Consider the following 72,089-nt stretch of genomic DNA (forward strand, 5'->3'; position numbering starts at 1 on the left):
TACACACAATACTCCATAATGACAAGGCAAAAATAAGTTTGAACTCATTGGCCTGAATGCGAAGCGTCACGTCTGGAGGAAACCTGGCACCATCTCTACAGTGAAACATGGTGGTGGCAGCATCATGCAGTCGGGATGTTTTTCAGTGGCAGGGACTGGGAGACTAATCAGGGCCAAGCCAAAGATGAACGGAGCAAAGTACAGAGAGATCCTTGATGAAAACATGCTCCAGACCTCAGACTGGGGCAAAGATTCACCTTCAAACAGGACAACGACTCTAACCACACAGCCAAGACAACACAAGAGTGGCTTCGGGACAAGTCTCTGAATCTCCTTGAGTGGCCCAGCCAGAGCCCGGACTTGAACCTAATCGAACATATCTGGAGAGACCTGAAAATAACTGTCCAGCTACGCTCCAACCTGACAGAGCTTGAGAGGATCTGCAGAGAAGGGAGAAACTCCCCAAATACAGGTGTGCCAAGCTTGTAGGGGTATACCCAAGAAGACTCAAGGCTGTAATCGCAGCCAAAGGTGCTTCAACAAAGTACTGAGTAAAGGGTCTGAATACTTATGTACAGTTGAAGTCGGAAGTTAACATACACTTAGGTTAGAGCCATTAAAACTTGGTTTTCAACCACTCCACAAATGTCTTGTTAACAAACTATAGTTTTGGCAAGTCGGTTAGGTCATCTACTTTGTACATGACACAAGTAATTTTTCCAACAATTGTTTACAGACAGATTAGTTCACTTATAATCAATCCACTGTATCACAATTCCCGTGGGTCAGAGGTTTACATACACTAAGTTGACTGTGCCTTTAAACAGCTTGGAACTTTCCAGAAAATGATGTCATGGCTTTAGAAGCTTCTGATAGGCGAATTGACATCATTTGAGTCAATTGGAGATGTACCTGTGGATGTATTTCAAGGCCTACCTTCAAACTCAGTGACTCTTTTCTTGACATCATGGGAAAATCAAAAAACATCAGCCTAGACCTCAGAAATACATTTGTAGACCTCCACAAGTCTGGTTCATCCTTGGGAGCAATTTCCAAACTCCTGAAGGTACCACGTTCATGTGTACAAACAATTGTACGCAAGTATAAACATCATGGGACCAAGCAGCCATCATACCGCTCAGGAAGGAGACGCATTCTGTCTTCTAGAGATGAACGTACTTTGGTGCGAAAAGTGCAAATCAATCCCAGAACAACAGCAAAGGACCTTGTGAAGATGCTGGAGGAAACAGGTACAAAAGTATCTATATCCACAGCAAAACGAGTCCTATATCGACAAAACCTGAAAGGCCGCTCAGAAAAGAAGAAGCCACAAGACTACGGTTTTCAACTGCACATGGGGACAAAGATAATACTTTTTAGAGAAATGTCCTCTGGTTTGGCCATAATGACCATTGTCATGTTTGGAGGATAAAGGGGGAGGCTTGCAAGCCGAAGAATACCATCCCAACCGTGAAGCACGGGTGTGGCAGCATCATTTTGTGGGGATGCTTTGCTGCAGGAAGGACTGGTGCACTTCACAAAATAGATGGCATCATGAGGCAGGAAAATTAGGTGGATATATTGAAGCAACATCTCAAGACATTAGTCAGGAAGTTAAAGCTTGGTCGCAAATGGGTCTTCCAAATGGACAATGACCCCAAGCATATTTCCAAAGTTGTGGCAAAATGGCTTAAGGACAACAAAGTCAAGGTATTGGAGTGGCCATCACAAAGCCCTGACCTCAATCCTATTGAAAATGTGTGGGTAGAACTGAAAAAGTGTGTGCGAGTAAGGAGGCCTACAAACCTGACTCAGTTACACCCAACTTATTGTGGGAAGCTTGTGGAAGGCTACCCGAAATGTTTCACCCAAGTTAAACAATTTAAAGGTAATGCTACCAAATACTAATTGAGTGTATGTAAACTTCTGACCCACTGGGAATGTGATGAAATAAATAAAAGCTTAAATAAATAATTCTCTCTACTATTATCCTGACATTTCACATTCTTAAAATAAAGTTGTGATCCTAACTGACCTAAAACAGGGAATTTTTACTAGGATTAAATGTCAGGAATTTTGAAAAATGTAGTTTAAATGTATTTGGCTAAGGCGTATGTAAACTTCTGACTTCAACTGTAAATGTGATCTTTCTGTTTTTTATTTGAACACATTTACAAAAATGTCTAAAACCTGTTTTGCCTTGTCATTATGGAGTATTGTGTGTAGATTTATGAGGAAAATAATGTATTTAATCCATTTGAAAATAAGACTAACGTAACAAAATGTGGGAAAAAAATCAAGGGGTCTGAATAATTTCTGAATGCACTGTATGTCAACCGAATACTAGACAAAAAGTGCAGGGATGTTTACGTTGGGTTACATGTTTTTTTCTTCATGTTTTTGAGTATTAAAACAGAAGGCTTAGGCTAATTAAGATTTTGTACGATTTCTGATGACCAATAGCCAGGGGTGGTGTTCTTATAATGCTGATCTAGGATCAGTTCTGTCTTCGAGATCATAATTAATAAGATTATGGACAGGGGGACCTGATTCTAGATCAGCACTGCTAGTATGAGATGCTTTATGAATATGGGCCCAGAACTGATTGAGGCAGATCAAAGGGAGAGAATAAACATGCTTGCCAGGTGGCCCTGAGCTACGCTAGCTCAAATATAATATCCACGTTATCCTATACCAAGCTTTGTGTTGTACAGTGGCCACACTAGCTAACAGTACTATACCCTGTTGGCCTCCAATAGCCCATTACCTGATAGTATTTTTAACTCATACAGCAGAAAGCCTCTTTTCCTGTTCTGGTGTGTTTGGCACAGGCACAGCCTTATATAAAGAAAAACCCTCAATATGACTAAGGAGGTTACATCTCAAATGGCACCCTATTCCCTATTTAGTGCACTACTTTTGACAGTAGGGCCCTGGTGAAAATGTGTGCAATATATAGTGAATAGAATGCCATTTGGTACACATTTCTATAGTCATTAGTCGTAAACTTTGGTAAAACTTTGGTCGAAAAACCCAGTTCAAATGTAGCTGTTTTATGTCAGAGGACAAAGGAACCAAAGAGAATAATCTCCAAAGAGATGATCATTCATACCAGCCATATTCTATTTGCTTCATAAAAATAATTCAGGCAGATTGGATGTGAGCTGTTGAATGCCTACTCCCAGGATGTGTATCAGAAACCTGCAGCCACACCGCCTACCTACCTTTTCCCAGGTCAGCAGTCAGCCCACTAAGATGAGAAATATCAGAGTTCTGTCTCAAATGGCACCCTATTCACTATACACTCTTAGAAAAAAGGGTTCCAAAAGGGTTCTTCGGCTGTCCCCATAGAGAACCCTTTTTGGTTCCATATAGAACTATTTTGGGTTCCATGTAGAACCCTCTGTGTAAAGGGTTCTACATGGAACTCAGATGGGTTCTACCTGGTTAGAATCACCTTTGGCAGTGATTACAGCTGTGAGTCTTTCTGGGTAAGTCTCGCCATAGATTTTCAAGCCAATTTAAGTCAAAACTGTAACTAGGCCACTCAGGAACATTCAATGTTGTCTTGGTAAGCAACTCCAGTGTATATGTAGCCTTGTGTTTTAGGTTATTGTCCTGCTGAAAGGTGAATTTGTCTCCCAGTGTCTGGTGGAAAGCAGACTAAACCAGGTTTTCCTATAGGATTTTGCCTGTGCTTAGGTCATTCCGTTTCTTTTTATCCTGCAAAGGGACCTTACAGATAATTGTATGTGTGAGGTACAGAGATGAGGTAGTCACAAAAAAATGATGTTAAACACTATTATTGCAACTTATTATGTGATTAAGCATTTTTTAACCCCTTGTCACACCTACTCCCGCTCCCCCGCTCTGGTGCTCGACGTCACCGGTCTACTAACCACCGGTCCTGACATCATCATTACGCCCACCTGCTCCCCATCGTTACGCACACCTGGACCTCATCATCATCTTGATTACTCTCCCTTCATTTAGCTCTCAGTAGCCTTAGTCATCAGGCCGTATTGGTTTGGTTCATGTTCAGTACACTTCTCCTGTTTTTGTTTATCTGCCTTTCTTCTCATTAAACTCACCTTCTGCACCTGCTTCCTGACGCCAAGCGTATACGTGACACTCCAGAAGGTATTTAGGCTTGCCACAGCAAATACTTATTGACTCAAGAATTTTCTGCTTTTAATTACTGAAAACATTATTCCACTTTGACATTATGGGGTATTGTGTCTAGGCCAGTGACACAAAATCTCTACACAACAAAATGTGGAAAAGGTCAAGGGGTGTGAATACTTTCTGAAGGCACTGTATGTCACTGGTTGTTGGAGATATCTGTTGTATGGTGAACTTGGGCTTCATCAAGGTTTATTTGTGAGTAAATCTGGATTTGATAATAGCCTGTGCTTACCCAGTCACCTCCCTCACCACACGTCACTGGGGGAACAGGTTATAACAACATGAAACAGAGTGCAGATAGAAAGTTGAGTGCAGATGTAAAGAGACAACATAGTATGCTGAACACTAAACAAAGAGTAACAGATTGGTTCAAAGCAAACCAATGACCTTCAGTGATAATGTGGTGGTGACATGGTTTTATCAATCTTATAATTGATACACTGTATATTGTTGTGCATTATATAAGCAACAGTATGTACTGGAACTGATAATAAAGAAGATATTATGACTTGATAATCCTATATCCTATAACCTCATCCCCAAGCTCAATTGCTAGAGCCAGCTGGTGGACGAGATTACATATCCTACATCTCTTCTCCTCTGTTCAGGATATCATCTCCAACTTCTCTCCTACAATTTAGAGCCAGGTCTCTACGAAGTCCATCGCCTCTATATGTTACTCAAAAGGTTTGATAATCTGTACAGCAGTGGCTTTATCTATACAGCTGTGGTATAGACCTACAGTAATTATTTATAAGGGCTTTATTGAACATACATACAGTACCAGTCAAAAGTTTGAACACACCTACTCATTCAAGGGTTTTTCTTTATTTTTACTATTTTCTACACTGTCGAATAATAGTGAAGACATCAAAACGATTAAATAACACATTTGGAATCATGTTGTCCCACTAAGCGCAAACCAGATGGGATGGCGTATCCCTGCAGAATGCTGTGGTAGCCATGCTGGTTAAGTGTGCCTTGAATTCTAAATAAATAACCGACAGTGTCACCAGCAAATCACCCCCATACAATCACACCTCCTCCTCCATGTTTCGTGGTGGGAACCACACATGCGGAGATCATCCATTCACCTACTCTGCGTCTCACAAAGACACTCCGTTTGGAACCAAATTTGGACTCATCAGACCAAAGGACAGATTTCCACCGGTCTAATGTCCATTGCTCGTGTTTCTTGGCCCAAGCAAGTCTCTTCTTCTTATTGGTGTCCTTTAGTGTGGTTTCTTTGCAGCAATTTGACCATGAAGGCCTGATTCCCTCAGTCTCTTCTGAACAGTTGATGTTGAGATGTGTCTGTTATTTGAACTCTGTGAAGCATTTATTTGGGCTGCAATTTCTGAGGCTGATAACTCTAATGAACTTATCCTCCGCTGCAGAGGTAACTCTGGCTCTTTCTTTCCTGTGACGGTCCTCATGAGAGCCAGTTTCATCATAGTGCTTGATGGTTTTTGCGATTACACTTGAAGTTCCAAGTTCTTGAAATTTTCCGAATTGACTGACCTTCATGTCTAAAAGCAATGATCGTTTATCTTTGCTTATTAGAACTGTTCTTTCAATAATATGGACTTGGTCTTTTACCAAATAGGGCTATCTTCTGTATAACACCCCTACCTTGTCACAACACAACTGATTGGCTCAAACGCATTTAGAAGGAAAGAAATTCCACAAATTAACTTTTAACAAAGCACACCTGTTTATTGAAATGCATTCCAGGTGACTACCTCATGAAGCTGGTTGAGAGAATGCCAAGAGTGTGCAAAGCTGTCATCAAGGCAAAGGGTGGCTACTTTAAAGAATCTCAAATATAAAATATGTGTTATTTCATAGTTTTGATGTCTTCACTATTATTTATACAATGTAGAATAATAGTAAAAATAAAGTAAAACCCTTCAATGAATAGGTGTGTCCAAACCTTTGAATGGTACTACAGTAGAGACCATTGAGACTGGATGGTCCCTCATCAGACACACACACACACTACGACTTTCCGTTCATGTTGTTCTTACATATAATGGCCTGCAGGAGATGACTATGGGCCATTGGGCACAGACTGAAACAATGACTAGCTTTAGAGGAAGCAGATAAGCATCAAGTAGGTCATTTGAAGTTAAGTCGGACTCTCTGGTTCTTTCCCAAATGGCACCCTACTCCCTATAGTGCACTACTTTTGACCAGGGCCCATAAAGTGGCATTTTGTATACAACCTCTGTAAACATAAGCATATTGTTGGGTCAATCACAAAGGGAGGATATTACAGCAGGTAGAGGGGCCATTACAAATAAATGAGGGAATAGACCTATATTGAAATGTTAGAATGGGTGAATCACATGATTTCCGTTGTGGGAATACACAGGCAGAAAATACCAGTTTCCCCCCCTCAGTTTTCGGGGATTCAGTTATATGCAACATCTGTGTCAATATTATGGAGGTCATTTGGTTTCTCTGTTCTTTTAAGTGGTGCAAAAAAAGAGAACAACTCTCTCCACCTGTGAACATTCAGCAAGGAACACATTCTCTTATGTGTGTTTAGTGTGTATCGACGCGGGGTTGCGGGTGTAGTCCTACCGACGCGGGGTTGCGGGTGTAGTCCTACTGTATTTTGTCAGAAATGTGCGTGCGTGCGTGTGTGTGTTAATTGAAAGGTTTCATTAGCCTACTTTTTGTTACCTAACTCCATGCCATATGGATTTAGATATTGACTTCCCTGGTTAAATAAGGGCTAAAATAAAAATGATACTGTTTAGGCTACTATCATGATCTCACTTTGTAGCAAACTAATTGAAAAAAGAAAATATGAGGGGCACAGTAGGTCTATAAATTCAGGGCCATCCATTCAATACAAAATCATCCAGCAGCGCCAATGCTGAAAAAAAAGCATACTGTATTCCTTCTGTCGCTAATCAGGGCGCGCTGAGGAGATCTGCTGCTCCTGCGTCCCTCCAGTTGCCGCCCCGAATAGGCATGCTAAGCAAATGCCCAGCACAGTACAGCACAGAGCTCTCTCGGCCGCAGATACTGAACGCAGGGATCTATAGCCTACCAGACGATAACGCGACCGACGCATCTCCCAGGTAACAAAAAAAAGTGTCTATCCAGTGCGTAATTTCAGGGTGATGATAGCGGTAGCCTATGTGTGAAATGTAGACTAATGCAAGAAAACGACGGATCTAATAGGATATCGAGTGAAGGCTGTGTCCGCTGGAGGCATATTCGGCAGAGGGAGAGCTTGAAGAATGCTGCTGCTATGAAGTAAACAGAGCAGAGGCAGAGAGAGCGGGGCGCATCTGCAAACGGTGCCTCAACTTAAAGCCTGGCTTGGGTGATCTTCATATCTGCTGCAATTGCTAGCTTTTCTCATAATAGATAGCTCACCGTATGTGGTTAAAATGGGATGTCAAGAATATAAGATACGTTAATGATAGGGGAATGGATGAACGGAATGACCGTTGTTTACATATTTATTTACTTCGATATAGAGCGCTAGCTGGACTCGCTGAAGGTTACCTGCAACTGCACTTCAGACCTAGCTAGCTAGCAAGCTGGTTGTTATTCAACATTTTTGCTAACATTTCTCGGGTTTACAATGTAGCCAGCCCAGCTATCAATAGCTTGCTGAAGGTTAGACAAACATAGTGGCAATCAGTATCCAAATTGCATATCACAGTTATCAAGCAAATGTTCAATTTGGTATCGGCACAGATTAGAACTACAGTTTTGAACGCCTTCAGTCTTGCTACATATGGCAGTTTTTATATTTTAAATATTTGTAACCAGCAACAACACATCGCAGTGAGAATATCAATGGCCCAGTAATGGCATGGTTGGGTCTGTCAAGTTTCTGCGGCTGGCTTTGATGTGTGTCACACTGTAGCACCTGCAGCATCTTGTCAATCACATGCCTGAGGTCAAATCATCAATCATCTTACGTTTGCCCCATTTGGTCGAACTTGGATAACTTTTGAAGTACTTCTATTATAATGTTATTCTGGTGGATTAATACAACCATTTACATTTCTTTTAAACGTTATTATTAGACTAGTTAGAGACGTTAGCCTACTCAGAAATGTAGGTTACCAGTTGTGTGTGTGTGTGTGTGTGTGTTTGTGTGTGAAATGTGACTGATTGTGTTGACACAGGAGGCAGGCAGTCTGAGCGTACTGAAGTGTGAAATCGGAGGGAAGTTGTTTCAACTAATTATTAAGTAACTGGTTTCACATTCTTGTTTTTTTTTGTTTACTCAACGTTTCGTTTTGTGTTTTACCCAGGGAAAAAAACAGCCAAAATTTAGCTCAAACTTGAGAAAATTCAGTCAAAATTATGTTTGCTGAAATGGTCGCATATGTTCATTCATCTAGAAATGATTATTTGGGCATCTAATCACACACACACTGCTTTTAACATACAATGTTGTCAACATACATATTTGGCACACATTGACATACATAATTACATTGTGCATGTTCATTTATACAGTAATTAATATACTGTACATGTCTTCACCTGGGATTTAAACTCACCTAAGCGGCCCCCCCAACCAAGCAGGCCCCAAAAAATGGTGGCCCCCCTCTTGACGGCAGAGAGAAAAATGTACGTTTTAAAAAATACACATTTTACCATGGTGCATAGAGAACATTATGCATTTTTAAAGAACGTTTTCTGCAGTTCTACACAGAACATTTAGCAATTTTATAACAAATTTCATGAAATTATACTAAATTTGCCATGGGTCAGAGAGACATTCTTGCACTTTTAAAGCTAATTTCCTGCAATTCTACTACACATTTTGCCATGGGGCATAGAACATTTTGCAATTTTATAGCAAACTTCATTAGATTCTACAAATTTTGCCATGGGACCAAGAGAAATTATTGTAGGTTAAAGCTAATTTCCTGCAATTCTACCCATTTTGCAATGAGGTTGAGAGAATTTTTTTGGCAGTTTCTTGCAGTTATACACATTTTGCCATGGTGTAAGGGCCCTGCGTGCCCAGTCGGTATTCGGCCATGATTACTACAAGTTCAGTGGCTGACAAAACAGGAGAACCTGCTGATTTACAACCAAATTTCTAACTTGCACCTTGTCTATTCTACTATTCTAATTCTCAAAAGTAAGTTGAGACCCCGATTGAGTTCCTTATGTCGCTTATGCCAGGAGCCGACCCTGGTTCATGGCATTCCAATCTTCCTGCTATGCCACCATGTCTGTGTCAATGACTGATTTCACCTGTATTGCTACACTTTGCACTCAGCTCTGTTAAAAGCACACTCAATTTATTATATTTATCATAGTGATTAGGGAGTAACATTAAAACATGCCCCACCAACATTAGACAACTATAGAGAAAAATCTCAAATTGCTGAAATAAGTCTATTAAACCAATGATTAGAGAATAGTCAGATTAACTAATAATTGGCAAAGACATGGTGGTTTAGCAGGAAGCTCGAAATGCCATCAACCAAGAGGTTGTTAGTTCAAATCCCAGGTGAGGACATGTTGAAATATAATTTCTGTATAAATGAATATGCACAATGTCAACGTGTGTCAAATATTTAAGTTGAAAACGTTGTATGTTAAAAGCACTATGTGTGTGTAAATAGTTCCACATACTTTTTTTTTAGGTAATTATAATTTATAATGTGAATGAACATATGAGACATATATGACAAGCTGAGCAAACGCATCATTTTAAGTTGACATCATTTTTGCCAACCTTTTTTCAAGTTGAAGCTAAGTTAGGGCCAACATTTATTTGACGGTTCAGGTAACACATGGACCAAAAAGTTGAGTAAACTAAAAAGGAAAAAACGCTGTGGAACCATATACTTAATAATGAGTTGAAACAGTTATTATTTTTTTTTTTTTTACAGTGTATGGCTATGGTGATAAGGCACGAGGAAGAGGTCAACAACTGGTGTGATGGATGGTCAAGGTCAACTAACTAGGCTAGTATAGGCTTCTCCATTTATTACATTCATTGCAGTCAGACACTGCTTGTTAGCTAATCCGCATGTAGGAACACCAAAAGGTCCGCTTGTATTTGTCATCCTCTTGTTAATAAACAAAAACATAGCAATATGGTGATAGGCAATGCATCTTGAGAGGGTCATGATGAGTATTGCACAAAGAATTCAACATGCTATGTCTAGTTTCACTTTATTCTGACATTTCAGTTACACTAGCCCATGGCTCATTCTGTTAATTGATGCTGTATGAAAACTTACTGGGTCTGTTTTGTGTCACTTAGGAGGAGAACTCAACATAACCTTTAGGGAGAGGAGTGGCGTCGAAAGGAAGGAAAAGAGGAAGAGAGTTTTGCCAGGCGTCACTTATCTTGGATTACGTGGAGAGAAGGTATCCTTCCTGGACACTAATAATGACGGCTAACAGTAACACATGCCTCTGTAAATAGTTTAGCAATCTGATAGTGTATTAATAATCAGAATCTCTCACTGAGTGCTAGCTAGTCCTTTCAATATGGTTTTAGACTGGAGTTACCAGACAGAAAATCTAAGTTAAAACATAAATAATACTAAACACAGACATAGACCTACACTCTATGAAATGAAAGACATTCAGCTGGATGGTATTAACATATTAGACTGGTTTGCTTCTGAAGTCAGAGGGGTGTTGAAAGCCAGCTGTCTTTTTCTTGACCTTTCACTCAGGGTCCTCTAGAGGGCAGATGTCTAGACTAGAGACCAGAGACCTGTGGTTCAGTTGGCCAGTTCAACTGGAAGTTCAGGAATCCAAACAAAGGTCATTATGATGCAGACATTACTGTGTTTTGCAGTGCTCTCACGCAACATTGCATTTTTACGAGTTTCATCCCAAATGGCGCCCTATTCCCGATATAGTGCACTACTTTTGACCAGAGTCCTATGGGAATAGGGTGCCGTTTAGGATGCAAGCCTATATGTTGCTATAAGATGACGATAGTCAGTTTTTGTAGGCCTATGTTTTAGGTTGATTAGTGTAGTTATCGGAACTCAGCCAGCCAGCATAAGTCCTCTGTCTGAACTCACTCTTATTGGATTCATTTAAGCCTAGGGGTGCGTCCCAAATGGCACCCAATTACCTACACAGTGCATTACTTTTGACCAGAGGCCAATGTGCCCTGATCAAAAGTAGTGCACTAAAAAGGGAATAGGGTGCCATTTGGGACGCGTTGTAGGTGTGGCCTTGCAGGGATAAAAAGCTGCATGAGAACAGTAGTCTAGTCCTGTGGATTTCTATGATACAATATTAGTTTGTTCAGTATTTAGCTGTTTATTCATTTAGAAGAACCAATAGGCTGCAAAGCTTTAGAGTCCCTGGTTTTACAACATTTAGATGAAGCAGTAGACTACAAAGGACTTTGCATTGTCTAGGCAGAGGACAGATCCCCAACCGACGGGCACTGTGTGAGAGGTTATGTTAGCTGCGACAGCCTCTGTAACATTTGTTGTAATGTTATTTCAAGGTTATGACTCTGGCATTCTTAGATTGACACATTGTTTTGGTCCACTACTGTAGTTTCCAAAGGAGAACTGACAGTGGACATGTAAATAGAGAGGTTGAAACTCCTTGACAAGTTTCAGCTCTGGGGTTTGATTTTACGGTGTGTGTGTGTGTGTGTGTGTGTGTGTGTGTGTGTGTGTGTGTGTCAAAGAGAGAGAAAGAGTGTGTGTGCACCCGTGCGTGAGAGAGAGTGTTTGTGTGCGTGTTTTGACACATACCCTCCTTTGGCAGGGTTGGTGTAAGAATGTAAAGCCAGTTGGATGCCCCTGGCGGGTGGGTGTAAAGAGGGAAGTGGCTCGTTAATTCCGGCAGTACTACAGGAGAGGAAAGGAAAGGGCTGGTCAACACAGCCACAGCGCTCTAGAGGCGTTGCATGGATGTATCCTGGCTAAGTGACTCATACTGTACCAATTCAGCTTCCATCACTTAGCTCAAAGAGACAAACAGCAGTAAGTCAGTTACCCAGAGAGACTTCCTGGTACTAGACGATAAAACAGACCTATTCTTTACAGACATTGAATAATGTTAGGCATGCATGCACCATATCTTATTCCTTTAGGTCGGCTGACCTGTACTGTTTTTTTAAGGACGTTATCGACTAGTTCATAAAATAGCAGCTGATAAAGATTTTGCCTTATCAGAGAGTAAGATATCAGTCTCTAATTTGGAGTTCTGGACTTTTTGTCCCAGATCTTTTGATTCTTTCACATTTCTTCCCCCTCCATCGAAGTGTTCAGCTGCCTGCCAAGTCTGTCCATACCTGATTAGCATCGTGCTAGTGTACTGCGGTGTGTTAATCCTTTGATCACAGTGGTTCGGTCTGATAAACCATGCCTCGGTCATCTCAAGGTAGCCCCAAGAACCTTGATGAGAACTAATGACCATGAGAAGACAAGCTGAACAGTGGACGGGGTTAAAAAAACACATAGAAATATAATTTCTAGAAGGAACGTTGGAACATCTCCATTCAAGTGAACGTTCTATAATTCTATTTCTATGGTCAAAAACCAAAACAACATATCCTTGGACATAGTGCTGGAGAGTTAGTCTTACTCGATGATATGCCTTTTATGAACTGCAGAGAACTGTACTGTATTCACGGGCATTAACTTGCTAATGTTTCAGACAGGCTTACCAAGACGTTCCAAGGCGTCTTTTATACTGTAAATGTTGTCACATGTTTGCATTGGCAATTCCTTTTGGAACATGGAGCTTCTGCCAATGCTTTTACATGTTTCGTTTTAAAACTGGAGCAGGGTGTGGACTGGATTCCATTGAAAAACATGTTATATGACGTCAATGAATTTTTTTTATATATGTTTCAGAAGAATTAGGCTAAGCCTTTTGAAATAATGGGAAATAAGCCTATTGCATGTGCGACACTAATATCCAACAAAACTTTTAATTTAGCCCTAGTTTTTTAACACGCTGCAATACTCTTTTAATGTTCCTCCTCATCATCTGAAGTCACAACTTTGCATTGATGAATCCGCACAGCATTAAAAACACTTGACACTGTTTGATTAGATCACTGTAGTGTGTCAAAAGTGAATTAAGTCTGTGGTCCGTAATATGTTACTGACTCCATTGTAGGGGAACGTAATATCCCAACCCAACCAAACGGAGGTCCTTTGATACTGAAGCCAGATGACTCCCTCAGTAACTCCCACACTGTCAAGTTTTGGAGGGGAACAATGCGTGTATCCCAAATGGCACTATGAGCCCCGGTCAGTAGAGTGCCATTTGGGACATAGAATATGTGGAGCGAACAGCCTACATACATTTGTCCATAAGCAATCTGCTATTCACAAAAGGAAAACAACCGTTGCTATGGGAGCAGTTGAGCAAAATATGTTTGTGGGTGTTTAAGTAATTCCTCATGAGCTAATTCACTCAATGTGAATGAGATTGTTGTTGAGGTCTAGTGCTGTACCCTACCCTACTGATGAGAGGGTGTGGATAGATAGATAGAGATAGATAGATAACATGTTGTTGACAGTGTGGCAGCATGGGTTTGTTAGCAATGTGGTTAGGGGAAAAGGACAAGGAAGGGAACGGATAGTTGTGAATGTTGCTCAATTCTTAGATCAATCATTGTCATGTCTTTGATAAATACATTCAACTTCTGTCACTTAAACTACTGTAAACAAGGTGTTTTGAAGTGATCTGGCCAGATGGACCTGAGTCTGAAAAACTACTGAAACACAATTAGTTGACATGTTGCAGCCAGGGCCCCTCACTCTCAGTGGGGTTGGACAGAACAGTAGAGTGAGAGTCAAAAGTTTGGGCACACCTACTCATTCAAGGGTTTTTCTTTCTTTCTTTTTTTACTATTTTCTACGTTGTAGAATAATAGTGAAGACATCAAAACTATGAAATAACACATGGAATCATGTAGTAACCAAAAAAGTGATAAACAAATCAAAATAAATGTGAGATTCTTCAAAGTAGCCACCCTTTTCCTTGATGATTGCCAAGAGTGTGTAAAGCTATCTCTCAACCAGCTTTACCTGGAATGCTTTTCCAACAGTCTTGAAGGAGTTCCCACATATGCTGAGCACTTGTTGGCTGCTTTTCCTTCACTCTGTGGTCCAACTCATCCCAAACCATCTCAATTGGGTTGAGGTCGGTTGATTGTGGATACAGCTCTCCATCACTGTCCTTGATCAAATAGCCCTTACACAGCCTGAAGGTCTGTTGGGTCATTGTTCTGTTTAATAATGGAATGGGATGGCATATCGCTGCAAAATGCTGTGATAGCCATGCTGGTTAAGTGTGCCTTGAATTCTAAATAAATCACAGACGGTGTCACCGGCAAAGCACCCTGACATCATCACACCTCTTCCTCCATGCTTCACGGTGGGAACCACACATGCGGAGATCATCCTTTCACCTACTCTGCATCTCGCAAAGACTTGGCGGTTGGAACCAAACATCTCAAATTTGGACTCATCAGACCAAAGGACAGATTTCGACAGGTCTAATGTCCATTGCTCGTGTTTCTTGGCACAAGCAAGTCTTTGAGGCAATTCAACCATGAAGGTCTGATTCACACAGTCTCCTCTGAAAAGTTGATGTAGATGTGTCTGTAATTTCTGAGGCTGGTAACTCTAATGAACTTCTCCTCTGCAGCAGAGGTAACTCTGGATCTTCCTTTCCAGTGGCGGTCCTCATGAAAGCCAGTTTAATCATAGCGCTTGATGGTTTTTGTGACTGTACTTGAAGAAACTTTCAAAGTTCTTGAAATTTTCCGGATTGACTGGCCTTCATGTCTTAATGTAATGATGGACTGTCGTTTTGCTTTGCTTATTTGAGCTGTTCTTGCCTTAATATGGACTTGGTCTTGTACCAAATAGGGCTATCTTCTGTATACCACCCCTACCTTGTTACAACACAACTGATTGGCTCAAATGCATTAAGAAGGAAAGAAATTCCACAAATTAACTTTTAACAAGGCACACCTGTTAATTGAAATGTATTCCAGGTGACTACCTCATGAAGCTGGTTGAGAGAATGCCAAGAGTGTGCAAAGCTATCATCAAGGCAAAGGGTGGCTACTTTAAAGAATCTTAAATATAAAATATAACACTTTGTTGGTTACTACATGATTCCATATGTGTTATTTCATAGTGTTGATGTCTTCACTATTATTCTACAATGTTGAAAATAGTAAAAATAAAGAAAAACCCTTGAATGAGTTGGTGTGTCAACTTTTGACTAGTACTGTACATACAAAGAAACTGTCAGAGAGAGTCAGACAAAGAGAGGGGTGGGCTGGGGCTGTGAGTTATAGCGTATCTGGGGTGGCAGTGTGGCGTTGAAATATGACCATGTGTGACTTGGCCATGTGTGACCTATGGTCCCTGGTCAAAAGTAGTGCACTTTAGGGAAAAGGCTGCCATTTGGGACATATCCCGTTTTCAACCTTCGCCAGAGCGTCTCAGAGATACTCAGTGTCATGTTGAAAGAGCTGATTGGAAACACCGACACACATCCTCAGGAAGCGCGAATTCCAAGCGGGGTACGCTGGACAATGATGTCACAGAGCCATACAATAAAAAAAGTTTTGGCAGAATGTAGTTGGCCCCTCCCCTCCTCTGGTCTGTCTGGCCAAAGAGGTTTGCAACAATACAGAGGTGTGGCTCCTCTGAAGGAATATTTGAGGCAGGGATTGGATGGGATGTTATCCTTTGGGTCTCTGGCAGACCTGGGTTCAAATACTATTACATTTCACTTTACACTGCATGCAGTATCAGGTGGATGGTGTTTGCACTTTTGAAACTATTCTATTGCTTCCATTGCAACAGGCAAGTTCAATCAAGCCCACCATAAGTATTTGAAATGATTTCAAGTAGTGTTTGAAACCAGGTTTGGTCTCCGGACACAAGTTTGGGGGTTATTCCTAGATTCCTTTTTGTTTTCTAGCCATGTGCTGTAGCCATGTGCTGCAGTTTTCTAGTATTGTTTTAAGGCTGGATCATGCAGTGGAGGCCGTTGGGAGGAGCTATAGGAGGACAGACTCATTGTAATGGCTGGAATAGAATCAATGGAATGGAGTCCAATGTGTTTTTCATATGTTTGATCTGTTTGATACTGTTCCATTAATTCCATTCCAGCCATTACAATGAGCCTGTCCTCCTATAGATCCTCCCACCAGCCTCCACTGGGATCATGGCACGCTCACTGTGCATAATGTGCATTGTGTCTGTCAGTCTCCTGAATACCTTTTTGACATTGATTGCTACTTTCACCACCGCTAAGGAAAAGTGTTCATAAGATGCGGAAATAGGCTTAGGTTAATAGGTAGACAGACATAAAACTGTAAGAAACATTCATAGTTTATCACTATATAATGTAGGAATAAGTAACCAATACCAATTTGTCCTTCATTCTTTGTCAGGGTTCAGTTCTAGAAACTATTGCAACGCCCAGAGCTATGATGATGAATGTCAGATGTTGTCATCGCCACAAAATTGTTTGAATGTGAGCGTATGTCTGTCTGCTAGCCGGCCTGTAGATATTTTGACTGCGAAACACTTTGGCAACGCCCGTTACACATTCTTTATAAAAATTGCACTAACCTTTCTGCATAGTATTGTCCAAGCTCGTTAGGCAAACTATTGGATAACATGGATCTAGACTTGACTGTTGTTGCCTGTTAGCTTTTTCTTTCTTAAAGTAGCTATAGACAACTTCAATTTCCTGATTAGGGCTCTTCATCTGAGTCGTCCATGCCCTAATCTCGTCTCTGTCCCATGCTTCTCTCTCTCGAATTCAAAGGGCTTTATTGGCATGGGAAACATATTGCCAAAGCAAGTGAAATGATAATAAGTGAAATGAACAGTAAACATTATACTCACAAAAGTTCCAAAGGAAAAGAGACATTTCAAATATCATATTATGGCTATATACAGTGTTGCAACAATGTGCAAATAGTTAAAGTACAAAAGGGAAAATAAATAAACATAAATATGGGTTGTATTTACAATGGTGTTTGTTCTTCACTGGTTGCCCTTTTCTTGTGGCAACAGTTCACAAATCTTTCTGCTGTGATGACACACTGTGTTATTTCACCCAATAGATGGGAGTTTAAATTTGGATTTGTTTTTTAAATTATTTGTGGGTCTGTGTAATCTGAAGGAAATATGTCATACATGGTCATACATTTGGCAGGAGGTTAGGAAGTCCAACTCAGTTTCCACCTCATTTTGTGGGCAGTGCGTAGATATTTTGATGAGAGCCCTATGGGCCCTGGAGAGTTTGGTGTCATAATCTTCTTCATGGCCCCAGTAGGAGGGGGGAGGGAGGGAGAGAGAGAGACCCTAACAGACTCATTGAGCAAGGCTATGCTCAATGAGTCTGTACATAGTCAAAGCCTTCCTTAATTTTGGGTCAGTCACAGTGGTCAGGTATTCCGCCACTGTGTACTCTCTGTTTAGGGTCTCTCTCTCTCCCTCCCTCCCTCCCCCCTCCTACTGGGGCCATGAAGAAGATTATGACACCAAACTCTTAACCTGGAAGCTGTCTTCCTCCTCCAACCTTTTGGTATACATCCAAAATGGCACCCTATTCCCTATATAGTGGACTACTTTTGACCAGGGCCCATAGGGCTCTCATCAAATGTAGTGCACTATGTAGGGAATAGGGTGCCATTTGGGAGGCAACCTTGGTGTTGTAGCCACTAGCTACCAGTCAGGACAGATGCCTTCTTCTTCCTGATGATCAACAAATTCCTTTATTTATGTACTGTACAGTGCATTCAAAAAGTATTCAGACCCCTTCCCTTTTTCCACATTTTGTTACGTTACAGCCTTATTCTAAAATGTATACAATAATTTTTTTATTTCATCAATCTACACAAAATACCCTATAATAACAAAGCAGGTTTTTATACATTTTTGCAAATTTATTACAAATAAAAAACAGAAATACTAATTTACGTAAGTATTCCGACCCTTTGCTATGAGACACGAAATTGAGCTCAGCTGCGTTCTGTTTCCATTGATCATCCTTGAGATGTTTCTACAACTGTCACACCCTGATCTGTTTCACCTGTCTTTGTGATTGTCTCCACCCCCCTTCAGGTGTTGCCCGTCTTCCCCATTATCCCCAGTGTATTTATACCTGTGCTCTCTGTTTGTCTGTTGCCAGTTCATTTTGTTTCGTCAAGCCTACCAGCGGTTTTCCCATGCTCCTGTCTTTCTCTAGTTCCTTTTTTCACGGTTTTGACCATTCTGCCTACCCTGAGCCTGCCTGCCGTTCTGTACCTTTCGGACTCTGCTTTGGATTACTGACCTCTGCCTGCCCTTGACCTGTCGTTTGCCTGCCTCCTGTCTTTGAATTAAACTTTTGTTACTTCGAAACTGTCTGCATCTTGGTCTTCTACTGAGCCTTGAAAACAACTTGATTGGAGTCCACCTGTCGTAAATTCAATTGATTGGACATGATTTGGAAAGGCACACACCTGTCTATATAAGGTCCCGCAGTTGACAGTGCATGTCAGAGCAAAAACCATGCCATGAGGTCAAAGGAATTGTCCATAGAGCTCCTAGACAGGATTATGTCAAGGCACAGATCTGGGTTAGGGTCCCAAAAAATGTCTGCATCCTTGAAGGTCCCCAAGAACACAGTGGCCTCCATCAGTCAGGGAAGTGACCAATGAACCCGATGGTCACTCTGACAGAGCTCCAGAATTCATCTGTGGAGATGGGAGAACCTTCCAGAAGGACAACCGTCTCTGCAGCACTCCACCAATAAGGCCTTTATGGTAGAGTGGCCAGACGGAAGCCACTCCTCAGTAAAATGCACATGACAGCCTGCTTGGAGTTTGCCAAAAGGAACCTAAAGACTCAGACGATGAGAAACAAGATTCTCTGGTCTGTTGAAACCAAGATTGAACTCTTTGGCCTAAATGACAAGCATCACATCTGGAGGAAACCTGGCACCATTCCTAAGGTGAAGCATGGTGGTGGCGGCAGCAGTAAACATTATACTCACAAATGTTCCAAAGGAAAAGAGACATTTCAAATGTCATATTGTGGCTATATACAGTGTTGCAACGTTGTGCAAATAGTTAAAGTACAAAAGGGAAAATAAAAAATAACATAAATATGGGTTGTATTTGTATTTCAGAGCCCAGACTTGAACCTGATCAAACATCTTTGGAGAGACCTGAAAATAGCTGTGCAGCGATGCTCCTTATCCAACCTGATAGAGCTTAAGAGGATCTACAGAGAAAAATGGGAGAAACTCCCCAAATACAGGTGTGCCAAGCTTGTAGCGTCATACCCAAGAATACTCAAGGCTGTAATCGCTGTCCGAGATACTTCAACAAAGTACTGAGTAAAGGGTCTGAATACTTATTTCACAGTGATATTTGCGGGGGGGGGGGGGGGGGGGGGGGTTATACATTTGCAAACATTTCTAAAAACAAGTTTTTGCTTTGTCATTATGGGGTATTGTGTGTTGATTGATGAGGGGGGAAAACTATTTAATCCATTTTAGAATAAGCCTGCAATGTAACAAAATGTTGAAAAAGTTAAAGAGTCTGAATACTTTCCAAATGCACTGTATTTCATTACAAACCAGTCAAACCAGAAAACACGCTGATTTATTATTTGGACACTATCTAGTATTTGTAAGTTATCTAATTTAGCCTACCAAGTGGTTGTGATTGAAGCAATGTCAATGGGTGTTAGGCGGCGTTCATTGTTTTTAGGCTACATAGTGTGAGAGAGAGTACAGTGCTGTGAAATGCCAGATCTGGTCTGCATATGGTTTAGCTTATTTTTAGCTTAGCTAGGCCTACATGATATCCATAAAGAAGATCATTCATTTCATTTTGACAGAGTCAAATCATTAAAAAGTACCAGATCTGCACTTTTCAAGAATCCGCAGCAGCAGCAACAACAGTAGAAGTGTTCCTTGCCAGGATCATTAAAGATCTAAGTCAGTAGCTAGCACAACGCACGTATTGTTAACAAAACTCAATGTTGTTGTTGTTGTGGTGTTAGGAAAAGAGGGAATGAAAGTGGGCTGTTGTTGCTGTCCGGGGCTGCTGCTGTTGCCTGAATCAGGAGTTTTATTTGATATCAAATGGTAATTCCATTGCGTAAGAGAATTAGTGATATTTAAACTGAGCTCGCCGTGGGACGCTAGGGCAGGGGGGCGGGCTAAGGGGGATTGGGAGCCAGGAGGGTCACGAACTGAGGGGAAAAGGGAAATACTTATCCTGATGTTGACTGATGGGGGTGAAGATAAGGCCCATTTAAAGATGATTACTCACTGACAGGAATTAGGATTGTGGGTTTAAATATGTCTTAGATGGGGCAGCATATGTTATGGATCATAATCAGTTTTGATTATATTATGACATTGCCGAATTACACGCGTGTGTGTGTGTGTGTGTGTCTGCCTGTGGGTTGGTTCTTCTATCTTTATGGGGACCTAAAGTCCCCACAAGGATAGTAAAACAAGGAAAATTCTCCCTCATGGGGACATTTCCCACATCCCCAAAGGCTATTTTAAGCTTAGGGGTTATGGTTAGGGTAAGGGGTTAGTGGTTAGGTTTAAGGTTAGGAGTTAGGTTTAGGGATTGGTTTATGGTTAGGGAAATAGGATTTTGAATGGAAATTAATTTTAGGTCCCCATGAGGATAGAAGAACATAATGTATGTGTGTCAAAAGTAGTGGCCTATTGCGTATTTCCAATGATGATTTACCCCAGTGTTTCACCCAAAAAGCTCTGTTTCCATCTACACGGGCTGGCACCCGTGTCTTACTGGGCCATGGCTCCAGCAGGCCTACTCTGACTTGGAGCCAAGGCAAGGTCCTGGGTACTTTTCAGCTGGCACATAACAATGGCCAACTGTGAACTTTAACACCGACTAACAAAGCAACAGACTCGAATAATGCAGGTTGTTGATTCTGCAGGCCACAAGTCTTTAGTGTCCTGATACAATAACACTAGAGCGAACATTAACATTAAACACTGGCGGCCCGCTGTCTCATTGGAAAAGCACAATGTAGGGAATAGCAGCCTCTGTGTGTAGACCAGGGTCCAGGATGGTGTATCGCTTCACTTGTTGCTGCTAGAAATGGGAGAAATGTCACAGGACAACACTATCCTAGGTTGACTGAACTGTTGAACTCTTGTTTTACCAGTTGCATTACAGAGATGGAATGGGGTTTGCAGTTAAAATGTGGTTTGCACATAGTGTCACATCTGGCATGGCTTGGATACATTTGGCGTTTAGGCCTATCTAATTGAGACTTTGCATCATTTTCGGTTCAAGATTGTGAAAACAAGTTTGCAGTTTAATCTGAGTTTGACAGTGAACTAATTCATCAGTAATCAAATCCAGTATTGAGTTTGTGCAATGTTCACAAATATCTACTCTTACAGAAATGTGCCCGCCCGTGAAAGAAAATACTCCACCAAAATGCAGTTGGCAACAGTTAAACAGGAAAAAGTAATACTGAGCCAGAGCCAAGAGTCAATCCCCCAATACTAACAGGTTTAAAGTTTTACATGAGAAAGATAATCGTATTAGTGGGCTGGTCATAGAAAGAGAGCGGGTACTGTTTCACGCTCCTAGAGAGACAGTTAATCACCTAGGTAGTATCACCACTAATGCTTAGGTGGTGGAAGGCAGGCAAGGTAATACAGCAACGTAACACCGCTACATGACGTCTCCAGTCTGGAACTGCATTCAAAAAGCATCTCAGAGTAGCAGTGCTGATTTAGGATCAGTTGTTTAGATCACGATGAGTAAGATTAGCTACATGGACGGGGGGGGGGGGGGGGGGGGGGCTAATCCTAGATTAGCACCTGAGATGCTTGATTCATACAGCCTCTGGTCTTTATACAAGACTTTGTGGAATATTATTTATTGAAACGCTGTAATTTACTCTAGACTACCACAGGCTTGTCCTCCCATCTCTGCTTTAGGTGTAATCCCAGAAGGTGTTGGTATAAACTAAGCCAGTGATTCCTAACCTTTTTTGGTTACTGTACCCCGAATCACATTTTGCTCTGTTCGGACCTACGAAGTATCCCCTCGTGCATTTTACCAGTAGGCCTATGGTTTTAGGAGTCTTCCCAAGTACCCCCTGTGGATAGCCCAAGTACACCCAAGGGTACACATAGCCTAGTTCAATGGTTCCCAACCTAGGGTAACTCTTGTTTGGTATACAGTGACACGGAGACTAGCGTAGCATCTGTCCAGTGGTACGCTGCTGTAAACATCACTAACAGGTCACTACAATACAGGCAGAGTATAATCCACTCATATTACCCAGGGGCTTTCAGGCATATGCCCAGGATTCAGAAATATCCTCAGGGCGTTCTGGAGCTGTATGCCTGGCTGGCTGGGTGGGTGATTATTATAGCTACGCCCCAGATTAGGATTTGGATGTGGATAGAGGCTGGAACACACACACACACACACACACACACACACACACACAGTCCTGGTGGTGCAGGCAAGCTGAGTAACACAAGATGAGGGGAGCACCGCTTAGACTGTTACATCAAGATCCACTGCAACACTGACTAGCCTCCCAATCCCCACCGCTGATTTACCAAACATGGGCTAGCCAACCAGCCGCTGCCTCAGGGCTACAGTTCTACAGTTCAGGTATTATTACATAGTTATTACATGATATGTGTCACTAGCACCGTTATTACTATTGATAATAAGGATATTTTGGGTTGCTCTAACTAGCGCTGTTGATTTTCCTCTCCTGCTGTCTGCATGTGGTGGGCTTAGTATCAGACCTCTGTCTCGGACTGAGATGGAGAGACTCCTGTTGTGGGGCAGAGAGGAGAGCAGAGAAGGGGAGGAGAGGAGAGGACAGGGAAAGAATGGGGAGAGGAGAGGGGCGTCCTGTTGTCGGGCAGAGGAGAGGAGAGGAAAGCAGAGGAGAGGGAAGGAGAGGAGAGGGAAGGCAGGGAGGCAGACAGAGCGGTTGGTTTGTGGTGGAGAGAGCAGAGGCTTTGAAATGGGGGGTTTTGTTCTCTCCTCTCCCCTCTTCTCCGTCCAGTTGGGCAGCACTCTAAAGAGAATGATATGGAGACAGAGGGATAATTGTTTTAACAGCACCCCCCCTCGCTCTTTCTCTATCTCTTTCTCTCCTGTTTTCCCAGTGATGGCCAGTCAGCTGTTCAGCTGTGCGCGGGCTCCTTTCGCTGCGTCTAGCAACCAGGTCTGAGTGACGCCACCCCCCACCCGCCCCTCTTTCAAAAACAACACCAGCAAAACAAATGCGACCATGTACAGCGTGGAGGACCTGCTTATCTCTCATGGATACAAGCTGCCCCAAAACACCTCTACCGTCCCCACTGCAGTCTCCCCCACCCCCCCGTCCTCCTACGATAACAAGCGTTACGGCGACCCTTCCTCCTGTCGCCAGGAGATCTTAGAGAGCCGGTCTGGTGGTGGTCACGGCACGGTGAACGGGTATGAGATAGACTCTGCGCCGGGGGTATATGTGTACGGCAACAATAACTGCAGGAAACCCCAGCCACCAGCCCCAACCAAAAGCTACTCCTCCAGTCACACTGACAATGCATGGAGGGACAGGAACAGCCAACCACAGAGGAGGGAAACCGACAGCGGTAACCAAGGTGACACCCACTCCTTGGGCGATTCTCTCACGACAGATAGCGGGTGAGTCCGTGTGAGGTGTGTGTGTGTGTGTCTACTTAATCTTTTGGAATGCTAGTGTTGTTTTCCATTGTTTTTATCATTGCATGCAATCTTGACATCTCTTGCTTGCATGTTGTTAATCATACAGTTGGTCTGTTGCAGGAATCTTTTTTGGCATATAGAGTCATGCAAAGGTGGAGTCAGTCAGTATAGGAGTTCTGCATTGGGATGTTGCACCACAGATTCTCTCCCTCTCTCTCTTACCTCCCTATTTCTCCCTTTTCTTTTTATCTTTCCCTCCCTCCCTTTCCGATAAAGCCAGTAGACAGGGAGTTGGGGTAATGTGTTCTAGAGTCTTAATATGCCACATGGGACAGTTGTGTTGTAAACAGACTAGAACTGCTGCTACTACTGCTGATGATAGACCCCAGCACCAACATCCGTCTGAGCATGCCCAGTTCTGCAGACAGATTTTACATCCCAAATGGCACTCTATTCCTTTATAGTGCACTATTTTACCTTTATTTAACTAGCCAAGTCAGTTAAGAACAAATTCTTATTTACAATGACAGCCTACCAGGGAACAGTGCCTTGTTCAGGGGCAGAACGACAGATTTTGACCTTGGCAGCTCGGGGATTCAATCTAGCAACCTTTCTGTTCCTGGCCCAACGCTCTAACCACTAGGCCGCCCCGTCTTCAGTTCTACTATTATTACATATAAAGATACTGATATATAAAAAAATCTTTCTCTAAAAAACGCTGTCCCACCGTAACACGCACATTAAAAGACTGTGGCATTAATATGCCTTAAGCCACACCCCTACACACCTCACCAGGTGATGGGATTGCACCCCTCTCCAGCATTGCCACATGGTGAGTACCTTGCAAATATTTTGGGAAAAATGAGTAAGCAAGTTGATAAATCTTCATGTATTTTTAATAAGTGTCACTACCGAACATCTAATATATCAAGAAATATGTAAAGTAGGTTTTGCTGGGATGTACATCTGTCCAAATGAAAGATAGCCAGCCATATGTTACTTATGTCCAGACCAAAATTGTCCCAGCTGTAACAATTGACACCATAGAGATATATAGAGGTCTCATCTTTGTATCTATGCCATTATGGTGTCTGTGACAGCACAGACAGCACCATTGAGGCTATCTCCATTATAAAGCTGCATGCACCATGCTCTACCAACTGCGCTACAGAGGACCACCATGTGGGTAGTGGACAAGTGCACACTTCAGGAAAAAGTGTACTGTATTAAGTTGCATAGCCAGCAGGGGGGCTCCAACCCTCCAAGAGCCCAAACATTTACATCTATTTGGTCAAAACATATACGTTTGGGGCCTCCAGAGTGGAGCAGTGCTAGAAGTGTTACTACAGACCCGGGTTCATTTCTGGGCTGTGCCACAACCGGCCGTGGCCAGGAGTCCCATAGGACAGCACACAATTGGCCCAGCGTAGTCCAGATTAACAGAGGGTTTGGCCGGTGGGGCTTTACTTGGCTCATCGTGCTCTAGCCACTCTTTGTGGCTGGTCGGGTGCATGCGGGGTGACCCCGGTCGCCAGTTGAACGTGTTCCCTCCTACACATTGGTGCGGCTGGCTTCCGGGTTAAGCTGGCGGTTGTTATGGAGCGCAGTTAGGCGGGTCATGTTTCGGAGGACGCATGACTCCACCTTCGCCTCTACCAAGCCCTTTGGGGAGTTGCAGCAATGAGACAAGATTGAAAATTAGGGGGAAAAATACCCCCCACATTGTACTGTACTGTACCTTACTGTACTGTAATCTATTGTACTGTACTTTACTCAAGTTTACTTGAGTTTCTTACAATTGAAGAAAGGGCCCATGGACTCTTGGTCTTGGCTCTAGGATATTACCTTAGTCTTTGGTTTACAAACCATAGGCAACCCAATTTGAAGAAGACAATGATCTCTGATCATTGGCTGATCTGATCACTCCCAACCCATAGGAATCCCTACCCAGCTTACTTGGAAGCCCTGAATGGCAATGTCTATACTAAAATGAGTCCTCCATTTATCTGTATGATTGACACCGAAATTGATGTTATTTTTCCAAAATAAAGATGGGTAAATTGACAGTTTAAACCTCCAACAACATATTTAATTAAATACATAAGTAAATCAATCAATCAACAAGTTTCAAATATATACAATCAACATTGAACATTTTACAGAGAACAATAGAGATGATATTTCTCTAAATTTCAATTTAAAGGTTTAGAAAATCAGGTTAAATCATGTTTTTACTATTTTGTTAATTTGGTATGCAAATACAATTTCTAAAATGGATCAGTAATAGAAGGTTAATCAAAATGATCAATACTGTGCATGATTCTCCCTTTACTGCAACATTATCACTATGTTTTGGACCTGACAAATTTAATGGGGTGGTAAGGAATTCAGGTAAATATTTAAAATATACAATGCAAACAAAGTGTGTGAGTAGTATGTACAGTTGAAGTCAGAAGTTTACATACACTTATTTTGGAGTCGTTAAAACTCGTTTTACAACCACTCCACAAATTTCTTTGTGCATGACACAAGTAATTTTTCCAACAATTGTTTACAGACAGATTATTTCACTTATAATTCATTGTATCACAATTCCAGTGGGTCAGAAGTTTACATACACTAAGTTGACTGCCTTTAAACAGCTTGGAAAATTCCAGAAAATGATGTCATGGCTTTAGAAGCTTTTTATAGGCTAACTGACATCATTTGAGTCAATTGGAGATGTACCTGTGGATGTATTTCAAGGCCTACCTTCAAACTCAGTGCTTCTTTGCTTGACATCATGGGAAAATCAAAAGAAATCAGCCATGACATCAGAAAAAAACCTCCACAAGTCTGGTTCATCCTTGGGAGCAAGTTCCAAACACCTGAAGGTACCACGTTCATCTGTACAAACAACAGTACGCAAGTATAAACACCATGGGACCACGCAGCCATCATACCGCTCAGGAAGGAGACGCTTTCTGTCTCCTAGAGATGAACGTACTTTGTTGCAAAAAGTACAAATCAATCCCAGAACAACAGCAAAGGACCTTGTGAAGATGCTGGATGAAACAGGTACAAAAGTATCTATATCCACAGTAAAATGAGTCCTATATCGACATAACCTGTAAGGCCGCTCAGCAAGGAAGAAGCCATTGCTCCAAAACCGCCATAAAAAAGACAGACTACGGTTTGCAACTGCACATGGGGACAAAGATCGTACTCTGGTCTGATTAAACAAAATAGAACTGTTTGGCCATAATTACCATTGTTATGTTTGGAGGAAATGGGGGGAGGCTTGCAAGCTGAAGAACACCATCCCAACCGTGAAGCACGGGGGTAGCAGCATCATGTTGAGGGGATGCTTTGCTGCAGGTGGGACTGGTGCGCTTCACAAAATAGATGGCATCATGAGGCAGGAAAATTATGTAGATATATTGAAGCAAAATCTCAAGACATCAGTCAGGAAGTTAAAGCTTGGTCGCAAATGGGTCTTCCAAATGGACAATGACCCCAAGCATACTTCCAAAGTTGTGGCAAAATGGCTGAAGGACAACAAAGTCAAGGTATTGGAGTGGCCATCACAAAGCCTTGACCTCAATCCTATAGCAAATTTGTGGGCAGAACTGAAAGTGTGTGCGAGCAAGGAGGCCTACAAACCTGACTCAGTTACACCAGCTCTGTCAGGAGTAATGGGCCAAAATTCACCCAACTTATTGTGGGAAGCTTGTGGGAGGCTACCCAAAACGTTCGACCCAAGTTAAACAATTTAAAGGCAATGCTACCAAATACTAATTGAGTGTATGTAAACTTCTGACCCACTGGGAATGTGATGAAATAAATAAAAGCTGAAATATATCATTCTCTCTACTATTATTCTGACATTTCACATTCTTAAAATAAGGTGGTCATCCTAACTGACCTATGACAGGGAATTTTTACTAGGATTAAATGTCAGGAATTGTGAAAAACAGAGTTTAAATGTATTTGGCTAAGGTGTATGTAAACTTGACATATGTTGGAAGACGTGTGCTGAAAGTTTGGGAAAAACAGGATACAAATGTGCATGTTTTTCCAACCCCCAATTTGCACCACTTCTGTAGAATGACCCATATAGGGAATAGGATGCCATTTGGGACGCATGAAGACAGATAGGGACATCTGCCTGTTTTAAAACCCTGATCAGTAGTGGACTATCGATAGCCCCTCTCTCCGTCGCGTCACATAGAACCTTCCTTATATAACGCATTCAACATTAATAATGCACGCAGCATTTAAATATGGAGAAGAGATGCTGCCTGCTATTCTTAGTTCAGTTAAGGTGTTATGCAATGGCAACCTTTCCGGGGGAATGTCCCTTGGTGTTAAAATGTAGGATTTTTACAGACACTCTTTCTTTCGTCTGTCCTTTCTTCTTGTCAGCTTGAGTAGCCTAGTTGCAGTAGCAGTGCTGGTTTGTGTATTGTATAGCTCTGTATATACAAGACGTTCAATAGCCTTCATCAGTCATAGATATCCTATAGGTGAATTAATTTTCTATGTAATTCTATGATATCAGTGCCCAATGCCACTCAATTATATGCTATTTCAGTAAATGTAGATTTTTTTTTAATATATATATATTTTTATATTTGTTGTTTTTGATATTTGCTCATTGAACAGGGATTTGACCTTGAATATTACACAATGGTAACATTGATTATATTAGGCATATATAATTCAACTTGCATAGCCTAACCTTGCCTCAAGAGCAAACAGTGCATTTGATTAAAAAATGTAAGCATTAAAATCATATACGTGACACTTTTTACAATGGTTGTTGCTGGGGTGTTTTTTTTTAGCTTAGTTTTAGAAGGTAAATATGGAATATACCTAATCTTTCCACTAGGAGGTGCAGATGCTATCCACTTATGATTGGCTAACTAGGCTGTAATATAAGATATGGGATGCAGTGGAACTTACCTAATTCTCACGGCTGACTACACTGACAGAACATGAAAAAGGCATGAAGAATCAGCTTCTCTCAGACCGTAGGGTCATGTTTGCTTACATGTTCAGTAGGAATATCCAGAAATAGCTGGAACTAGGCCTATATCCTATCCAGAGACTGGGAGTTGGCTTGCATTATGTGTGTGTATCTCTACTGGTCACACAGCAGCAACCCTTACATTCTACATTAGCCTTTAGAGATGGGGAGAGACACACCACTGATGTCTCTACTCCTCTACCAGTAGTGTTCTGACTCCCCCCAGTGGAAGAGGGCCTCAATGACATCTTGCTGTGGAATTATTCCTGATGTGTCCTGTGTGTGTTCTAGGTTTCTAAGTTCTATTTCTGTGTGTTCTATTTCTGTGTTCTATGTTCTATTACTGTGTGTTCTGTGTGTTCTAGGTTCAACGACTGTGTGTTATACGTTCCAATAGTGTGTTCTATGTGTTCTGGGTTCTTATACTCTGTGTTCTGTGTATTCTAGGTTCTAATACTGTGTTCTTTGTGTTCTACATTCTAATACTGAGTTACAGTGCCTTCGGAAAGTATTCAGACCCCTTGACTTTTTCCATATTTAGTTACATACAGCCTTATTCTAAAATGTATTAAATATATAATATTTTTCAGCAATCTACACACAATACCCCATAATGACAAAGCAAAAACAAGTTTTCAGAAATCTTTGCACATTTATTAAAAATAAAAAACACTTATTTACATAAGTATTCAGACCCTTTGCTATGAGACTCGAAATTAAGCTCAGGTGCATCCTGTTTCCATTGATCATCCTTGAGATGTTTCTACAACTTGAATGGGGTCCACCTGTGGTAAATTAAATTGACTGGACATGATTTGGAAAAGCACACACCTGTCTAATATAAGATCCCACAGTTGACAGTGCATGACAGAGCAAAAATCAAGCCATGGGCTTGAAGGAATTGTCCGTAGAGCTCCGAAACAGGATTGTGTTGAGGCACAGATCTGGGGGGGGGGGTACCAAAAGATTTCTGCAGCATTGACGGTCCCCAAGAACACAGTGGTCTCCATCATTCTTAAATGGAAGACTCTTCCTAGAGCTGGCCGCCCGGCCAAACTGAGCAATCGGGGGAGAAGGGCCAATAACCTGATGGTCACTCTCACAGAGCTCTAGAGTTCCTCTGTAGAGCTGGGAGAACCTTCCAGAAGGACAACCATCTCTGCAGCTCTCCACCAATCAATCAGACCTTTATGGTAGAGTGGCCAGACAGACAGCGTTCCTCAGTAAAAGCCACATGACAGTCCGCTTGGAGTTTGCCAAAAGGCACCTAAAGGCTCTCAGACCATGAGAAACAAGATTCTCTCGTCTGATAAAACAAAGATTGAACTCTTTGGCCTGAATGCCAAGCATCACGTCTGGAGGAAACCTAGCACCATCCCTATGGTGAAGCATGGTGGTGGCAGCATCATGGTGGTGGTAGCATCATGGTGGTGGCAGCATCATGGTGGTGGCAGCATCAGGCTGTCGGGATGTTTTTCAGCAGCATGGACTGGGAGACTAGTCAGGGTCAAGGCAAAGATGAACGGCGCAAAGTACAGAGAGATCCTTGATGAAAACCTGCTCCAGAGAGCTCAGGACCTCAGACTGGGGCGAAGGTTCACTTTCAAACAGGACAATGACCTTAAGCACACAGGCAAGACAACACAGGAGTGGCTTCCGGACAAGTCTCTGAATGTCCTTGAGTGGCCCAGCCAGAGCCCGGACTTGAACCCGCTCTAACATCTCTGGAGAGACCTGAAAATAGCTGTGCAGCAACACACCTCATACAACTTGAGAGCTTGAGAGGATCTGCAGAGAAGAATGGTAGAAACTCCCCAAATACAGGTTTGCCAAGCTTGTAGCGTCATACCCAAGAAGACTCGATGCTGCAATCTCTGTAAATATTTCAATTATTTATTTTTTATAATTTTAGCAAACATTTCTAAAAACCTGTTTTTGCTTTGTCATTATGGGGTATAGCCTGTAGATTGATGAGGGGGAAACAATTTAATCAATTTTAGAATAAGGCTGTAAAGTAACAAAATGTGGAAAAGGTCAAGAGGTCTGAACACTTTCTGACGGCACTGTATGAGTGCTCTAGTTACTAATACTGTGCGTTCTTTGTGTTTTAGGTTATTTTACGGTGTTCTATGTTCTAATACTGTGTTCTGTGTGTTCTAGGTTCTAATACTGTGCGTTCTTTGTGTTTTAGGTTATTTTACGGTGTTCTATGTTCTAATACTGTGTTCTAGGTTCTAATACTGTGTGTTCTAGGTTCTAATACTGTGTTGTCTTCTCTGTGTTCTAGGTTCTGTGAGGGGCCCAGAGGAGTGTATTCACAGTCCAGGGGCCACCGAGACGTGTCCTACTGGAGGAGGAGAGGCCAGGACTTCAGTGTTCTCCTGGATTACGCTGACTTCAGAGAACCTCGAGGAGGAGGAGGAGGCTATAGGACAGAGGGGCTGCAGCAGCCACAGAGACAGGAGGTGATTTAAATCTGTGATTTGTTTATTTGACCTTTTTTAAAAGACATAGTGTAATGATAAGTAAAACCACTGAGGATGACACAGCAATGCGTGTTCCAAATGGCACCCTATTCCCCATAGGCCCTGGTCAAAGGTATGGCACTACATAGGGACTCGGTTGTCATTTGAGACCTATCCAAAGACTGCTTTCCATTGTGGTCCTCTGTCTGTCTAGGTGCCCCCAGAGGATCAGCGGCAACAGCGGGAGAGGCAGCGTTGGGCAGTCCAGTCCCAGGCCCAGTCCCGCTCCAAGCAGAGAGAGGCAGCGCTGCAGCAGTGGACGACGGCTGCCGTGGAGAGGAAGTGTCAGAGCCTGGGCACGGACGAGTGGCGACCTGCCGTGGTCAGCTTTGCCCGCCAGCTCTCGGACAGCGAGGGCGATAGTTGGGCTCGGGCTCAGGAGCAGCAGCAACTGCAGCAGCGCCACCTCCGGACACCGGATGGCGCTGTGGTTGTAATTGGACCCAGGAACAAAGGGAAGTCCCAGTCTCTGCCCCGAATGCTGCCGCCGGACAGCCTGCAATACGTGGCCATGTCTGGGTCTGTTGGGTCTGGGCAGGACGTGTACAGGAAGGTCAACGGCCACCCAGGGTCCCATCACGACCCTTACAACAGATATAACCACAACCAGGCCGGGACAGTGGACAGGGACAGGTGGTCTGAGAATGACAGCAGACCCTCCAGTCAGGCTAGTATGGCCAGCCAGCTTAGCCAGGCCTCTCTGGTACCAAAGACCCGGTTCAGCCGTCCCCTGCGGCCTCCGTCCTACGAGGTGCACCAGCAGACCCGGGGGAGTTCTGAGACGCTGTCAGGAGACCCAGCAGCAGCATCAACCCCACAGCCCCAGGCCAGGGACAGAACCCCCCTCCCCCACCCCAGGATGGGTGACCCCAGGCTGGACTATTATTCACAGGATGGAGGGTCCGGCACGGATCCTCCGGGTTATATCCCTCCCCCATCGTATCCCCCCAAGAGAGCTCCGCTTATGAGAGGGGGCCATGGAGGTCACCGGGGCTATGGAGAGGTCCCAGTGAACTACAGGTAAAAGTTGTTGTAGCAAGCCTTACTCGTGATTTTATATTGCTTGTTTACTTTGCTTTTGAAGCGCTTTGAGATTACATTCTGTTGTAGAGAAGCATCTGCTAAATGACCAAATGAACATTAATGTAACACACAATGTAGAAGTTAAATTCATTATCATTTGTTATTATCAGGTACCACCAGGTGTTCCAGCAGCAACAGATGCGTGGGACCCCGGACCCCTGGTTCAGTAGCAGACACACCGGTGGAGGAGGGTCCTGGCCGGAGCCTCAGAGAGAGCCCCTCCGAGAGAGGAGCGTGCCCCACCGGAAGCAGCTCTACCCTGGCTACAGCGAGCAGCAGCACCAGCCGGGCCTGGGTCCTGGCATCCAGTACGTCCACGACCCACGTGTTCGACAAATTTCCGGGGGAGGAAGCTCGTCTCTAGGCGGCGGAGGAAACTCCATGACGGACACCGACAACAGCCGCCACATCCGTAACTCCACATCCTCTGAGCTTCCCAGTGTCACCGTGTCAGACCACTCGTCTGATGACAGTGCCTTCCTGTCCCCCGCCTCCACGGGGGCCCCGCCGCCACTTGCCAGCACGTCAGATTCAGCCAGTCCGACAACGCCGAAGTCTTCTAGCGACTATGAAAATAAGAATAACCGGTGGAAGCAGCAGCACAGCGATTTGCACAAAGAGACTGACTCACTAGATAACTTCCCAGCAGCAACTGACCAAAACTGTAACAGGTATAATCCCAAAAACAACGTAGGTGGTTTCTCTGCCTTCCAGCCCCCCCTGGCCTCGTCGGTGCTTCTTAGCTCCAGCTCAGACCAAGGATTCTCAGAAACAACCATCACGCAGGTGAAGAAAATTGTTCCAGGAGACTCAGGGGTAGACCACAACAACAGAAACTCTAAGAGGAAGTCTCACAGTGAGACCATATTCTGCCTGGTGTCTGTCCCCATCCACATGCAGCAACAACAAATCAATAAAGACTCAGTCTCCACAGCAGACCAGAACAATAACGAGAAGATGCCTGCCAGTCTGCCAAGTAGTCTGCCAATCGTGAGCGTCTTCGCCACAGAAGACAACCAAAACACTGTGGTCCAATCAGACAACAGTCAAAGCCTCCGTAGCAAGTCGTTATCAGACATGGGTCTCAAACCCCCCTCCCACACCATCAGCTTCAGTTCTATGAGAAGCACCAGGAAGGGTCCTCTGAGGAAGGAGATAGTAGATGCCTGGTCACTCCAGGCCAGTGCTGACAAGGAGCTGTGCTATGCCGGCTCCTGGCCCGGGGACCAGTACAGGAACCAGGAAACCCAGACCAGCTCCCCCGTGAAGGTTCCTGGGAGTACAGGGGGGACAGGTCAGCCTGGAGGACAGGGGGGTCAGGAGCCAGGCCACCCGGCCTCAGACACAACCACAGACAGCGGCGTGGGCACCGACTGCAGCTCCGTGTCCACCTCCTACGGCGTGGGCTACCCCATGAAAGGCCAGAAGAATCTCCACCCGTCCAGCAACAGCGCCTTCTCCCGCCTCAGTATCAGCCCGGCCCAGCCCCTCTCACTTCCATCACTCCCACCCCAGCCTCCACCCTCTGGATCTGGGGAGGAGAGAGACCAACATACATCCACAATCAGGAAGACTGGTGCTACTACCACCACCTCCAACACCACTACCAAACCCCCAAACGATGTCAACGCTAACAGCCAGGGCCAGGTGGCGTTTGGTCAGTTCCTGCTGAAGCCGGTGAGCCGGCGGCCGTGGGACGCCATCGAGGAGCTGGAGTGTTTCAACAAGGCTGCAGGCGTAGAACTAGACCAGGTCCAGAAGAACCAGAAGGTCCAGCCCAGGAGACCCAGTGTGGACCAGTGTATAGACGACCTGGACGAGGTATACAGGAACATCATGGAGCTGAGCGGAGAAGACGCACTACATCAACATCAGCCCATAGCCCCTCTGGATTCTGAGAGGGAGACAGTTAGCCTTCCAGACCAGCGCCTGAATAACAAGCCCAACAACAACATCCCTACCATCAGGCCCAGACTAGACAGCTGGGGCCCTGGTTCCTCTATAGACCCAGAATATAGGGAGGTGAGGAGTGCCTTCTCCAGGCCCCAGCCCCAGAACAGGACCAGCATCCCCAGACCACTGAGAGAGGACCTGGTGCCCACTGGCTTCAGAGACTACAAACTCCACAATGAACAGGGTGATCACAGGGAAACCTATAACCCCAGGCTTACCTACAGGCAGGAGCAGGACGTCGCCAAGGAGTCTCTACTGAGGGACGTGGGGCTCACTGTCTACACTGAGGCCCCTGGGGGTCTCGGAGAGCAGGACCAGCACTGTGGCCCCCCATTCACACCGCTCACATCGTTAGACCACGAGGAACTATGTCAGAATGTACAGCTATTATGGGAGAGCGGAGAGAAACCATCTCTAGCCAAAAGCAGCCAGGTTGAGGTTGCGCACATCCGTGAGGGCAGTAATAAGGACGAGCTGGGCCCCACTAAAGTAGTGGAAGAGGAAAGGAAGGTAAAGACGGATAATGTGCCCATCGTGCCAGCCAGATTCAGAGGCCATGAGCCCAATCTGAACATCCGCAGGGCACGGAGTGAAAACAGCAGGTCGCCAAGAGGTGAAGGGTCGCGGGGGTCACCACGACCCGGCAGGCTGACCCGGGAGGCAGCGCTCGCCTTCAAGGATGGCGACTACAGATACAGCGTCAGCTCCGATCCTCTGAGTTGGCGTAACGAGGCGACGTTGGCAGATAGACACCTGGAGACCCTGCTGATCAAGGAGAAGGCGAACACCAGGCCCACGGAGGACCTGAGTAATCTATATGAGGTGAAGTGTGCCAAGGGGATCCCTGAGAACGAGACGATGGAGCAGAGAGCAGCCAGGATACTGGGGATAGACGTAGCCCCGGATTCACTGCAGGGCCGGGTCCAGGAGAGAGAGGAGGAGTCACTGCAGGTGGTGGAGGAGAATGAGGAGGAGGGAGAGACTGGCATAGGTGAAACACAGGTGCACAGCCCTTACAGAGAGCAGCAGAACCAATACGACACAAAAACTGGGGGAGAGACACCAGAACTCCATCCAGAAGGAGCACAGGCTGTGGAATCACTGGGCCTGGTCGAACAGAAAGAGCAGGAGCAGGAGCATAGAAACAACACAGAGAATCAGAGACAACACAAAGAAGAAACCCAGGAGCACAGTCCGGACAGAGACACGGAGACACAGCATGTCAGAAGACAGTACGAGCAAGTGATGGAGGTAGAGGTATCCGTGGTTACCTTGGGAGAGGAGAAAGGAGGAGGATCCAGTAAGGATGACAGCCTATCAGTATATGAAGACAGACATGCTGGAGGAGGTGGAGAGAGCCAGAGCCACCCCTCCATGGTGCTGGAGCTACCGGAGTTCCCTCCCAGTAGTCTGCCCCTGTCTCTGCCCGTGACCCGAGACGAGGAGCTAGCCCTCAGCGTGCTGAGTGTGGGAGGGGGTGTGGAGAGGCAAGGAAAGAAGGGACACGGTAGTGGTGGTGCCTCCCCCAGGCTCTCCTCGTCCCCCTCCATGTCACCTGGCTGCACGGAGAGCATGGCCCACGTGGATGAGCCGTTCTCCGTCTCCTGCATCCGTGTCAGGAGTTTAGGAGAGGCAGAACCAGAACAAGAGACCGTGGTAGTGGTAGAGGCAGAGCGAGAGAACGACGCAAACCCAGGGGAAGGGATGAGGCAGGCAGAGGAGAAGAGAGAGATGGAGGAGTTGAGGATGGAGTCCAAGGCGGAGGGGGAAGAGATAGACAGGGCAGATGAGAGAGAAGATGAGCGGAAGGAGCCAGAGGTTGTGCAGGAGGAGGAGGAGGAGAAAGAAGAAGTCAAAATAAAGGGGAAGAAGGACGAGGAGAAAGAGCGAAAGATGAAAAGAGAGGAGAAGACAAGAGAGGGGCAGGAGGTGGAGGAGGAGGAGGTGGTAGAGCCAGATGAGAAAAGAGAGGGGCAGGAGGTGGAGAGGAGTGAAAAGCCAGATGTCCAACAGGAGGTTAGGCCAGAGCCGGTCTCCAGACCTATGAAGCCTCCTCTCCTCCCCAAGCCCATCCCTAAACCTCGTAGCGGCACTGTGGTCAAGAGAGAGATCACCCTCCCCCTGAGCTTCAGTGTGTCTTCCTGTGGCTCCTCTCCCACCCTGGAGGATGACGAGATGCTCTCGGGTACGGTAGGAACATGGACACATGCATGCCTTAAATAAGAACCATTTTAAAACACTTTTCATACTACAGTTCAAAGTGCTTTAAACACGTCATTGTACAATAGGCACAGGTAAATATATTTTGTTTGATCTTGAAAGATGTGCATTTCCTTCAGCCTCGTTCATTAGTGGAAGGGAGTTTTGTTTTGGCATGTGTGCCACCAGAGGGAGCTATTTTCCTAGCATATGAGTGATAGAAGTTTCATTTAGAATTGGTTTTAATACATTCTAAAGACGAATACTGCTGGAAAACACACTAAGAACATTCTCAGATGAACTAATAGGGATGCAAACTTTGCTCTGGTTGGTTAAGTGGCAGTTTGACCTAAGTGGACAATAGGGTGTTTTTATAGCATAACTGTGGGAGAACCTGGCCATAAAACCACTCCAGAAACTAGCAGTTATTCCAGCTGTATGATAGAACTTTTTATTGGGTTGGTTTAGCGTGTGTGTGTGTGTGTGTGTGTGTGTGTGTGTGTGTGTGTGTGTGTGTGTGTGTGTGTGTGTGTGTGTGTGTGTGAGCTGGGAGTCCTCAGAGACCACTGTGACTCACTGAAACAAGTTGTTTTAGATGAGATGGCTTTTCCTAGCCTGGTCCCAGATCTGTTTGTGTTCTTGCCAGTTTGGCATTGCAACGAGTGACCAAGAGTTGGCATGATAGCACAAACAGACTGGCACCCAGACTTGGATTTCTCTGTGTTCTCATTGCTGTGTGTGAATGAACCTTTAGCTAATGGAATCATCATCGTGACTCTCTGACTGGATTATGATTGGTGTCCTTTCTTTTACTCCTCAGAATCCTATGATCCTAGTCGAGTGGAGAGAGTGTAACCTCGACCTCTATCAATACCTTCAACATCTGGGGGGAATTGGCTTTGGTCACCGCTCCGTCCGCCCATCCGTCCGTCAACTTTTCAGTCAATGCCTTTGTGTGTCTCCCAAATAGCACCCTATTCTCCATATAGTGCACTTCTTTTGACCGGAACTCAAAAGTAGTGCACTATATAGAGAATTAGGACACAAACTTCATCTCACCCCATGACCCCCCCCCCAACCACTGTGCCCCCTTTTCACCAATACAAGCATTGTTTACGCAACAGTCTATAATGTCTGTCTGATTCCTGGTGCTCCAATGGCCTCTCGACTGCCAAACAAGAGAACCACCTGGACCCATCAGTCCTCTGGCCTTCATACTTCTACTTACCCTCCTCTTCCTCCTCTTCACCATCCTCCTCTCCTTCCAGACGCTTCCAGTCATTAGTGTCCTACTTTTGACTAGGGCCCTTAGGGCTCTGGTAAAAAGTAGTACACTGTATAGTAAATAGGGTGCCATTTGGGACGTCAGCTGGGTTTTCTTGGAATTGCATGTCTGTCATCAACTGTCTCCCAAATCCCAATACAACAGCACTGTGGTTCCTTCCTAGAGGCCTGATGTTGGAATATGAATGTAAAGAAGTGCTTCTGCTTTTCAAACACAAACCGTTACTATGAGATGAAACCACAAAAAGACAAACGTCTCGCATTACAATCAGTGTTACTTACGCACACACCAAATGTAAATAATAATTATAGAGGTTTAAGGTTTTATTCCAACATACTTTTGTGAGGTTTGTTGCTGAACTGTATATTTTCTTACCTGTGTTGAGAACTTAAATGTCGAAGAAGAATCCGATTTTGAAAGCTAGACTCTTGAGATGTTATTACCAATGGATACATCTTTCCTGTTCTCTGTTATTGTGTGTGTGGCTTGGCCGTGAGGCCTGAGAATGTAATTCTATATGAGGCTGGATCAGATTGAGAATAGCCTGGTCCCGGATTTGTTTTTGCTGTCCTGCCAACTCCTATGGTCATTGGTTTGACAGTTGGCATGACGGCACAAACAGATCTGGGATTAGGCTAGATATAAAACACTGTGGTGTTTGACTATAGTGTCACTCAGAGCAATACTGTTGTTAAACAGAGCTTCTCTTGGGGCTGCTTTGAGAGAGCAGCCGAGAGCCTGTGTCCTGTAAGGCCCAATTCCAAACTGCCCCCTAGACACCTACATTTGAGATGGGGCCCAAGACATTGATCTCATTACAAATTGTTGCGTTAAATCTCTACCATTTGGTACTGAGAGCACCAGAGGTGGCACTGTTAACTAACGTCACTGGTCCTGTGTCAACTGTCTGAGTTGCTGGTGGTTCACCGTTGGAGGTGTTCCTCGGGTGAATGCGAGGACCGTTTCGTTTAATTTCTAGTGCCATGGTGTGTCGGGACTGTGTCGGGACTGTGTCAGGGGTCAGATTTTGTTCTTTCAGCATCAGCAATCGCAGCAGCATTTCATTTCACAAAATGTATTTATTTTTGTTAATCAATCCTCATACTGTACAAAAAAGAAGTATATTTTAAGTATATTTTCAAATGTAAGAGGTTTATATTTAACCGTGCAGTTTCATTTGCTCACATAAATCCATTTTGGAGATATCACGTGAATATATCAAATTTTTTCAAAAGTGCTTTTTTGCAATGAACAATAGATAGACATGTAAGGATCTCAGTGTGCCTTTTACACACTTCTGTTTCTGTGGTAGGTTAAGTCCCAAATAGCACCCTATGCCCTATATAGTGCACTGCTTTTGACCAGAGCCCTATTGACCCTAGTCAAAATGAGTGGACTATATAGGGCAGGGGTACTCAACTCTTACCCTATGAGGTCAGGAGCCGGCTGGTCTTATGTTCTACCTGATTATTAATTGCACCCACCTGGTGTCCCAGGTCTAAATCAGTCCCTGATTAGAAGGGAACAATGAAAAAATGCAGCGGAACTGGCTTCAAGGTCCAGAGTTGAGTTGGAGGGATATAGGGGATATGCTGCCATTTTGAGGCGTACCAAATGTTTCTTTATGTTTAACACATACAGTATGTGTACTTTAATGACTAAGCTCATTTTCTTATTTCAACTGGATGTGTTGTAATTCATCGTTAATTGTATATGGATAAGACCATTTTGTGTTATTTTGGCAATAATAATGAAATGTATGTTATGGAAATCAAAACTATATCTTTGATATATAAAATGTTAATTCATTAACCGGATAAATGTAAACATTCAACATATCAAACGCCTTGTAAGCTGGCAAAGCATAGCAATTCATATGTTTACATGCTCTTCACTAAGGATTTCATTGTAATTGTTATACACATTTATGTTATTGCTCAAATAACTGACTTGCATATCACATTAGACTATATGCAAGGCAGTGTGTGTCATGAACCAGTACTGGTTGAAAGATCTAGGCCTAATTCTGAACCAAAACAGGTTTCCATGTATAAAGACTTCAATATGTTATTTTTCCCCGCTTGCTACAAACATACTGCTATTATCTTTACCCCGGGATTGAACTTATGCGGTACGGTTGGCTGTTGCGTAAGCAGGAAGTCAGTTTGAGCTTTGAGTTTGTAATACTATAGCCCTGATATCAAGCACAGGATAATGTTGACACCATAGAATTAGAATTATTCAAGTTCTAAGTATGATTCTACTTCTAATCATTGTAATTCTATGGTTGACACTACCAACCCTTTGCCCTGTAACTCTAGGCTAGGTTCCAGGTGGACTATCGTTAAATGGTCATTCTCATAGACCTTTTGTACTGCAAGCTATTTGTAACATAGATACTATCGTTGCATATCTTGCTGTGATGTTTTCTATTTTCATACAAAGTCTGTACAGCTTTTTTTTGTACGCGCATACAGGCATCCATTTTCTTTTTGTTATTGCATGTAATACGTAAGAAGGTGTTATGGAGAGAAAGGTATTTGCATATAATCGGATTTGGTACTATAGTCTACCCAATAAGCAGCTGTTATATTTCATATAATGCATATTTTATTTCCAAAAATGTACGCCACATATTTAAAATGAAAGCAAGGTATTTTTTTGAGTATTGTAAAAAGGGAACTCTGTTTTTGGAGCCACATGTTTGTCTGTATTCATGTTATGATCATTAAAAAGGAGCATACATACAGTCAGAGTGTGCTAGTGTTGTATAACATTGCAGATTATTCATAAATAAACTCTTTGCATGTAAGGTATGCCTCAGTTTTTTTTATATTACCACTTTGGAGAAATATTTAGATGTACAATGTATTTGTTTTCAGTGCAAAGAGGCAGTTTGTGTATCATACCGATGTATTTATGATGAATTGATAGTTCTAAAATGGCCTCTGTTCTATTTAACCGATTCAAAACTACACTGTTCTGGCTGTGATCACTACATCTTCCATGGTTCCATGTATGTCTCATGTTATTGAATCTGTCCGTAGTGCTGGACAAGGTACACTACCTTACCAAAAGTATGTGGACACCTGCTCGTCGAACATCTCATTCCAAAATCATGGGCATTAATATGGAGTTGGTCCACCCTTTGCTGCAATAACAGCTTCCACTCTTTTGGGAAGGCTTTCTACTAGATGTTGGAACATTGCTGTGGGGACTTGCTTCCATTCAGCCACGAGAGCATTAGTGAGGTCGGGCACTGATGTTGGTCGATTAGACCTGGTTTGCAGTTGGCGTTCCAGTTCATCCCAAAGGTGTTCAATGGGGTTGAGGTCAGGGCTCTCTGCAGGCCAGTCAAGTTCTTCCACACCTATCTCGACAAACCATTTCTCTATGGACCTCGCTTTCTGCACAGGGACATTGTCATGCTAAAACAGGAAAGGGCCTTCCTCAAACTGTTGCCACAAAGTTGGAAGCACAGAATCGTCTAGAATATCGTTGTATGATGTAGCGTTAACATTTCCCTTCACTGGAACTAAGGGGCCTAGCCCGAACCATGAAAAACAGCCCCAGACCACTATTCCTCCCCCTCCAAACTTTACAGTTGGCACTATGCATTCGGGCAGGTACAGTTCTCCTGGCATCCGCCAAACCCATATTCTTCCGACGAACTGCCAGATGGTGAAGTGTGATTAATCACACTGTGTGCGGCTGCTCGGCCATGGAAACCCCCTTCATGAAGCTCCTGGCCAACAGTTATTGTGCTGACGTTGCTTCCAGAGGTAGTTTGGAACTTGGCAGTGAGTGTTGCAACCAAGGACAGACAATTTTTACGCACTAGCTGCTTTAGTACTCGGCAGTCCCGTTCTGTGAGCTTGTGTGGTCTACCACTTTGCGGCTGAGCCATTGTTGCTCCTAGACGTTTCCACTTCACAGTAGCAGCGCTTACAGTTGACTGGGGCAGCTCTAGGAGGGCAGAAATTTGACAAACTGACTTGTTGGTAAGGTGGCATCCTATGACGGTGCCACGTTGAAAGTCACTGAGCTCTTTTATTTTTTTATTGAACCTTTATTTAAAAAGACAAGTCAGTTTAAAACACCTTATTTCCAATGACGGCCTACCCCGGCCAAACCCTAACGCCGCTGGGCCAATTGTGCGCCGCCCTATGGGACTCACAATCATGGCCGGTTCTGATACAGCCTGGAATTGAACCAGGGTCTGTAGTGACGCCTCTAGCACCAAGATGCAGTGCCTTAGATCACTGCACCACTCGGGAGCCTCTTCAGTAAAGCCATTCTACTGCCAATTTTTGTCTACGGAGATTGCATGGTCATGTGCTCAATTTTATACACCTGTCAGTAATGGGTGTGGCTGAAATAGCTGAATCCACTAATTTCAAGAGGTGGCCACATACTTTTGTGTATATATAGTGTATATATAGTGTATATTTACAAAATCTTATTAAAGATCAGTGATACTATCAGGAGCGGTGTGCAGATTTCTTCTTTTTTCTCATTTTATTCAACTGTTACCATGCACCTGCAAAAAAGATATGCTCAGATGTGCGAGTGATTTTGAATTGTGTATATATAGTGTTTCTAACTGCTCTGCTAGCTCTGGTAGAATAACAACAGGTCCATTCAAATAGGATCAGTGATGTAGGAGTGTACTGTACCACGGTAGAAACCATAAGTAGGTCACAGCATAATACTGACTGAAAGAGTTTATGCATGAATGTTCCTGTGTATATAAAACACATGTACCACCTCCTAAATGGCGCCCTATATAGTGAAGTACTTTTGACCAGGGCCAATAGTAGTAGTGCATTATATAGTGCATAGGGTGCTATTTGGGACGCACCCACGATCAAAGCTATCCTCATTAGCATATGAACAGGATCTGAACGTCCCAGATAACAATGATGTTTGTTGTTTCCTCTTCTCATTCAGTATCCCTCCCTGGGATTGGTTCATCTAACCATGAATTGATTGTCCTGTCTTCAAAAGGTCATTTAAATAATGTTGTGTAGTGTACATTCATGTGGACAAACTACTTCCTAGCACATCCAATCTGTATCAGTAATGTTTTACAGCGTGCCTTCTCAGAAACGACGCTTTCCAGGGGACAGTAAAGTTGTAATGTCCAGTAGTGTGCATTCAGAAATCAATGAAGAGGCTTAATGGAATATCAATAGTACTGCCAGTACTTCCTACTGAGTAGTCCCATATACCAGGAACACACACACACACATTCACACACACATTTTGCTGCTGACAAACAATGCAATAGATTATCTCGGTATCTTGTTTAGCTTAGTATCTAGTTAAACTGTAAGCTATCAAAACAAAGAGAGTCGCACACTCCATATATATAACCTCCTAGTAATTTCTTGGGTAAAAAAAACACCAACGTTTCGGGCATCACTGTGCCTTCTTCAGGGTCATACTACCCTAACATGGGCCTCTCTGTCTGGGTATTGCTCTGTACTGTACTGTACCTGACACTTTCCATAGTAAATCCTCATTGTTTTGGATTTGATGGGCTATGGACCTACTGGCCTAAGGTCCTATGTATAATCCCACAGATCAGACATGCTAAACAGTAACAGTATGACCCCTAACACTGTAACAGGGGATCAAGAGGTAAAGCTACTTACAGAGGGTGATACTGTATGTACCAGAGGAGGCTGGTGGGAGGAGCTATAGGAGGACAGGCTCGTGTGTTTGATACCGTTCCATTTCAGCCATTACAACGAGCCCGTCCTCCCACCAGCCTCCTCTGGTACGTACCTCCAGTCCCCTGCTGTGACTGGCCAAGCCTGAGGTCAGGACCAGGCCTGTGTACCAACTGGCACCCTATTCCCTATATAGTGCACTATATAGTATGGACTGTAGTCTGTAGTGAAACGGACCACAGTCCACGCTAGCAGGAGTGTTCCGCCTCCTCTCCCTCCCTGGTTTTAGCTCAATGGGTCTTTTCCATTGGTCAGATGGAATAAATTGCCATTGTGTGTAGGTGCTTTCTGGTCTGGTGCATTATGGGTAGCCCTTGTTGTAGCCTACTGTGTATGCCAAGTATAGGCTACAGATCATGGGAGATGCCCACTTCCCACTCATCATGGAACCTGTCTAACTACCAGACCCCGTCGTCACCCACTGATGAATCTGTCTCCACTGGTGTAGATATATATATATTTAAAAAATGAAAAAATATCTCACTTCAACAAAAAAGTGCGACATTCTGCTTGGCCTGGCATATCTGATTAATGTACACACCATATTTTATTTAGTCTGGGAAAGACAGTAAAAAAAGCCCAGTCCTTTGTGTTTGAATGACCTCAGCATAAAGCAGGGCCTAGAGGTATTGAGCGACTGAGCTGTGGCTGTTTTCACTTTCTCACGACTGAAAACAAGACATGGAGCCAGAGCCAGTTAATTTGTCGTCCATGTGTTTGGCACCGAGACAGTTAGTTTCCCTGTTCTACAGTGTCAGGGGACTGGCATATTTAAATCCCTTCTGCGCCCCAAATGGCATACACTCTGGGCAAAAGTAGTGCACTATGTAGGGAATAGGGTTCCATTTGGGATGGAACCCTTTTTCTTGTGGGGTAATTGGCCCGGCACCATGACTGTTTACTCCAGCTTTATAGCTTGTACAGCAGGTCAATTTGCCAAATGCCACAGGCACCACACCAGCAGCTGTTAGATCAGTCCTAATTTTTTTGTGAAACTCTTTCTGCTCTCTCCCCCCCCCCTCTTTCTCTTGCCAGCCCCCCTCTCTCTCTCTCTCTCTCTCTCTCTGTCTCTCTCTCTCTCCTCTTTCTGCCTCTTTCTTCCTCTCCTTCTCTCAACACAGCAATCAAGCGTTCATGACCTTTAAGCTGATAGGACCAGGCAGCTCAATTTGTACCAACCGGCCCTTCTGCGGCCATGAGAAATCAGCTGCTCTCAAGTGTTTGTTTTTCAAGCCATCCCTGCAAAGAGGATTATTACTGATCTTGCAACGTCACATGAAACGTGTCTAGAACATGAATATGTTATATTCATAGAACATGGCAACTATGTTCTGTGTATGTTTGGTGTGACGCTGATGGAATATTCCTCAGAAAACTGGACACCGGAATATTCTTGCAACATTCCAATGAAATGTGTCTAGAATATTAATATTGAATATTCTAAGACTATGGTAATCAGGTTTGACATTAAGAGAGTGGTCTCTTGGAAACAGTCCTTGCACATCTCTGGAACGTTCCTATGAAAACGTTAGGTAATGGCCTAATGAGACTCTTAAGGGAACGTTCTCTAAAGTAGTGGGAATGTTTGTTGTTAGCTGGGATGTCCCTCTCTCTCTGTCTCTCTCTGTCTCTCTCTCTCATTCTCCGGCAAATGTGTCTTTGTTTTCCTCTCTGGGGTGAGCCACGCTGGCTGCACAAACCCTCTCTTCAACCAATGTCTCTGTTGTTTCTCTGACCTGAGCAAGCCATGATGCCACATGGAGCAAACACATTTCTGCTTTGGTAAAATGGTAATGGTCTGGTTCTGATTCTAAAGAAGGATGGAAGGAAAAGGGTGTAAGGGCTGTCGTGAGAGAGAGACCAAGGTGCAGCAGAGGATGTGTTCATCATTAGAATTTTAATTCAAAAAACAAGAGAACACTACAAAAATGAACAAAAACGACAGCAAACAGTCCTGTTAGGAAAATACTCAAAACAGAAACAATTACCCAAAACCCAAAGGAAAAACATGCTCCTTATGTGTGACTCCCAATCAGCAACAACGAGCTTCAGCTGTGCCTGATTGGGAGCCACACACGGCCCAAAACAAAGAAATACAAAAACATAGAGAAAGGATCATAGAACGCCCACCCAATGTAACACCCTGGCCTAACCAAAATAAAGAACAAAAAACCCCTCTCTATGGCCAGGGCGTTACAGTACCCCCCCAAAGGAAGGGGAGGGTCCGGGTGGGCCTTCTTACGGCGGCGGCTCAGGTGCGGGATGTGGCCTCTGCTCCACCCTTGGCGTCGTCCTCTTAGGTGGCGCACCTGGCCGCGCCGTAGGTCTAGTGGGTGACCCTGACTGCGCCCGGCTGGCGGGCGGCGATGGCTGCGCCCGGCTGGCGGGCGACCCTGGTTGTGCCCGGCTGGCGGGCGGCGATGGCTGCGCCCGGCTGCGCCCGGATGGCTGCGCCCGGCAGGCGGGCGACCCTGGTTGCACCCGGCTGGCGGGCGTCCCTGGCTGCGCCTGGCTGGCGGGGGTCCCTGGCGGCTCTGGCGGCACTGACCCAGGATTCACCAGGCTGGGGAGATAGGAAGGAGGCCTGGCCCTGGGCGCAGGCACAGGACTCACCAGTCTGGTGGGCGGCTCTGGCGGCTCCGGGCTGGCGGGCGGCTCTGGCGGCTCTGGCCCAGGATTTACCAGGCTGGGGAGACATGATGGAGGCCTGGCCCTGGGCACAGGCACAGGACTCACCAGGCTGGGGAGACATGACAGAGGCCTGGCCCTAGGCGTAGGCACAGGACTCACCGGGCTGGCGGGCGGCTCTGACTGCTCTGGACAGGCGGGCGGCTCTGGCGGCTCCGGACAGGCGGGCGGCTCTGACTGCTCCGGACAGGCGGGCGGACAGGCGGGCGGCTCTGGCGGCTCCGGACAGGCGGGCGGCTCCGGACAGGCGGGCGGCTCTGGCGGCTCCGGACAGGCGGGCGGCTCTGGCGGCTCCGGACTGGCGGGCGGCTCTGGCGGCTCCGGACTGGCGGGCGGCTCTGGCGGCTCCGGACTGGCGGGCGGCTCCGGACTGGCGAGACCCACTGGAGGCCTAGTCCTGGGAGGTGGCACAGGACGGACCAGGATGGGGAGACCCACTGGAGGCCTAGTCCTGGGAGGTGGCACAGGATGGACCAGGATGGGGAGACCCACTGGAGACCTGGTCCGAGGAGCAGGCACAGGACTGACCAGGATGGGGAGACCCACTGGAGGCTTAGTCCTGGGAGGTGGCACAGGACGGACCAGGATGGGGAGACCCACTGGAGGCCTAGTCCTGGGAGGTGGCACAGGACGGACCAGGATGGGGAGACCCACTGGAGGCCTAGTCCTGGGAGGTGGCACAGGACGGACCAGGATGGGGAGACCCACTGGAGGCCTGGTCCTGGGAGGTGGCACAAAATGGACCAGGATGGGGAGACCCACTGGAGGCCTGGTCCGAGGAGGAGGCACAGGATAAACCGGGCTGTGGGGGAGCACTGGAGTTCTGGTACGGACGCTCTTTACCCACATTCCAGGCTGAATGCCCACTTTGGCCCGGCACGGGCGGAGAGCAGGCATTGGGCGAACTGGACCCTCCCAGCGCTCTGGAGACACAGTGCGCAACGCCGGCGCAGGATAACCTGGACCGAGGAGGCGCACTGGAGACCAGACGCGCTGAGCTGGCACCATCCGCCCTGGCTCGATGCCTGCACTTGCGGGGGGCTGGTATGTAGCGCACCGGGCTTTGAACGCGCACTGGGGACACCGTGCGCTCCACAGCATAACACGGTGTCTTACCAGTACCACGCTGCTTCCTGTAAGCACGGGGAGTTGGCTCCGGTCTACCGCCTGACTCCGCCAATCTCCCCGTGTGCCCCCCCCAAAAAATGTTTTGGGGCTGCCTCCCATGTCCGTTGCGCTCCCTTTCCTCATACCAGCGCCTCTCAGCTCTCGCCGCCTCGATCTCCCACTGCGGGCGGCGATAATCCCCAGCTTAAGCCCATGGTCCTTTCCCGTCCAGGATTTCCTCCCAAGTCCACGACTCCAGATAGCTTTTCTCCTGGTGCCTCTCCTTGTGCTGCTCCTTCCTCCGCTGCTTGGTCCGTTGTTGGTGGGTAATTCTGTAAGGGCTGTCGTGAGAGAGAGACCAAGGTGCAGCAGAGGATGTGTTCATCATTAGAATTTTAATTCAAAAAACAAGAGAACACTACAAAAATGAACAAAAACGACAGCAAACAGTCCTGTTAGGAAAATACTCAAAACAGAAACAATTACCCACAAAACCCAAAGGAAAAACGTGCTCCTTATGTGTGACTCCCAATCAGCAACAACGAGCTTCAGCTGTGCCTGATTGGGAGCCACACACGGCCCAAAACAAAGAAATACAAAAACATAGAGAAAGGAACATAGAACGCCCACCCAATGTAACACCCTGGCCTAACCAAAATAAAGAACAAAAAAAACCTCTCTATGGCCAGGGCGTTACAAAGGGTTGTTAAATAGTTCACAAAACAAAAAAAATAGTTCAAAATAGTTCACAAAACAAACTAGTTGAACTAAAATATGTATTTAACAATCCTGCTTAAGCCTAGAAATGAAAGTAGACAATGACTTTGTTACATTCCACAACTTTGTTGACATGCACTGCTTATGAATGTGTTTAGCTTACTTTGTTTAGTACGTTACGTTTTTTTGTTTATTTTGAGAACTTTTTGTGATTAAATATGTAGACAGATACTGAAGGTCTATAAAGTATGACGGAGAAAGCCAATAAGCCATGAATAGTATTTTAATTATTCAGCAGTGCTAACAACAGGCCACAAACAGTACAGTACGGTACAAGGCCTCCCAGGCTATCCATCATCCACAGGATTATACACAGTGAATTATGGATGAGGCGTGTCCCAGAGACCTGGAAACATCAACCACTCTTTAGACTTCTCTCAGAGACAAAGGTGGTGGTCCGCTTTGGCTCAGTTGGTTAGAGTGTGTCGCTGGCAACATCAAGGTTGTGGGTTCAATTCCAGAAGGGATAACGTATTGGAAATGTGTGCATTCACTCTGCTGTAAGTCCCTTTTACTCAATAACAAGTTCCATACTTACAGTATGATGACTATGTCACAGTTAGGTTCAAGAGGAACTGGATTCATGGATGGAAAGGTGATTTGCTGTGGAGTGTGGAACTCCATCACTCAGTCCATACGGTTTGATGGGACTAACCAGCCTGACAACTTTCCCTAATGAAGTTTGGAAATGGCCCTGTACTTGTTAATATGTTTTGGTCTTGTAGTTTCTGTTGTGTATGTACTGTAAGTAGATATGACATGTAATGTCAGAACCTTGAACTATTATACACCATTTTTCTTAAACCAAGCAGCAAAAATGTTAGAAAAGACTGCCTTTCCTTGACCCCGTATTATGACCATCTTTCACCAGCAACCCATGTACTGTAGCATTCAGAGCAATTCCATATCACACCGTTCACCCTTTTACACCCTATTAAGTGTAATGTATTATATGATCTGACTGGCTGCTTCATCCAGTGCCTGCAGAGAATGTTGTCTAAGTCGACTATTTCAGGGTTTTCCGTCTGCATCCCAAATGGCATTTATTTTGCTCCGGCTTTTGCTTCAGGAAATTAGGAGTAAATCTAAAATTGCCCGTCACAATGACTTCCCATTGCAAAAAAGTTAACACTCAAAAAACTTTTCATATGAGTAATGGGTGTCATCAGTTTTTTCTGTTTATGAAAGCTGCTTTAGTTCTTTCCGTTCTTATTTCTCATTGAGTTTTCCTAAACTTGAACTGTTTATAAAAGGATTTCCAAAAAGGCCGCACCTTGCACTGAGATGAACTGATCAGCCCATGTTACCGTGGTAACGACAGTCAACAGCAGGAGTGGATCATTAGTGCTGTGAGCGAGCCAATCAGTCAGTGTTTAGAGTCAGCCGTCCACCCAGGTCTGGCCCAGGGGAGAACGACTGCCCCCTCTCATTGAAGCCACGGAAGTTCAAGGCCGAACGCTGTACTGCAGGCATTGTTTGCAGAAAACAGGATCCCCCATTATATTAGTCTGGAAAACGCAACCCTAGGCAACAGTGACTAGGGTCTGGTTTCACTGATGGACTCTTTTAGCATAGAGGAGCTACATAACTGCTAGTTTGCATCAATTACCTTCACTAAAACCACTGCAAAGGTCTTGCCTGCAAACGTTGGCTTTGAATCGCGACGTTCTGTCATGTCTGCCTCGTGATTCGGTGGGAGAATTGTCTGTCTGAAGAGAACCCACCCTGGATTTTTTTTCTTCCCTTATTTTAGTTGCCAAAAGAGTCCAGAATTGAAACCAGACTCTAGTCACTGTTGCCTGGGGCAGGTTTTCCTGACTACCATTATAGTGAATGGGAAAATGGCAATCTTCGTGGTCTATCTTTGTGTAAATAAACACACATTTCAAAGACAATCATGATACCAATAATTGCTTGTAATACACTAGATGTATGTCCTTGAACTGATTATTTTAAAATCGCACACAGAAGAAGTTATAAGGATCATTTAGTGGGGGTGACCACCCACAAGCAGCTCACTCTGAGGCAGGATCCCCGTTATAGAAATAGAATGTAGAAAAACATTATGGAGAAAAAGACCTTCAGAATGAGGATTTCCATTCCATTTCTATGCTGCACAGCCAATGGAGCCTGGTTGGCCCCTTGTCCACATTAAAGAGCCCACTCACTCTGAGCAGCCCCTATCAAAATCTAAACTGTAAATGCCATACCATACCAACAACCAGAGGAGACTGTAATTAAAGAGGACATTTTCTACAGTCCACATTACTAATAGAACTAACGATTGCGATAATAAAGTATTTTCTCATATGCTTTCTACTTGAATGCCACCCATTACAATAATTGCATTGTTTGTTTGAGGTTGAAAGACAGACCATAATCCTTCAATGTGATTTTCTTGCCCTTCAGACTTGATTGGAAAGGGCATTATATCAGTGGCATTAAAGTACAGACACAACTGCAGTATTCCTGGAAGCAATCAGCATACTATAGCCAAAAGAAGGGATGAGGAGGAGAGGTGATGGAGAGGAGGAGGAACAAGAGGGGATAGAGGAGTATCAGGAGGAAGAAAAGAGGAAAAGAAGAGAGGAGAGAACAGTAGAGAAGAGAGGAGAGGAGGAGGGTGAGGAGAGAAGATAAAATTAGGGATGGAGGAGGAGGAGCCCCCCCATAAATCTGCCTAATTCCCATGACAACAGTGAAGTGCTGACAGGGAGAGATGTCTGGCCCACCCTGGAACTGGCACCTCACCACGCCACAATGAGGCAGAGAGGGGCACGCTAGCAGACAAGATGTGACACTTACAGCCCAAATGTGGTGGAGCCAGACAGAATCTCTTCAACCCCATTAACCCCCTATCATATCCCCCTGCACACACACATGATGAGAGCACACACACATAGAGCACGCACTGTGACACAAACACACATACACACACACTTTTGTATGTACATACACAAATCCGTGTCAATGAAGACATACACACTCATGTGTTATTGGCTTTGATCGTTGGCTCAGTCGAGTGTCTTTCTCAGCTCAATTTCCTCCCATCCTTGTCTGTTCAAGTTTTCTCCAGTGTTGTCTCCTTCTCTCTCTCCGTCTCTGTCCTAAGCCCAATCCGTTCTGCTTCCAGACAAGCTCAGAGTTGTCTGTACTGAGCACATTGTTCTATGGGAGTGTATTGTTTGGAGCCTTTTAGAACCTTTGAATTATTCATAATGTTTGTCATAATTGTTAATTTTGCACTGTGGAAGTTTTCCAAAAATATTGTTCAACTTTTCTATTTGTTTTTTGGTCACATTAATTCTGTCTAAAAGTTTTGGTTGAAAAAGTGACATTATTTTCAGAGATGTAATGGAGGGACCACAGTGCCTGTGTGTGCCCACAAACACACAATAAGTTCAATGTAGAACAGCTAGAAGAAAACACATTCTGAGACAGTGGTTGGTTACATACAGTACATACAGTACCTCAAACACTTCTCAAATGGGATTTTGGGGACGGATAACATCAAGCGATAGATGAACCTTCCGTTAGAGGCCATGGGATAGATAGTTCTACCATGAGTCATCATCATGATCTAATAAGACAATGCTTGGTCACCTTCCCAGGATTGAACCATCCACCTAATCCATTACCGCTGATGGTAACAGTCACTTCCATCCTGCTAGAGAAGGTTACAGCAACAGTGCATCAGTGATGACGCAATCAACCGAGGATGTGAGGAAGTCAATGAGAGAACTCTGGGTAATCTATATGTTGCCGCTGGCTATAGGATACACATGTCAGACCGAGCCATTCATTATTATGTAATAGACCTGTCAGGCAAGCACATGTTTCCTCTGTGAAGGTTTCTACAGTATGTTGTTTGTTACCTGGATACAGAAAGAATGTAGGCAAATACTGGGGTCTCTGGTTGGAAGTTAGACTTGTGATGATGTGGTAACAGTTGATAGGACTATGCTAAGAACCGTGTTTATGTCTTAGTTAACTGTAATAAATACCCTGAACGTAGTTTTATTTGTAATTAGTAAACATTGTTGTTAATTTTTTGTGTTTATCAGAGCCATGGCATTTTATTGAATATAACTTATTGAATAAGGTCACATGCAACTATTATTTTCTTCCAATGTCTCTTTTCATCATTATTATTCCCCAAGATCTTTAACATTACCATACAATACCATAGAGCATTAAAAACACAAACCAGGAGATTTCACAGATTTTTAGAGTACAAAACAACAACCGAAAAACCTATGTATTAAATGTAGGTGACAATTAACATTTATGGGTAAAAAAGACAAAGTAATGGCAGAATAATTCATCTTTGAAGATTGTCTTAATATGACATAATCCACACTGTTGTACCGTACCAAACTGAAAAGGATTAGTCTGCTATCAAGTTATAAACTTAACATCATACTGTATGTGTATAATTCCCTGTTTAATAGGGTTTCAATCAAGTCAAGACACTAGCTGTATATTGTATTCTTGCAGCCCTTTATATTATCCCTGTATATTCTTGCTCCGCTGCCAACTAGAGCAGCTTCTCAAAGCTACCAGAACTACCAAAGGCTTGTTCTGCCCAGTAACGAGCTGGGGTTTACTGTAATACACAGGAGACATTTACAGAGGCAGTCCGGACATGAATTGCCCCTTAGGCCCCACATCCATCCATCCATCCTGTGTCATAGTCAACACACAGCAAGCCTCATCCACCTCCCTACTCAATGACTGAGTCCCATATGACACCCTATTCCCTATAAGTTGACTACTTCTGACCAGGGCCCATAAGGCTCCACGGAATAGGGTGCCATTTAGGACTCATCCAATGTGTCCAAATGTGCCCTTTAACCTTCCACAGCACCAGCTACACTCAGGTCAGGTCCACTCAAGGTCCAGATCCATCAAGCAGTAGGGGCGCCAGCAGAGCAAAAAGAGAGACGAGAGACGTAATCACCAAGGAGAGTGACAACTACCCTCAGCAGTGTCATGGGTCTAAAGAGTCAGAGCTACAAATATTCCTGGTGATAAACAGGGGATATGATTTTTTACCAGAGATCAAATACTGCTTCATCCTGTGACTGATATAAAAGAACAGCGTCTGGCGGACAGAATAACACCACAATGAAAAGATAAAGTTCAATCTTAATTACTGTATAATTACAGTTTGGGTTTATTCAGAATTATACTCATCACAGTACCTTATTGGCCCCAAACGAGGTCTCATTTTGTTTTCTTCGGCTCATGTAATTAAAACAAAAGATACACATCGATGACGCATATTTCTCTGGCCCTTGAGTGGGCAGCGTATTGTTGAACACTCTGCAAAGTAAATTCAGCTCTCGAGTTTAGAGAGGAAGCACAAGTGTTTCATTAGCATTTCAAACATTGAGGTGGGTGTCCTAAAACCTTACCAACTGGCTTTTCTCCACAGAAGTAATGTCTTTGCTTCACACCATTTGCTTTTTCTCTCCTCAGTCCTCTCATTTGCCATGTAAAACAAAAGATAATGTTTTTCACAATGTTCACTGAAACTATAGAAATAAATGGCAACGTACCTTGTTTGGGTCATGTCTTTGTCAACAAAGGGGAAAGATGAGAATTAGGAACACATATTTATTGATTCTCAACTTTGTTTAAGCATGATTTAGTAAAGTAATGGTTGAAGTCCATGGTTGTGTCCCAAACAGCACCCTATTCCCTACATTATATAGTGTATTACTTTTGACCAGAGCCATATGAACCTATTCAGTGCACTACTGTTGAATCTGGTCAAAAGTAGTACGCTAAATAGGGAATAGGGTGCCATTGGGGATGCAAACTATGACATCACCACCATCACTGCTGTAATGAAAACAAGGGGAGACAGAGAGCTGGTTTCAAGAGCAGGGCGCAGCAGGTGTTTATTGCAAAGGACCACAGGGGCAGGCAGAAGGCCATACACAGAGGGTCAAAAAGGGCAACAGTACAGGGAGGGAAAAGGCTAGTAACGTAGTCCGGGAGATCAGGCAATAGGTAGACAACAGGAAATCCGATAGGCTAAAGTACAGGCAGGGGATAGACAAAAGGCATCGTTAGTGAGGCAGGCAAAAACTATCATACACGGGAGGAGTAAATCACGGAGAAACCCAGCGCTCTGAAAGACATGTGTCACAAAACAAACAATACCTCACAGTGATGGGGTGCAAAGAACTGAACTAAATAGTGTGTGATAAAGACATACAGGTGTGTGAACAGGTGATTAGAATGCAGGTGATTGGGATCTGGAGAGTGAGCTGTGTTCAGGGGATCTAGGTGTTTGAGGGTGTGAGTCAGAAGCAGACGTTACCACTGCCAGCTCTTTGTAGGCTTCTTCTTTCAACATTTTTATGAGATGACAAGAGATTAGATCAGAGATATATCTCTATGTATGGCTCTGTATAAGATGTGTACTATTAACGTAAGAGGCTGTAATATGAGGTAAATAATAACAGTGCTCACTGCCTGACATACTGTAGTAGAACTGCTGAAATGAAAGAGGTGTTAGTGTAGCCAGAATTGCTAGCTTGACTTCATTACTGGAGCTCAGTCAGAGATAAACAGAATGTGGAGGGAGAGCGCGCGTGCACGCGTACATACACAGAGAGAAAGAGAGAGAGAGGGAGAACGAGAAGTCTGCTAAATGACTAAAATGTACATGAGTGAGAGAAAGAGAGCGAATGGGGAGGAGGACAGGCGTTGATAAATGCCCTCTTTAGACATGAGAGCCTCATGCCAAGTTATGCTGCCCACTCAATCCCATGCAGCTGCTGACCTGAATTCTCTGAAACTTTGTGGTTCCTAAATGACACAGTCGTACCCAATAAAGAAATGAAACCCTACACAAGTTGGTACAACATGTGATGACGAGTTTACACAAAAGTGGGAGGGCAAGAAAAGTTGAATATGAACTATGGCTAGGGGTCAGAGATTCTCTTGGTCAGTAGCCTATAACACAGCATGAGGTTAAGAATACCACTTCAAAGACAGCATAGTCAATAGTCTTTAAATATGCAAAGTTGACTTGTTCAGGTGTTATTGTTTAAAATCTTTATAAGGACACAGTCATATGTCTGTTGTGTTCCCCCCCCCCCCCCCAGAGGTGGTTAATACATGCTGAAAACAGCCGTTGCGTTCCATGGGGACTAACAGATCTAATTTGCAGTCCTGTGAGTGACGTCTTCTGTTTTCTTCTCTGGAACTGTGAAGCCGAGGCTCCGGGCTATTCGAGCCCGGTCTCCAATAAATCACACGCACACACACTCTAATAAGACACAGTGGTCTGAGGTCATCAGAAAAGCTTCAGGGTGACAGACAGAGTGACAGACAGACTAGTAATATATAATCATTTTATATATTTACAAAAAATATATATGGGGGATTGGAAATTATGCAGAAAATTATATTGATGAAAGCCACAATCTATTTGCAATATTAAAGCTGATCTACTCCCCACTCCCAAATTGAATGTGATCACATGTGAACTTATGTGAAGTTAATGTGATAACATGTAAAAGCAACATGTGATAACATGAAACTATGCATGTGAAAACATGTTACAGTTCATATAAATTCATATAAGGAAATCAGTCAACTAAATGAATTCATTAGGCCCTAATCTATGGATTTCACTTGAATGGGCAGGGGTGCAGCCATGGGTGGACCTTGGAGGGCATATGCCCACCCACTTGGGAGCCAGGCCCAGCTGTCAGAATTAGTCTTTCCCCACAAAAGGGCTTTATTACAGACAGAAATACTCCTCAGTTTCATCAGCTGTCCGGGTGGCTGGTCTCAGACAATCCCGCAGGTGAAGAAGCCGGATGTGGAGGTCCTGGGCTGGCATGGTTACACGTGGTCTGCAGTTGTGAGGCCGGTTGGACGTACTCCCAAAATCTTTAAAACAATGTCGGAGGCGGCTTATGGTAGAAAAATTAACATAAAATTCTCTGACAACAGCTCTGGTGGACATTCCTGCAGTCAGCATGCCAATTGTACGCTCCCTCAAAACTTGAGACATCTGTGGAATTGTGTTGTGTGACAAAACTGCACATTTGGGAGTGGCATTTTATTGTCCCCAGCACAAGGTGCAGCTGTATAATGATCATGCTGTTTAATTAGCTTATTGATATGCCACACCTGTCAGGTGGATGGATTATCTTGGCGAAGGAGAAATGCTCACTAACAGTGATGTAAACAAATTTGTGCACAACATTTCAGAGAAATAAGCATTTTTTGTGCAAATGAAACATTTCTGGGATCTTTTATTTCAGCTCATGAAACATGAGACCAACACTTTAATTGTTGTGTTTATATTTTTTTCAGTTTAAAATAAATGTGACAACATTGGGATGCAACATTTCCACGTGACACCATGAAACTACACATTTGAGCACATGAAAATTATCTCATGTGAAATAAATATGACAACATGGGAATGCAAAAGTTTTTCACATGTGAAGATACAATTCCACATGTGAGAGTTAGGTTTTTTACATGTGAAAATGAATCTGCAATTCACATGTGAAAAGGTGGTGATAACATCTGGAGTGTTCCAAAACATTCACAGTATCTTGGAGTGTCTCAGCTTGTCTGGTTCCCTTTTCTCTTCATGCTCAGACTCCTTGGGTTCCATCCATGCAACGTCATCTTACATAGCTGAAAACCTCAAATCCAATGCTTGTGGGACACATATGTTTCTTGTGTATTAAATGCCAAATGGAATTGCTATCCAATCGCTACTTAGCCGCATGAGAGCCATAGCTTTGAAGGCTGACCTTATTTACGGCATCTAATTGAGTGTATTTCTTACAGATTTAGAAACACAGAAAAAGTCCCAAATGCCACCCTATTCCCTACATAGTGCACTACTTTTGACTAGAGCCCTATGTGCGCTGATCAAAAGTAGAGCGCTATATAGGGAATAGGGTGGCATTTGGGACGCTCCCTTAGAAAGACAGTGAATAGATCTTATGATAAGTGACAGTTGAGAAAATACTATTTAATGTCATTATCATTTATTTTACTCAAAGGAAGATTTACGGACATAAATATTACGACCCTTATATAAGCCTTTGGGGCCAAATCATTCGCAGACATGCACACAGCTAAATGGAGGAATGAAAGGAAAGATATGAAAGAAAGTTAACCTTGCCCATTATGATATTACCTCAGATAAACAAAATGTATCCTAGAAGTTTAAACAAAAGCATATGACATGGAGGAAATATATTACATTGTAAATACAACTATAAAACATAGGTAACACAATCTGACATAAACCGCCGACGAGAAGATAGACCTCAAAGGAAACTAAACTATAGATGACAGTGTCTGAAATCTTTGTCTGGCTCGTGACATCCTGTGGGATAACAGATAGGTCCTGAAGGTTCAGTTTACAGGCCATGGGGCTCCTAATACACACACGGGCGCGCACGAATGCACGCGTGTACACACACATACATAGGCAGTCCATCAGGCCTCCTTATACTTACAGGACGCCAAGGAAACTTTTATATCAGCACCGTATGATTTGCCTTTGATCTCTTATTGTTTATTGCCATGCCATTTTGATAGCCCTCGCCATGTAACTCTAGCACCAATGTTCTCTTTAGGAATTATAATTCCCTGCAAACAAAGGGTTCTCTATCTATGCCATCGTGTCATCTACATAATAGAATTCCCAGAATGAGGAATGCAGTCAAAGCCACAACCATGCATAACTTTGGAATATCCGTTCCCAAACTACAGTATATGAATTGACAGTATGCTTTAGCTAAGTACCCCCACTGGTACTCTCACCTAGAGGCGGCACTACTAGTAGCTGGGGACTTTAATGCAGGGAAACTTAAATCTTAAATTTTACCACATTTCTATCAACATGTTAAAAGTGCAACCAGAGGAAAAAGAACTCTGGACCACCTATACTCCGCACACAGAGACAAATACAAAGCTCTCCCTCGCCCTCCATTTGACAAATCTGACCATAATTCTATCCTCCTGATTCCTGTTTCAAGCTAAAATTCAAGCAGGAGGCACCAGTGACTAGATCAATAAAAAAAAAAGGTCAGATGAAGCAGATGCTAAGCTACAGGACTGTTTTGCTCGCACAGACTGGAATATGTTCTGGGATTCCTCCGATGCATTGAGGAGTACACCACATCAGTCGTTGGCTTCATCAATAAGTGCATCGATGACGTCGTCGCCACAGTGACCGTACGTACATACCCCAACCAGAAGCCATGGATTACAGGCAACATCCGCACTGAGCTAAAAGCTAGAGCTGCCACTTTCAAGGAGCGGGACTCTAACCTGGAAGCTTATAAGAAATCCCGATATGCCCTCCGATGAACCATCAAACAGGCAAAGCGTCAATACAAGACTAAGATTGAATCGTACTACACCGGCTCTGATGCTCATCGGATGTGGCAGGGTTTGCAAACCATTACAGATGACAAACGGAAGCACAGCCGAGAGCTGCCCAGTGACACGAGCCTATCAGATGAGCTAAACTACTTCTATGCTCGCTTCGAGGCAAATAACATTGAAACAGACATGAGAGCACCAGCTGTTCTGATAGATTGTATGATCACGCTCGCCGCAGCCGATGTGAGTAAGACCTTTAAACAGGTCAACATTCACAAGGCCGCAGGGCTAGACAGATTACCAGGACGTGTACTCAGAGCATGCGCTGACCAACTGCCAATTGTCTTCACTGACATTTTCAAACTCTCCCTGTCTGAGTCTGTAATACCAACATGTTTTAAGCAGACCACCATAGTGTCTGTGCCCAAGAACACTAAGGTAACCTGCCTAAATGACTACCGACCCGTAGCACTCACATCTGTAGCTATGAAGTGCTTTGAAATGCTGGTCATGGCTCACATCAACACCATCATCCCAGAAACCCTAGACCCACTCCAATTTGCATACCGCCCCAACAGATCCACAGATGATGCAATCTCTATTGCACTCCACACTGTCCTTTCCCACCTGGACAAAAGGAACACCTATGTGAGAATGCTATTCATTGACTACGGCTCAGCGGTCAACACCATAGTGCCCTCAAAGCTCATCAATAAGCTAAGGACCCTGGGACTAAACACCTCCCTCTGCAACTGGTTGCTGGATTCCTGACGGGCCGCCCCCAGGTGGTAAGGGTAGGTAACAACACATCCGCCATGCTGATCCTCAACACAGGTGCCCCTCAGGGGTGCGTGCTTAGCCCCCTCCTGTACTCCCTGTTCACTCATGACTGCATGGCCAGGCACGACTCCAACACCATCATTAAATTTGCCGATGACACAACAGTGGGAAGCCTGATCAACGACAACGATGAGACAGCCTATAGGGAGGAGGTCAGAGACCTGACCGTGTGGTGCCAGGACAACAACCTCTCCCTCAACGTGATCAAGACAAAGGAGATGATTGTGGACTACAGGAAAAAGAGGACCGAGCACGCCCCATTCTCATCGATGGGGCTGCAGAGGAGCAGGTTGAGAGATTCAAGTTCCTTGGTGTCCACATCACCAGCAAACTAACATGGTCCAAGCACACCAAGACAGTCGTGAAGAGGGCACAACAAAACCAATTCCCCCTCAGGAGACTGAAAAGATTTGGCATGGGTCCTCAGATCCTCAAAAGGTTCTACAGCTGCACCATCGAGAGCATCCTGAGTGGTTGCATCACTGCCTGGTACAGCAACTGCTCGGCCTCCGACCGCAAGGCACTACAGAGGGTAGTGCGATCGGCCCAGTACATCACTGGGGTCAAGCTTCATGCCATCCAGGACCTCTGTACCAGGCGGTGTCAGAAGAAGGCCCTAAAAATTGTCAAAGACCCCAGCCACCCTAGTCATAGACTGTTCTCTCTGCTACCGCACGGCAAGCGGAACCGGAGTGCCAAGTCTAGGTCCGAGAGGCTTCTAAACAGCTTCTTCCCCCAAGCCATAAGACCTCCTGAACATCTAGTCAAATGGTTACCCAGACTATTTGCAGTAATGTTGGTCAATACATTAAAGTATACCTAAAAGTAAAGTCTTACCCTCTGACAAGGGCCCCAGCCTAGCCAATGCTGTGCCGGCTTCACAATGGACTCAATTTGTTTGCCACCAGCTTGTTGCTCCTAGCAACACCCCCTCTCCTGTTTAGCGGTCAAAATGAAACTCTCTCTCTCTGCCCAGGGGAGTGGAGTGGACAGACATTATTCACAACAGCCTGATGCGAATCACTCTGATGGAAACAAAATAGATGAAAACAAATTGTTTTCAGAAACATGTTATGGCTGAAACTAGTATGTCTTGATGTGTCAATGTTTGTAAATTGGACTCTATGCTACAACAAGACAGGACAATCAATCTAGTCTATTTCCAAAGTCATGCCTTTTACAGGCCAGTAATACCAAACCATCATACATAGCACAGAGACAGAGGAAGACCTAAAGAATGTGGCAGACTGGCAGTGTCTAAGTATACTGCAGAGGTTAAGAGCATTGGGCCAGTGACTGAAATATCAGTCAACGTGCCCTTGAGCAAGGCACAACCCTAATTGCTCTTGTAAATTGGATAAGAGTGTCTGATAAATGTACAAATGTATACTGAACAAAAATATAAACACAACCTGTAAAGTGTTGGTCCCATGTTTCATGAGCTGAAATAAAATATCCCAGAAATGTTCAATCTGACCAAAAAGCTTATATCTCTGAAATGTTGTTCACAAATTTGTTTACATCCCCATTAGTGAGCATTTCTCCTTTGCCAAGATAATCCATCCACCTGACAGGTGTGGCATATCAAGAAGCTGATTAAACAGCATGATCATTACACATATGCACTTGTGCTGGGGACAATAAAATGCAACTCTAAAATGTGCAGTTTTGTCACACAACACAATGCCACAGATGTCTCACGTTTTGAGGGAGCATGCAATTGACATGCTGACTGCAGGAATGTCCACCAGAGCTGCTGCAGAGAATTTAATGTTAATTGTTCTACCATAAGCCGCTTCCAACGCAGTACGTCCAACCAACCTCACAACCGCAGACCACGTGTAACTATGTCAGCCCAGAAACTCTTCATCCGGTTTCTTCACCTGCAGGATCGTCTGAGACCAGCCACCGAGAGAGCTGATGATACTGTGGGTTTCCACAACCGAAGAATTTCCAAACAAACTGTCAGAAAACTATCTCAGGGAAGCTCATCTTCGTGTTCGTCGTCCTCACCAGGGTCTTGACCTGACTGCAGTTCGGCATTGTAACCGACTTCAGTGGGCAGACTATCACCTTTGATGGCCACTGGCATGCTGGAGAAGTGTGCACCTCATGGATGAATCCCGGTTTCAACTGTACTGGGCAGATGGTAGACAGCGTGTTTGGCGTAGTGTGGGTGAGAGGTTTGCTGATCTCAACGTTGTGAACAGAGTGTCCCATGGTGGCGATGGGGTTATGGTATGGGCAGGCATAAGTTACGGACAATGAACACAATTTAATTTTATTGATGGCATTTTGAATGCACAGCAGTGGAGGTCAGTGCTGTTTAAGATTAGGGAGGACAATTTTTCTTTCATGAGCATGGCCTTATTTCTCTCTTTGTTTCTCTCTAGCTTCTCCTTCATTTTGGAAGAAATGAATTTGTTCAAAACTGTTTAACTACTGTCTTTCTCTCTCTTTGAGTCAACTACTTTTGCACTGCAGTGCAAGCTATCTGTAGCTTATGTTTTCAGGTATAGATGTATTCTCTGATCCTTTGATTGGATGGGACAACATGTCAGCTCATGCTGAAAGAGCTCTGATAGGTTGGAGGACGTCGTAATTACTGTGTAAGTTTATGGAAGGTGGTAAGAACCATGAGCCTCCTATGTTTTGTATTGAAGTAAATGTACCCAGAGGAGGTCAGAAGCTAGCTGTCCTCTGGCTACACCAGAGTGCTGTGGAGGCTACTATAGACCTTCTTTGCAAAATAGTGTGTTTTAATAAATTATTTGGTGACGTGATTATATTTAGTATATTTTTATCTAAAAATGAATATATACATGTTACATTTTTATGAAACTGACTGAGGAGGATGGTCCTCCCCTTCCTCCTCTAAGCAGCCTCCACTGATGCACAGAGATACCATGACAAGATCCTGAGGGCCATTGTCGTGCCATTCTTCCTCCACCATCACCTCATGTTTCAGCTTGATAATGCACTGCCCCATGTCGCAAGGATCTGTACACAATTCCTGGAAGCTGAAAATGTCCTAGATCTTCCATGGCCTTCACACTCACCAGATATGTCACCCATTGAGCATGTTTGGGATTGTCTGCATTGACGCATACGACAATCAACAGGCCACAATCAACAGCCTGACCAGGGAGATGTTTCGAGCTGCATGAGGCAAATGGTGGTCAAACCATACTGACTGGTTTTCTGATCTGTGCCCCTACTTTTTTCTAAAGGTATCAGATGCATATCTGTACTCCCAGTCATGTGAAATCCATAGATTAGGGCTTAATGAATTTATTTCAATTGTCAGATTTCATTATACACTAAAAATAAAAGGTTCCTGGAGTATCCTTTAGGGGTTCTTCAAATTGAAACTGTGGGGGAACCCTATAAATTATTTGATGAACCCTTTTAAAAGGTTCTTCAAAGAACCCCTCTTAATGGATCCTCTGAAAACCTTTCGAAAAACCTTTTGGGGTTAATTTTTTAACTACCCCCATCCCCTATTATTATTAATAATACGCATAACAGTAACACAATATTTTAGTTGTCAGTGTTTATTATGATTTTAGTGGCAAAGCAGAATAAAAAATCTAAATATGAGGTAAACTCCCAGAAGCCCCAAGTCCAGTGGGTTTATCCTCTGACGTGTTGATGTTAATGTGTTGATGTTCTCCGTATCCATAGCCAGAACGATTTTGGTGATCAAACAGGTTTCCTGTTATATTCATAAGAGGTGTAGGTAGGATGAAGTCTGAATTCAGAAAATAGTAATTATACAGATGATTAACAAAACATGCACACGACAGTATTCATACCTTGGTTTTTGTGGTAAATGTGAAAAACACTTTTGATAATGGTTTTCATACACATACCTTGTCCATAATGTAGAGGCCTATGTGATTTTTATTGAAGAGGTAAGGGAGGAGGATGGTAAATGTGATTTGCATAACATACCAATACCAATAGAAATACATTTCTATGCCTCCTCATCTGTATACCTGCAGACACAGACACAAAGGTGAGCAGTTCAGTCATCTGCACCCAATACAGCTAGCCTTCAGCATATTCTTATAGCCTACATATTCTTACCTCTTTGTTGATTGATATCTATTGAATTGTGTCCATTTTCTATTTTAAAAAGATTTGCACATATATTAAAAGATAGATGGTATCATCATAAAACAATATCAATTTTGATCATTCAAGAGATCTTTACATATTTCAGTTAAGTTCCTGCACCTGCTGTCCTTTCAAATTAAAATCCAAATGTTTCAGTTGGGCAGTTAGGTTCCTGCAAGAACCCCGACCAACTAAGGAGGTTCCTCGGTGAACCCCACCTCCTATGGGGTTCTTGGAAGAACCTTTTGGAGGCAATTTTCAGTGCCAAGAACCCTAAGGTTCTTCGAAGAACCCTTGTTGAACTCCTACTTTTTAGAGCGTATGAACTGTACCTCAGTCAAATCTTTGAAATTGTTGCTCTTGTATTTTTGTTCAGTGTATTCATGGTCATTGTAATGGACAGAGGACCTCTGGTCTATTCCCATTAACTCAGACTGAAATTAATTGGATATTGGAATCAGCATTGACCCCATAAGTCAATTCAGGCACTCTCTCATCTGCTGTGTGTGTTTGTGTATGAATAACAAAGGTAATGATAGATAATGAATACACGTTGGCTGCTTTTCAACCTGGCAAATCTGAATGATTCTGTTTGTTGGTTGTAGAGGTGTGTATCTGTACAGGTGGTTTTGAGTGCCTTTGTAAAATGTCCACAGCTTTGGACCTAGCTCTCAAACTCAAGGTGGAATTCCTGTCTTCTCCCTACAATGCTGACATTGTTACCAGAGGCAGTTTGGAACTTGGTAGTGAGTGTTGCAGCCAAGTAGAGACAATTTGTACATGTTACGCGCTTCAGCACTCGATGGTCCACTTCTGTGAGCTTGTGTGGCCTATCATTTTGCAGCTGACCGTTGTTGCTCCAAGACATTTCCACTTCACAATAACAGCACTTACAGTTGACCGTTGTTGCTCCAAGACATTTCCACTATACAATAACAGCACTTACAGTTGACTGTTGTTGCTCAAATACATTTCCACTTCACAATAACAGCACTTACAGTTGACCGGGGCAGCTCTAGAAGAGCGAACTTGTTGGAAAGGTGGCATCCTATGACCGTGCCACATTGAAAGTCCCTGAGCTCTTTAGTATTGTCCATTCTACTGCCAATGTTTGTCTATGGGGAATGCATGGCTGTGTGCTCGAGTTTATACACCTGTAAGCAACGGCTGTGGCTTAAATAGCCGAATCCACTCATTTGAAGGGGTGTCCACATACTTTTGGCCATGTAGTGTACGTAAGGGCGCCCTGAGAGTCATGATCAAGGGCTACTTTGGACCATGCCTTGATGGGTCTTGTCCTTTAAGAATTGGTTCACGTCGTGCGGAAGCTACTAGCACAAGGCAACTGCGGATAAGTTTGCAAAGCAGGCGGGCGTACGTTTCTATACATACAATGAGAGTTTGCACTTGAGCAAGACCATTCGGAATTGTCAGCGGCGTTTGTTTCTCTCCGGACAGCGTTCTTATTTACTTCTGTAAAATAAACAGTGTCTTAGGCGATTATTTAAGGGTTTAGAATAACGCATCAGAACGTATGAACAGTTGACAAATTCTAAAGACTTCGGAAAATTGATGTTCAAACGTCGTATCGTCTGATTTTTCTCTCGCAAACATGAGTGCTTAAAGAATTAGCGAATGACAAAGAACTTTTTCCTCAGAATATTCGAAGACGTCATCCATAGGCTAATTGTCATATCGTTTCAAATTCAACAAAGGGTGCCAGTGGTAAGTTTATTTCATTGCATGTTTTTGCACTCACCAAATTACTAATTTTAAATGTTTAGACATTTCCTTCCCCGTTATAACGCAATCTTTTTGGTGATGTTAATTTTGTTCATCTGTGCTAACAATTAATCAATTAACGTTGCACAGCAGGGTAACGTTAATTGATTAACTGTACCCCATCGGTTGCGCATTGTAGCCCATTATCCCTTGTATTCCATCACTGTCACGTAGCCTATTGCCTTCAAGTAACAGTCCACTGACATGATATCATTGGTATATCTGATCAAACGGTCTTAATTCCCCACACATAATGTTTAAAGTAAAAGGTTCGCATTTACAGCGCCTGCGCCTTTGGAGAGGTTGGGTACGTCTCAAATGGCACCCAGATAATGCAATATTTTTCACCAGAGTTGGGAATAGGGTGCCATTTGGGAATTAAGGTACCGAACAGTCATTCTGATTCCCATGTAAAATTGCATTTTGAGTGGTTAAAACATTAGACAGAATTAATATATATATATATCATCTCATTTAGAAAAATGTTTTGTCACCTCAAACAACCAGGAAGTCTGAAAAGACGGACTGAGTGGTCAGGGAGCTCACCTTGACTGACAGTTTGAAAACACCCATGTCAAGCATGGACAGTGTTGCATTGAGATGCTCAATCAATTTTGCTAATACACAATGCAACAACAAAAACCTGTCATGCATCAAATCATCGTTTCACAAATTATTTTGTTTATCCAACCAGGGCTGTGATGGTAATTGAATAAACGTGTAACTGACTGTAATGAATGAAGACCTTCATGAAAATAACTAGGCCTAGGTGAAATTTTGGAAAAATAAAATGTTAACTTTTATTTTCATGTAGATAAACTTTACCTAATAGTGGGAGTATTTACAAATGATTATAAGCAATCATTTAGCTTAGTCTATTAAACCTATCTACATCTCCTCTCTCCAACTATGGTTTGATGATCAAGCAGTTAAATCGCTAGATGTGAGGTGTTGTAGAAGCACTAGCCTATGGCACTTGTGTGGACTTTCTTTTATACAATACACATTTTCATTGCTTGCTACTAAATAAATTGGTCTTTTTAAAGAAGGTTGGCTGTGTCTGACTATTCATGAATTATTCAACAGCAGTCGACAAGGTGGTTCTCTCTGAGGCCTAATAATGCGCCATTATTGTGTCAAACAGACAATGCGCCAATCCTCTCTAAACTGGCATGGTATGAGGAGTCTTTTCTTAATTTATAGGCTAATCAACACTGATAAATAGGCTATGGATGTGTATTTGTTTCTATTTTAATGATAGTATGAAATTGACAATCGCATAGCAGGCTCTCTCCCCTTCATACTTTCCTTGTCAATACATTTTTTATAACCTAATTTCATTTTTTGGGGTTTTACGGAAAGGATAAATACACTGCTCAAAAAAATAAAGGGAACACTAAAATAACACATCCTAGATCTGAATGAATGAAATAATCTTATTAAATACTTTTTTCTTTACATAGTTGAATGTGCTGACAACAAAATCACACAAAAATAATCAATGGAAATCCAATTTATCAACCCATGGAGGTCTGGATTTGGAGTCACACTCAAAATTAAAGTGGAAAACCACACTACAGGCTGATCCAACTTTGATGTAATGTCCTCAAAACAAGTCAAAATGAGTCTCAGTAGTGTGTGTGGCCTCCACGTGCCTGTATGACCTCCCTACAACGCCTGGGCATGCTCCTGATGAGGTGGCAGATGGTCTCCTGAGGAATCTCCTCCCAGACCTGGACTAAAGCATCCGCCAACTCCTGGACAGTCTGTGGTGCAACGTGGCGTTGGTGGATGGAGCGAGACATGATGTCCCAGATGTGCTCAATTGGATTCAGGTCTGGGGAACGGGCGGGCCAGTCCATAGCATCAATGCCTTCCTCTTGCAGGAACTGCTGACACACTCCGGCCACATGAGGTCTAGCATTGTCTTGCATTAGGAGGAACCCAGGGCCAACCGCACCAGCATATGGTCTCACAAGGGGTCTGAGGATCTCCTCTCGGTACCTAATGGCAGTCAGGCTACCTCTGGCGAGCACATGGAGGGCTGTGCGCTCCCCCAAAGAAATGCCACCCCACACCATGACTGACCCACTGCCAAACCGGTCATGCTGGAGGATGTTGCAGGCAGCAGAACGTTCTCCACGGCGTCTCCAGACTGTCACGTCTGTCACGTGCTCAGTGTGAACCTGCTTTCATCTATGAAGAGCACAGGGCGCCAGTGGCGAATTTGCCAATCTTGGTGTTCTCTGGCAAATGCCAAACGTCCTGCATGGTGTTGGGCTGTAAGCACAACCCCCACCTGTGGACGTCGGGCCCTCATACCACCCTCATGGAGTCTGTTTCTGACCGTTTGAGCAGACGCATGCACATTTATGGCCTGCTGGAGGTCATTTTGCAGGGCTCTGGCAGTGCTCCTCCTGCTCCTCCTTGCACAAAGGCGGAGGTAGCGGTCCTGCTGCTGGGTTGTTGCCCTCCTACGGCCTCCTCCACGTCACCTGATGTACTGGCCTGTCTCCTGGTAGCGCCTCCATGCTCTGGACACTACGCTGACAGACACAGCAAACCTTCTTGCCACAGCTCGCATTGATGTGCCATCCTGGATGAGCTGCACTACCTGAGCCACTTGTGTGGGTTGTAGACTCCGTCTCATGCTACCACTAAAGTGAAAGCACCGCCAGCATTCAAAAGTGACCAAAACATCAGCCAGGAAGCATAGGAACTGAGAAGTGCTCTGTAGTTACCACCTGCAGAACCACTCCTTTATTGGGGGTGTCTTGCTAATTGCCTATAATTTCCACCTGTTGTCTATTCCATTTGCACAACAGCATGTGAAATGTATTGTCAATCAGTGTTGCTTCCTAATAGGACAGTTTGATTTCACAGAAGTGTGATTGACTTGGAGTTACATTGTGTTGTTTAAGTGTTCCCTTTATTTTTTTGAGCAGTATATTTGCTGTTGTCTGACATACTCTGGTGGCTTTGATTGACTGGTCCATTTACGGGTGTGTAGGAGTTTGCTGATTCTCTCAATAGGCCTATATTTTTTTATTTAACCTTTATTTAATTATATGTCCATTCAGAAAGTTTCCTAGAGTAGCCTGTCAGGACTCATCTCTTTAAGAATCGACTGCTCCTGTCATGATTTAATCTTGTAAAGGCCAATTTTCAGTATCTTAGACTACATTATTTCTCATTACAGCGTACTCTCTTTGAAGAACTTATGCCATTGCCATCAAATGACCGCAACAGCGGGTTTGTGGTGATATGCTAATATTTTTTGAAATTTGAAAGGAAAAAAAACATTGGAGTTCGTGTGAATGGATACCGTGCCTTGCAAAAGTATTCATCCACCTTGGAGTTTTCCTATGTTATGTTGTTTTCCCTACGATTGCACACAGGTGGACTTTATTTAAGTGTCACATGATCATTCACGTGATCTTTGTATGTGTATATATATACACCTGTTCTGAAAGGCCCCAGAGTCTGCAACACCACTAAGCAAGGTGCACAACCAAGCAAGTGGCACCATAAAGACCAAAGAGCTCTCCAAACAGGTCAGGGACAAAGTTGTGGAGAAGTACAGAACAGGGTTGGGTTATAAAAAAATATCTGAAACATTGAACATCCCACAGAGCACCATTAAATCCATTATTCAAAAATGGAAAGAATATGGCACCACAACAAATCTGCCAAGAGAGGGCCACCCACCAATACTCACAGACCAGGCAAGGAGGGCATTAATCAGAGAGGCAACAAAGAGACTAAAGATGACCCTGAAGGAGCTGCAAAACTCCAATCTCCGCTGTGGAGCATCTGTCCACTTTAAGCCGTACACTCCACAGAGCTGGGCTTTATGGAAGAGTTGACAGAAAAAAGCCATCGTTTAAAGAAAAAAATAAGCAAACACGTTTGGTGTTTGCCAAAAGGCATGTGGGAGACTCCCCTAACATATGGAATAATGTACACTCTGGTCAGATGAGACTAAAATTGAGCTTTTTGGCCATCAAGGAAAATGCTATGTCTGGCGCAAACTCAACACCTCTCATCACCCGAGAACACCATCCCCATAGTGAAGCATGGTGGTGGCAGCATCATGCTGTGGGGATGTTTTTCAATGGCAGGGACTGGGAAACTGGTCAGAATTGAAGGAATGATGGATGGCGCTAAATACAGGGAAATTCTTGAGGGACACCTGCTTCAGTCTTCCAGAGATTTGAGACTGGGACGGAGGTTCACCTTCCAGTAGGACAATGACCCTAAGCATACTGCTAAAGCAACACTCGAGTGTTTTAAGGGGAAACATCTGTCTTGGAATGGCCTAGTCAAAGCCCAGACCTTAATCCAATTGAGAATCTGTGGTATGACTTAAAGATTGCTGAACCCATCCAACTTGAAGGAGCTGGAGCAGTTTTGCCTTGAATGGGCAAAAATCCCAGTGGCTTGATGTGCCAAGCTTCTAGAGACATGCCCCAAGAGACTTGCAGCTGTAATTGCTGCAAAAGGTATCTCTACAAAGTATTGACTTTTGGGGGGTGAATAGTTTTGTTTCTTTTGTCTTATTTCTTGATTGTTTCACAAAATATTTTGCATCTTTAAAGTGGTAGGCATGTTGTGTGAATCAAATGATACAACCCCCCCAAAAATCTATTTTAATTCCAGGTTGTAAGGCAACAAAATAGGAAAAATGCCAAGGGGGCGAATACTTTCACAAGCCACTGTATGTGGGTCGAAATGGGATTGGTATTTGATTTTATTTGCAGCAAAGCCAACAGACGAGGAAGGCATATCTTTATCATGCGTTAATGTTGTCAACACAAATGCGATGGAGACCTCTCCAACCTGGCATCTCATCATTTGTAGATCTATATTTTTAAGTAATAACCTTAATAATGATGAAGTGCCATGATAATAACAAAGTGTAAAGGCTTGTTTTATTAAGACTCATATTCTTGTGAACAAGTGTACAAAAAGAATTGACTTAAAAAAAAAAAAAGAATTACATAGAGCCTTATAGGCCTAAGACAACAGTAACATGCATGTAAACAAAATGGACACATACGAAAAGGAAAAACCAATAACGTAATGCAATAGTGAAATTGCAAATGTATTTTGCGTCTGATAGCCTGCCTATGCGTTAAGTTGTGACAATCGTCTCCAATCTGACATTTCTAAATTTGTATAAGGTTACGTCAGTGACCTGTACATTGGCCAGGCTAATTATCATAACCTCAAATTCCAAGACCGTCACAGCCCTATATCCAACTGTTTGGTTATTGTACCAACATCAATATAGATTAAATGTTGGCTGTTTTAGCTAGCTAGCTAGCCCAAATTGAATTGTCAGCTATGTTTATCAAGGTAGCGTACTCATCTTGGTCAATTTTAGGTGAAACTTTACAGGGTGAGGCTGGTTACTTTTCATTACAAAATATGTGTGTGTGTGTGTGTGTCAAGAAGTTTGAATGATTCTTCCGTTTGGCATGTCTGATGTAATAACATGACAACTGCGTCAAAGTTTTGGGTGACCCTTCCCCACTTTTTGGCTGAAGACTACAGTAGCTAGACAGTTACTAGCTAAAACCTGACACGGATAAATGCAGAATCCTATAAGTATATTTGCCTTCGATGAATAGGGGGGAACATATAATTATATTTTCAGACACGCTGCAGTAAAATTTTAGCACCAGTAGACTAGCTAACTAGCTATGTAAAACATGTCCCTATGCATACACGCCTTCTGCGAAGGCAGTACTTATTTAAATTGGTTAAGAGAATAAGATGTTATCATTAGTGTATTAAAATGAGGATTTTGTGATGTCATAAAATCCCAATAATATTCCCACCTCCTGAATCCAAGTGGAGTGGCAGTTAGCCTAGCGTTTTGAGTTTTGGACCACTAACTGAAAGGTTGCTAGATAAAAATAATCTGCCTGTGTGCCCTTGAGCAAGGCACTTAACCCTAATTGCTCTCTGAGTTTCTCTGGATAAGAGCGTCTGCGAAATTATATTTAACATGTTTGACACAGGAGGGGACCAGTAACTTTATGATCAAACCTTATCAATAAAGAAGCGACGGACATTTTTCGTACTTTGATCTTGTTTCATCTAAATATCATCCAATTTCATGGAAAATATAATTTTGACTATGCAGGACCTTTAAGGTTGTGAAACTGGAGAGCCCGGACAGCACATTGGCGCCCAGGGCAGAATACTTCATCACTAAATGATAGATCACGTTACCCTTAGAACATGTCACCCAATAGCTTAACGTCCAGGACAGGAGGCCAGGGGAACCGGCCTAACAATAGGATGGTTGCCTTTATCACTTGGGAGAATACGGCATGCTATACTTTTGATTTTCGTTGCTGTGGTCCACACCTAAAGGCATACATACAAACTGGACCTCAGTTCCGTCTAGCCACTCTATCCTCACCCTCATGTGGGTTTTAGCAAGCTAGGTAGTGCTACCTATCAACAGCCATTTTCAGCCAATCCAGTAGGGGTTGTGAGCTTTGATTGGTCACTCGCGTTGCAATATCGTGGAGGATTTGAATAAAGTTCAGCTTTCCCCAACTTTAGTCCTGCCCTGTCAGCTCCCTCGCCCATGCTCACATTGTTCAACGGTCCATCGCTTCTCTCGCTTTCCTTCATTAAAAGTGAACGGCTTCTGATGTTTCATCGTGCGATGCAGCTTCCTTGTGTAAATGGCCCA

At 43.9% G+C, this 72,089-nt stretch overlaps 1 protein-coding gene across 4 annotated transcripts; it reads left to right on the top strand.

Moving 5' to 3' along the window:
• Window positions 1-6,738: 6,738 nt before the first annotated feature.
• jcada (junctional cadherin 5 associated a) lies at window positions 6,739-40,758 on the top strand. 4 transcript variants are annotated; one of them, XM_029699488.1, is made up of 7 exons: window positions 6,739-7,277; window positions 10,451-10,557; window positions 23,350-23,872; window positions 31,189-31,366; window positions 31,581-32,446; window positions 32,620-36,647; window positions 37,482-40,758. In XM_029699488.1, the coding sequence occupies exons 3-7, from the start codon at window positions 23,475-23,477 to the stop codon at window positions 37,514-37,516; spliced, it is 5,505 nt and encodes a 1,834-aa protein (XP_029555348.1). In that variant the 5' UTR covers window positions 6,739-7,277; window positions 10,451-10,557; window positions 23,350-23,474; the 3' UTR covers window positions 37,517-40,758. The 4 variants fall into 4 exon arrangements, with proteins under 4 accessions (XP_029555348.1, XP_029555359.1, XP_029555375.1 ...); XM_029699499.1 differs by lacking the exon at window positions 10,451-10,557; XM_029699515.1 differs by lacking the exons at window positions 6,739-7,277; window positions 10,451-10,557 and adding an exon at window positions 10,898-10,962.
• The last annotated feature ends 31,331 nt before the right edge of the window (window positions 40,759-72,089 follow it).

Source organism: Salmo trutta, chromosome 2 (assembly GCF_901001165.1).
Source record: "Salmo trutta chromosome 2, fSalTru1.1, whole genome shotgun sequence".
Lineage (NCBI taxonomy): Eukaryota > Metazoa > Chordata > Actinopteri > Salmoniformes > Salmonidae > Salmo > Salmo trutta.

What these genes read in the sequence shown, in the direction of transcription:
- jcada (XM_029699488.1), top strand. Translation starts at nt 23,475, where the DNA reads ATGTACAGCGTGGAGGACCTGCTTATCTCTCATGGATACAAGCTGCCC. An exon ending in TCTCTCACGACAGATAGCGG is followed by an intron (nt 23,873 to 31,188) that starts GTGAGTCCGTGT and finishes TCTGTGTTCTAG; the next exon opens with GTTCTGTGAGGGGCCCAGAG. An exon ending in AGCAGCCACAGAGACAGGAG is followed by an intron (nt 31,367 to 31,580) that starts GTGATTTAAATC and finishes CTGTCTGTCTAG; the next exon opens with GTGCCCCCAGAGGATCAGCG.